Raw genomic sequence first — 72,089 nt, 5'->3', positions numbered from 1 at the left:
CGGGCAGGAACGGGCAGGCCAAGCTCCGGCCGGAGAAGCGCGTCATCTACCCCAGGGCATCCAGCACCGCATCGCCGACGATGTCAGGGCAAGGCCACCACCGGCTTCCAGTGGGGTCGGCCAGAACCTGGCTGCAGCGGCAATACTTCTCCGCGCGATGCCGGAGCCATCAACCACCGAAGGGCGACGTATCCAGGGAGAACTCAAGAATCTCCTGGAGGATGCCACGATCCGACGGGCCGAAAGCTCTGCCTCCCGAAGGCAGGGATACCCCTCGGAGCATCGCGCCGCGACTTCCCGATTCATGCGAGAAGCCTCGGTCCACACCGGGCGCACGCGCAACACAGCGCCCGTGGCCCCGGGTCGCCTCGGCAACGAGCACCCTCACCGCAACCGTCGAACCCACCTCGACGAGAGGGTGCACCAAGGCTACCACCCCAGGCGTGGGGGACGCTACGACAGCGGGGAGGATCGGAGTCCCTCATCCGAACCACCCGGTCCGCAGGCTTTCAGCCGGGCCATACAACGGGCGCCGTTCCCGACCCGGTTCCGAACCCCGACTACTATCACAAAGTACTCGGGGGAGACGAGGCCGGAACTGTGGCTCGCGGACTACCGGCTGGCCTGCCACTTGGCTGGAACGGACGATGACAACCTCATCATCCGCAACCTCCCCCTGTTCCTCTCCGACACCGCTCGAGCCTGGTTGGAGCACCTGCCTCCGGGGTAGATCTCCAACTGGGACGACTTAGTCCAAGCCTTCGTCGACAACTTCCAGGGCACGTACGTGCGCCCCGGGAACTCCTGGGATCTCCGAAGCTGCCGCCAGCAGCCAGGAGAGTCTCTCCGGGACTACATCCGGCGATTCTCGAAGCAGCGCACCGAGCTGCCCAACGTCACCGACTCGGATGTCATCGGCGCGTTCCTCGCTGGCACCACCTGCCGCGACCTGGTGAGCAAGCTGGGTCGCAAGACCCCCACCAGGGCGAGCGAGCTGATGGACATCGCCACCAAGTTCGCCTCTGGCCAAGAGGCGGTTGAGGCCATCTTCCAGAAGGACAAGCAGCCCCAGGGCCGCCCGCCGGAAGATGTCCCCGAGGCGTCTACTCAGCGTGGGACCAAGAAGAAGGGCAAGAAGAAGTCGCAAGCGAAACACGACGCCGCCGACGCGGACCTTGTCACCGCTGCTGAGTACAAGAACCCTCGGAAACCTCCCGGAAGCGCCAATCTCTTCGACAAGATGCTCAAGGAGCCGTGCCCCTATCATCAGGGGCCCGTCAAGCACACCCTTGAGGAGTGCGCCATGCTTCGGCGCCACTTTCACAAGGCCGGACCACCTGCGGAAGGTGGCAGGGCCCGCAACGACGATAAGAAGGAGGATCACAAGGCAGGAGAGTTCCCCGAGGTCCACGACTGCTTCATGATCTACGGTGGGCAAGTGGCGAACGCCTCGGCTCGGCACCGCAAGCAAGAGCGTCGGGAGGTCTGCTCGGTAAAGGTGGCGGCACTAGTCTACCTAGACTGGTCCGACAAGCCCATCACCTTCGACCAGGGCGACCACCCCGACCGCGTGCCGAGCCCGGGGAAGTATCCGCTCGTTGTCGACCCTGTCATCGACAACGTCAGGCTCACCAAGGTCCTCATGGACGGAGGCAGCAGCCTCAACATCATCTACGCCGAGACCCTCGGACTCCTGCGGATCGATCTGTCCTCGGTCTGGGCGGGCGGGGCGCCTTTTCACGGGATCATCCCCGGGAAACGCGTCCAGCCCCTCGGACAACTCGATCTACCCGTCTGCTTTGGGACTCCCTCCAACTTCCGACGGGAGACCCTCACGTTCGAGGTGGTCGGGTTCCGAGGAACCTACCACGCAGTGCTGGGGAGGCCATGCTACGCCAAGTTCATGGTCGTCCCCAACTACACCTACCTCAAGCTCAAGATGCCGGGCCCCAACGGGGTCATCACCGTCGGCCCCACGTATCGACACGCATACAAATGCGATGTGGAGTGCGTGGAGTACGCCGAGGCCCTCGCCGAATCCGAGGCCCTCATCGCCGACCTGGAGAGCCTCTCCAAGGAGGCGCCAGACGTGAAGCGCCATGCCGGCAACTTCGAGCCAGCGGAGACGGTTAAGTCCGTCCCTCTCGATCCCAGCAACGACGCCTCCAAGCAGATCCAGATCGGCTCCGAGCTCGACCCCAAATAGGAAGCAGTGCTCGTCGACTTTCTCCGCGCAAACGCCGACGTTTTCGCGTGGAGTCCCTCGGACATGCCCGGCATACCGAGGGAGGTCGCCGAGCACTCGCTGGATATCCGAGCTGGAGCCCGACCCGTGAAGCAGCCCCTGTGCCGATTCGACGAAGAAAAGCGCAGAGCCATAGGCGAGGAGATCCACAAGCTGATGGCTGCAGGATTCATCAAAGAGGTATTCCATCCCGAATGGCTTGCCAACCCTGTGCTTGTGAGAAAGAAAAGAGGGAAATGGCGGATGTGTGTAGACTACACTGGTCTAAACAAAGCATGCCCAAAAGTTCCCTACCCTCTGCCTCGCATCGATCAAATCGTGGATTCCACAGGATGTACTGCTATGTTACCATGCCAGAGTATCACCAGGATGTACTGCTATGTTACCTCGCATCGATCAAATCGTGGATTCCACAGGATGTACTCAGGGTATCACCAAATCAGGATGAAAGAGTCCGACCAGCTCGTGACTTCTTTCATCACACCTTTCGGCATGTACTGCTATGTTACCATGCCATTTGGTTTGAGGAATGCGGGTGCGACATACCAAAGGTGCATGAACCACGTGTTCGGCGAACACATTGGTCGAATGGTCGAGGCTTACGTCGATGACATCGTAGTCAAGACGAGGAAAGCCTTCGACCTCCTTTCCGACCTTGAAGCGACATTCCGGCGTCTCAAGGCGAAAGGCGTAAAACTCAATCCTGAGAAGTGTGTCTTCGGGGTCCCCCGAGGCATGCTCTTGGGGTTCATCGTCTTCGAACGAGGCATCGAGGCCAACCCGGAGAAAATCACGGCCATCACCAACATGGGGCCCATCAAGGACTTGAAAGGCGTACAGAGGGTCACGGGATGCCTTGCGGCTCTGAACCGCTTCATCTCGCGCCTTGGCGAAAGAGGCCTACCTCTGTACCGCCTCTTAAGAAAGGCCGAGTGCTTCACTTGGACCCCTGAGGCCAAGGAAGCCCTCGGGAACCTGAAGGCGCTCCTCACGAACGCGCCCATCTTGGTGCCCCCAGCTGCCGGAGAAGCCCTCTTGATCTACGTCGCCGCTACCACTCAGGTGGTCAGCGCCGCGATCGTGGTTGAGAGACGAGAAGAGGGGCATGCATTGCCTGTCCAGAGGCCGGTCTACTTCATCAGTGAGGTACTGTCCGAGACCAAGATCCGCTACCCACAAATTCAGAAGCTGCTGTACGCGGTGATCCTGACGCGGGGGAAGTTGCGACACTACTTCGAGTCTCATCCGGTGACTGTGGTGTCATCCTTCCCCCCAGGGGGAGATCATCCAGTGCCGAGAGGCCTCGAGTAGGATTGCAAAATGGGCGGTGGAAATCATGGGCGAGACAATCTCATTCGCCCCTCGGAAGGCCATCAAGTCCCAAGTCTTGGCGGACTTTGTGGCTGAATGGGTCGACACCTAGCTCCCAACAGCTCCGATCCAACCGGAACTCTGGACCATGTTTTTCGACGGGTCGCTGATGAAGACAGGGGCAGGCGCGGGCCTGCTCTTCATCTCGCCCCTCGGGAAGCACCTACGCTACGTGCTGCGCCTCCATTTCCCGGCGTCCAACAATGTGGCCAAGTACGAGGCTCTGGTCAACGGGTTGCGCATCGTCATCGAGCTAGGGGTCCGACGCCTCGACGCTCGTGGCGACTCGCAGCTTGTCATCGACCAAGTCATGAAGAACTCCCACTGCCGAGACCCGAAGATGGAAGCCTACTGCGACGAGGTTCGGCGCCTGGAAGGCAAGTTCTACAGGCTTGAGCTCAACCACGTTGCCCGACGATACAACGAGACTGCGGACGAGCTGGCTAAGATAGCCTCGGGGCGAACAACGGTTCCCCCAGACGTCTTCTCCCGAGACCTACATCAACCCTCAGTCAAGACCGACGACACGCCCGAGCCCGAGCAGGCCTCGGCCCAGCCCGAGGCACCATCGGCTCAGCCCGAGGCACCCTCGGCCCCCGATGGTGAGGCACTGCGCGTCGAGGAAGAGCGGAGCGGGGTCACGCCTAATCGAAACTGGCAGACCCCGTACCTGCAGTATCTCCACCAAGGAGAGCTACCCCTCGACCGAGCCGAAGCTCGGCGATTGGCGCGGCGCGCCAAGTCGTTCGTCTTGCTGGGGGACGAGAAGGAGCTCTACCACCGCAGCCCCTCAGGCATCCTCCAGCGATGCATATCCATCGCCGAAGGTTAGGAGCTCTTACAAGAAATACACTCGGGGGCTTGCGGTCACCACGCAGCGCCCCGAGCCCTTGTTGGAAACGCCCTCCGACAAGGTTTCTACTGGCCGACCGCGGTGGCCGACGCCACTAGAATTGTCCGCACCTGCCAAGGGTGTCAATTCTATGCAAGGCAGACACACTTGACCGCTCAGGCTCTGCAGACGATACCCATCACCTGGTCGTTTGCTGTGTGGGGTCTGGACCTCGTCGGTCCCTTGCAGAAGGCACCCGGGGGCTACACGCACCTGCTGGTCGCCATCGACAAATTCTCCAAGTGGATCGAGGTCCGACCCCTAAACAGCATTAGGTCCGAACAAGCGGTGGCATTCTTCACCAACATCATCCATCGCTTTGGGGTCCCGAACTCCATCGTCACCGACAACGGCACCCAGTTCACCGGCAGAAAGTTCCTGGACTTCTGCGAGGATCACCACATCCGGGTGGACTGGGCCGCCGTGGCTCACCCCATGACGAATGGGCAAGTAGAACGTGCCAACGACATGATTCTGCAAGGACTCAAGCCACGGATCTACAACGACCTCAACAAGTTCGGCAAGCGATGGATGAAGGAGCTCCCCTCGGTGGTCTGGAGTCTGAGGACAACGCCAAGCCGAGCCACGGGCTTCACACCGTTCTTTCTAGTCTATGGGGCCGAGGCCATCTTGCCCATAGACTTAGAATACGGTTCCCCGAGGGCGAGGGTCTACGACGACCAAAGCAATCAAACAAACCGAGAAGACTCACTGGACCAGCTGGAGGAGGCTCGGGACATGGCCTTACTACACTCGGCGCGGTATCAGCAGTCCCTGCGACGCTACCACGCCCGAGGGGTTCGGTCCCGAGACCTCCAGGTGGGTGACTTGGTGCTTCGGCTGCGACAAGACGCCCGAGGGCGGCACAAGCTCACGCCTCCCTGGGAAGGGCCGTTCGTCATCGCCAAGGTTCTGAAGCCTGGGACGTACAAGCTGGCCAACAGTCAAGGCGAGGTCTACAGCAACGCTTGGAACATCCGACAGCTACGTCGCTTCTACCCTTAAGATGCTTTCAAGTCGTTCGTACACCTCGTTCACACACAAAGTCTAACCATCAAGGAAGGGTCAGCCTTGCCTCGGCAAAGCCCGACCCTCCCTCGGGGGCTAGAAGGGGGGAACCCCCTCTGCGTCAAAATTTTCCTCGAAAAAAGTCTTCCATCAAAAAGGCTTTCGCGTCTCCCGGCTATCTCAGTAACAGGACTCCAAGAAACGAATAAGGGCGCATGTAAGTGGCAAGGCCGACCGAGCCGAGGGACTCCTACGCCTCTGGGATACAGATACCTCACTCGTCACCTACCACAAAAAATGACTCTTACTTGGGCAAGCTACCCAGCTACTGACGAACGGGTCCGGATACGCAAAACGGAAGGAAAAGAAGCACAACCTTATATTACGATAATAAAGAGTGCGGGCCTTGGCGGCCGCAAAAGACACATATGCATTCAAAGAAAACTGCTCTGACAGAGTCAGGCGTCGCCCGGAGAAGGAGCCGCGCCCTCGGCTTCGTCCCCACCTTCGGCAAGATCCGCCCCGGCCTCGGACGACGGTGCAAGCGGGAGGATCTCTGCCTCGAAGGTGGTTGCCAGCACCGTGCTTGGGCCCGCGGCGGCCGCGTCGAGCCTCTGGACTTCGGCCATGGCGGCTTCATCTTCATCGGGGAGGCAATACCCCTCGCTGACCCGCTCCAGATCCACGACATAGTGGGAAGCAAGCACGGCGAAGGCCCGCCTGACGCCGTGATGCAGCGCCTCGCGGAGTCTGCCACACGCATGGTCACCCAAGGCCTGCATGTGACTTTGAGGGGAGCTTCTCGAGGGGACGTCGTCGAAGCCAAAGACCCGGCAGAAGGCCAAGATGGCCTCGGACATGGCCGCGTGGTCGGCCTCCCTCTGCTCGGCCGCCTGAGCAAGCGCCTTGGTGGACTTATCAAGGGCAGACTCGAGCTCTGCGAACAGCCAAAGCGGAAGACCTCAAACACAAGTTGAGGAACCGAGCTAAAACAAAAACTTAAAACAGCCAAGACATACCTCCGGCTCGGGCACGCTGCTCCGAGGATGCGGCCTGGGCCACGGCTAGGTCTGCTGCAAGGGCTCCGGACCGAGCAGACGCCTCGGCTAACTGGACTCCAAGAGCCTCAGCCCGGCTTTCGGCCTCGGCGGCTCGGCCCCGAGATTGGTCCCGCTCGCCAATGACCTGGTCAAGCTCAGACTGTCGCCGCTGCGCCTCTACGCGTGCCGCTGCTGCCTCTGCTCCCAGATCGACACAGAGCAACCGAAGGTCCGCCACCTCGACGCTCTATTGGGAGAGGCGCGCGGTAGCCCTGGCAAGTGTGGTCCTTAGGGACCGCAGCGAACCCCAGACATCGACCTCGCGGCGGATGAACGACGACTTGGCGGCACTCAGACCCGTCAGATCCTGAGGAAAGGAAGCGGGGCATCATAAAGAACGCCTTGATCACGAGAAAGGTATGCCTGAAATCATTACCTGGAGGATCTTGGGAACGTCCCTGCAAAGGACCTCCAAGGCCGACCGGAGCGACCCCGCCGTTGCCTCGGCACACTCACAAAGCTCGTCCCAAGACTGCTCCTCCCGCTCATCGTCAAGAACGAAGAGGGGATCCGAGGCCCCACGGGTCCGGAACCGAAGCAACTGGCGCCGCCCCTCGGAACTGCGCCGCGCGGGGACAAGGCTGCCGCTCGATGGGACGGGTCACGGTCCCGCGCCCCCTCCTCCGAGGCACCAAGTAGCGACGCCTCGGCCATCTCAGCATCGACGGCGATGGGTGGCTCCACGACCAAAACGACAACAGCCTCGGCAGCAGCCGGCGCTAGCGCCGGCGGCATGTCTGGTGGGCCCGAGGCCACGGCCACGCCAACAGCCTCCCCCAGCGCGACGGCCGCCTCGACGGAAGAGTCAGCCTCGCGAGCTCGCCCCACGACAACTGGTGCCGCCTGAGCCCCCCGCTGTGGGGCGTCTTGCGAGGAGGTTAGCTGGCCGGCGAGGCTCGGCGCGGCACTAGCTGCGGAAGCCGACGCTGTCTTGAGGACCTTCCGGGGAGCCAGATCGGTCGAACTGTGACTCCGCTTGCTAAGGAGAAAAGGAAAATCAGGGTCGGGACATACGAAGGAGGAGCCTGGACGAAGATATCCTAAGATACTTACCCGCTCTGAGCCATGATCAATCATGCCTGTGGGGAGGTCACTCGAACCTCGATCCCCGAGGGTACCGCCGAGGTCTGCCCCGGTGCCAGCTTCGGTACCGTCCTCGCCTTGGGCGCCCGAGGCACCCGAGGGACGGACTGCCCAGAAGCAGCCACGACGACCCGAGGATCGCCCTCCTGCGCAGCCGGCACGGGCGACAGTTCTCGGGGAACAGGCAGCTCGGCCTGACTCCCCAGGGTCACCTCAACTTCCCCGGCCGAGGGGTCAAGTACCCCCTCGGTCTGCCCCCGCTCTTCGGACCGGTACCCCGATGTCCCGGCCCCGGATACCGACGGCACCAGCCCGCTCGGGGGCTGGCTTGACGACCCCTGGCCTAGCCTCAGATCCGGGCTGAGGCCAAGGTGGGCAGCCATATCGTCGTCTCTATCGTCGTCTTCATCGTCATCGTCGTCAGGCGTCTCCGGCGACGGCTCCCTCGGGAGCCCATCCCTCTCCTGTCGACGACGGAGCCTTTCCAAGGCGTCCCGAGCCCGCGTCCGCTCGCGGGCCTGAGGCTTCTTCGCATCCTTTTTCTCCTTCCTCTTCTCCACGGCAACCCTCCGTGCAGCTCGGTCCACCGCGTCCTCCAGTACCGGTGGCAGGGAAGTCTTGTGATGCTCTACCTCCTGGAGACAGACGAAAAGTCTCGGCTGTGAGAACCAAGGGCAATCCGACGCAAGGAAAAAGAAGGAGCGAACACTCACCAGGGACACACACCCGCGATCAGGACGCATCAAGGGCTAGGAAAGGGCGCCGGCGTCCGGCTTCCCCAACGTGATGGCTACCCGCCTGTGGAGGTCGTCGACGGGAAGGGGATCCAAGGACATCCGCAAACCCTCCAAGTCGGCCCCCGGCGTCATCTCCCAAAGCGGCAGCCGCCACTCCGTCAAGGGAAGCACCCTCCGGCGATGAATGGCGGCAACCACTCCCGCAGCGGTGAGCCCTCCTTTCCGCAACTCCTCTAGGGCCTTCAGAAGGGGCTGGAGATTCTTCTGTCTGTCGCGCGGGGTCCCGTAGCGCCAGTTATCGGCGGCGGCGGTCACCACTCGCTGAGAAAACGACGGGAGCCTCCCGTCGTCATTTCGGAGATAGAACCACCCGCGCTGCCACCCTTTGTTCGAGGACGCAAGGATGGCGGGGATATACTGCGGCGCCCGTGCCTGCCTTAGCTGGAGGATGCAGCCACCAGCCCGCACTGCCGTGCGGACCCTTCTCTCCCCCGTCGGCGAGGCAAAAAGCTCCGCGGAGAAGAGATGAGTCCACAGGTCCCAGTGAGGGTCAATCCCCAAGTATCCTTCACAAACCGCCGCGAAGATGGCAGCTTGCGAGATGGAGTTAGGACTGAGGTTGTGCAGCTCCACCCCGTCGACATGCAGAATCGCCCGCATAAAACGGCTTGCCGGCACTCCGAACCCCCGCTCGTGAAAGGAGACGAAGCTCACGACATACCCCGGTGGCGGGGACGGGGCGGCTCCGCTCGGAGGGGCCATCCACTCCGGCTGCGAGTCACCGGAGAGAGGGCGAAGCAAACCCTCAGCAACAAGGGCCTCCAGGTCATCCGCCGTGACGGTGGAGAAAGGCCACGGGTCGCGCGGCGGAACAATGGTCACCCGGTCGGCCATCACCAAGTAGAAGAGGTGGCGGCGGAAAGGACTGGGTGAGCGGTTTCCTTTCTCTGGCTATTCCCTCGGGTTGCAAAATCCTAAGAAGGAGGCAAGTAGCAGAGTAAAAAACCGTCACCGGTCCCTTTCCCAAATATATAAAGGCCCAGGCGAGACCCATTCAACACTTCGCCCGAACCCGCCGCGGGATTCAAAACTCAAAGCGAAACGCCGTTCCTCGAACGGCTCACGCACGCGCAACGGCCGCCCCGTGAACCACTCGTCCCGTCGCATTAACTCTGCGGCAGGACGGGCGGCACCTTTGGCGGACGAAGCAGGCGACGCTTCACCTCCGCCATAATGACCGCGTCAAAAAAGGTGCGCCACGTCATTCGATTTCGTATCCTTTTCCACTTCCTCTTTCTCTCTCTTGCTGCAGGGACCGGGAAAGGGGATACCCCGAAAGGGATCCTTCTCCGCGAAGGAAGCGGGCCCCGAGCCCCATTACTGATCAGAGGTTCAAAGGCTGGCCCCTCGGAAGGGTTCAATAGTCGCCTTAGAGCACTCGGGCTCCGCGCCCACTACTGGTCAGAGGTTCGAAGGTCGGCCCCTCGAAAGGGTTCAACGGCCGCCTCAGGCCACTCGGGCTCCGCGCCCACTACTGATCAGGGGTTCGTAGGCTGGCCCTCGAAGGGTTCGACAGCCACCTCAGACGCAGTGCGAGGGATGACCCTGGGTACGTTCGATACATAACCAAGGCTTGGGCTACGCTCCCGAGGTACCCTAGGACATTTCCGAGACCAACGGGAATGATTTTGTAACGGAATCCCATCAGAGGGAGGCATCGAGCCCTTGGACCCCGTCAAAAGGGGACCGGGTCCGGCAAATCACCCGCAGGTACTTTTGGAGCGCGCCTCCGGGCCCCTAGCCGACCCCTAACAAATGGGGCACGGGCGTCCACTCGGATTACCCGTTAGCAACTCGCTGGAGACACCATGTTCGACGCCCTCCGAGGGCAACATGGCGCTTTCCCCCCTCCTCCTTGCGGAAAGGCGACGCAGGGGCGTATGTAAAAAAGTCGAGTCTGTCCTTGACCATCCTCTCGCTCTGTGCGGGGGCTCGGGGGCTGCTCTCGCAAACCTGGCTCCGGCCAAACCGTTGACAACGTCAACATACCAGCCCGAGAACTTGGGACTCGACTATGCACCCGGGCTACGGCCAGTTCGCATGACGGAACAACCAGACCGGCCGAAGCATCGCGAAACGCATTAAGACCTCGAAGGAGTCAAACCACTCCTCCGAGGCCTCGGGGGCTACACCCGGCGGGTGCGCTCGCGCGCACCCACCGGAACAAAACGCAAACGAGAAAGGCCGGTCCCCTTGCAAAAAAGTGCGACAAAAGCCTCCAAGCGAGTATTAACACTCCCTTTGAGGCTCGGGGGCTATTGTCGGGGACCATAATTAGGGGTACCCCCAAGACTCCTAATCTCAGCTGGTAACCCCCATCAGCACAAAGCTGCAAAGGCCTGATGGGTGCGATTAAGTCAAGGCTCGGTCCACTCAAGGGACACGATCTCGCCTCGCCCGAGCCCAGCCTCGGGCAAGGGCAGCCGACCCCGGGGGATTCACGTCTCGCCCGTGGGCCCCCTCAAGCAACGGACACACCTTCGGCTCGCCCGAGGCCCAGTCTTCGCCAAGAAGCAACCTTGACCAGATCGCCACGCCAACCGACCGTATCGCAGGAGCATTTCATGCAAAGGTGGCCTGACACCTTATCCTGACGCACGCCCTTCAGTCAACTGAGCCGAAGTGACCGCAGTCACTTCGCCGCTCCACTGACCGGCCTGACAAGAGGACAGCGCCGCCTGCGTCGCTCCGACTGCTGTGCCGCTCGACAGAGTGAGGCTGACAGCAGCCAAGTCCGGCTTCGGGCATCATAGGAAGCTCCGCCTCGCCCGACCCAGGGCTCGGACTCGGCCTCGGCCCCGGAAGACGACGAACTCCGCCTCGCCCGACCCAGGGCTCGGACTCGGCCTCAGCCTCGGAAGACGACGAACTCCGCCTCGCCCGACCTCAGGGCTCGGACTCGGTGAAAGTCGCCTAGAGGGGGGTGAATAGGGCGAAACTGAAATTGCAAACCTACTCCCCGTTGAGGTGGTCACAAAGACCGGGTCTCTTTCAACCCTTTCCCTCTCTCAAACGGTCCCTCGGACCGAGTGAGCTTTTCTTCTCAATCACTTGGAACACAAAGTTCTCACAAGGATCACCACATGATTGGTGTCTCTTGCCTCAATTACAAGTGAGTTTGATCTCAAGAAAGAATGAGAAAGAAGAAAGCGATCCAAGCGCAAGAGCTCAAAAGAACACAACAAATCATTCTCACTAGTCACTAAAGCTTTTGTGGAATTGGGAGAGGATTTGATCACTTGGGTGTGTCTAGAATTGAATGCCTAGCTCTTGTAAGTGGTTGGAAGTTGAAAAACTTGGATGACTTGAATGTGGGGTGGTTGGGGGTATTTATAACCCCAACCACCAAACTAGCCGTTTGGTGGAGGTTGTCTGTCGCATGGTGCACCGGACAGTCCGGTGCACACCGGACAGTGTCCGGTGCGCCAGCCACGTCACTAGACCGTTGGGTTCCGACCGTTGGAGCTCTGACAGCTGGGCCCGCCTGGATGTCCGGTGGCACACCGGACATGTACTGTAGAGTGTCCGGTGCGCCACTTCGCGTGTGCCTGACTTCTGCGCGCTCTGGCGCGCATTAATTGCTTCTGCAGGTGACCGTTGGCGCGAAGTAGCTGTTGCTCCGCTGGCTCACCGGACAGTCCGGTGAATTATAGCGGAGCGAATTCCCGAAGCTGGCGAGTTTCAGAGTTGCTCTCCCCTGGGGCACCGGACACTGTCCGGTGTACACCGGACAGTCCGGTGAATTATAGCGGAGCGCCTCTGGATTTTCCCGAAGGTGAAGAGTTCAGCGTGAAGTCCCCTGGTGCACCTGACATTGTCCGGTGCCACACCGGACAGTCCGGTGTGCCAGACCAGGGCTGCCTTCGGTTATCCCTTGCTCTCTTTGTTTGAACCCAATACTTGGTCTTTTTATTGGCTAAGTGTGAACCTTTGGCACCTGTATAACTTATACACTAGAGCAAACAAGTTAGTCCAATTATTTGTGTTGAGCAATTCAACCACCAAAATCAATTAGGAAAATAGGTGTAAGCCTAATTCCCTTTCAATCTCCCCCTTTTTGGTGATTGATGCCAACACAAACCAAAGCAAGTATAGAAGTACATAATTGAACTAGTTTGCATAATGTAAGTGCACAGGTTACTTGGAATTGTGCCAATATAAATACTTATAAGATACGCATGAATTGTTTCTGCAATTTTTGATATTTTGGACCACGCTTGCACCACATGTTTTGTTTTTGCAAATTCTTTTGTAAATCCTTTTTCAAAGTTCTTTTGCAAATAGTCAAAGGTAAATGAATAAGATTTTGCGAAGCATTTTTAAGATTTGAAATTTTCTCCCCCTCTTTCAAATGCTTTTCCTTTGACTAAACAAAACTCCCCCTAAATGAAATCCTCCTCTTAGTGTTCAAGAGGGTTTTGAGATATCAATTTTGAAATACTACTTTCTTCCCTTTTGAACACAATAAGGTACCAATTTGAAATTTTCCAATTGAAAAACCTTAGTTTTAAAATTAGGTGGTGGTGCGGTCCTTTTGCTTTGGGCTAATACTTTCTCCCCCTTTGGCATGAATCGCCAAAAACGGAGTCATTAGAGCCCTTGTAAATTACTTTATCCCCTTTGGCAAATAAAATATGAGTGAAGATTATACCAAAGACGGAGTCCTTTTGCTTTGAACTCAGGCTCTCTCCCCCAAAGATGGAGAGTTGCTTGGAGCGACGGCGAAGGATGAGTTACGGAGTGGAAGCCTTTGTCTTCGCCGAAGTCTCCAATTCCCTTTCAATACACCTATGACTTGGTTGGAAATAGACTTGAAAACACATTAGTCATAGCATATGAAAGTGACATGATCAAAGGTATATTTATGAGCTATGCATGCAAGATATCAAAAGAAGTTCCTAGAATCAAGAATATTTAGCTCATGCCTAAGTTTGTTAAAAGTTTGTTCATCAAGTGGCTTGGTAAAGATATCGGCTAATTGATCTTTAGTATTAATGTATGAAATATCGATATCTCCCTTTTGTTGGTGATCCCTTAAAAAGTGATACCAAATGGCTATGTGCTTAGTGCGGCTATGCTCAACGGGATTATCCGCCATGCGGATTGCACTCTCATTATCACATAGAAGAGGAACTTTGGTTAATTTGTAACCGTAGTCCCTAAGGGTTTGCCTCATCCAAAGCAATTGCGCGCAACAATGGCCTGCGGCAATGTACTTGGCTTCGGCGGTAGAAAGAGCTACGGAATTTTGCTTCTTTGAAGCCCAAGACACCAATGATCTTCCCAAGAATTGGCAAGTCCCCAATGTGCTCTTTCTATTAATCTTACACCCCGCCCAATCGGCATCCGAATAACCAAGTAAATCAAAAGTGGATCCCCTAGGATACCAAAGCCCAAACTTAGGAGTATAAACTAAATATCTCAAGATTCGTTTTACGACCGTAAGGTGAGCTTCCTTAGGGTCGGCTTGGAATCTTGCACACATGCATACGGAAAGCATAATATCCGGTCGAGATGCACATGAATAGAGTAAAGAGCCTATCATCGACCGGTATACCTTTTGATCCACGGACTTACCTTCCGTGTCGAGGTCGAGATGCCCATTGGTTCCCATGGGTGTCTTGATGGGTTTGGCATCCTTCATCCCAAACTTGCTTAGAATATCTTGAGTATACTTCGTTTGGCTTAGGAAGGTGCCCTCTTGGAGTTGCTTTACTTGAAATCCTAAGAAATACTTCAACTCCCCCATCATAGACATCTCAAATTTTTGTGTCATGATCCTACTAAATTCTTCACATGTAGACTCGTTAGTAGACCCAAATATAATATCATCAACATAAATTTGGCATACAAATAAGTCATTTTCAAGAGTTTTAGTGAAGAGTGTAGGATCGTCTTTTCCGACTTTGAATCCATTAGTGATAAGGAAATCTCTAAGGCATTCATACCATGCTCTTGGGGCTTGCTTGAGCCCATAAAGCGCCTTAGAGAGTTTATAAACATGGTTAGGGTACTCACTATCTTCAAAGCCGGGAGGTTGCTCAACATAGACCTCTTCCTTGATCGGTCCATTGAGGAAGGCACTTTTCACGTCCATTTGATAAAGCTTGAAGCCATGGTAAGTAGCATAGGCTAATAAAATACGAATTGACTCAAGCCTAGCTACGGGTGCATAGGTTTCACCGAAATCCAAACCTTCGACTTGGGAGTATCCCTTGGCCACAAGTCGGGCTTTGTTCCTTGTCACCACACCATGCTCGTCTTGCTTGTTGCGGAACACCCATTTGGTTCCTACAATATTTTGATTAGGACGTGGAACCAAATGCCATACCTCATTCCTAGTGAAGTTGTTGAGCTCCTCTTGCATCGCCACCACCCAATCCGAATCTTGAAGTGCTTCCTCTACCCTGTGTGGCTCAATAGAGGAAACAAAAGAGTAATGCTCACAAAAATGTGCAACAAGAGATCTAGTGGTTACCCCCTTATGGATGTCGCCGAGGATGGTGTCGACGGGGTGATCTCATTGGATTGCTTGGTGGACTCTTGGGTGTGGCGGCCTTGGTTCTTCATCCTCCTTGTCTTGATCATTTGCATCTCCCCCTTGATCATTGTCGTCATCTTGAGGTAGCTCATTTGATTGATCTTCTCCTTCATCAACTTGAGCCTCATCCTCATTTTGAGTTGGTGGAGATGCTTGCATGGAGGAGGATGGTTGATCTTGTGCATTTGGAGGCTCTTCGGATTATTTAGGACACACATCCCCAATGGACATGTTCCTTAGCGCGATTCACGGAGCCTCTTCAACACCTATCTCATCAAGATCAACTTGCTCTACTTGAGAGTCGTTAATCTCATCAAACACAACGTCACAAGAAACTTCAACTTGTCTAGTGGACTTGTTAAAGACTCTATATGCCCTTGTGTTTGAATCATATCCTAGTAAAAAGCCTTCTACAGTCTTAGGAGCAAATTTAGATTTTCTACCTCTTTTAACAAGTATAAAGCATTTGCTACCAAAGACTCTAAAATATGAAATATTGGGCTTTTTACCGGTTAGGAGTTCATATGATGTCTTCTTGAGGATTCGGTGTAGATATAACCGGTTGATGGCGTAGCAAGCGGTGTTGACCGCTTTGGCCCAAAACCGATCCGATGTCTTGTACTCATCAAGCATGGTTCTTGCCATGTCCAATAGAGTTCGATTCTTCCTCTCTACTACACCATTTTGTTGTGGGGTGTAGGGAGAAAAGAACTCATGCTTGATGCCCTCCTCCTCAAGGAAGCCTTCAATTTGAGAGTTCTTGAACTCCGTCCCGTTGTCGCTTCTTATTTTCTTGATCCTTAAGCCGAACTCGTTTTGAGCTCGTCTCAAGAATCCCTTTAAAGTATCTTGGGTATGAGATTTTTCCTGCAAAAAGAATACCCAAGTGAAGCGAGAATAATCATCCACAATAACTAGACAGTACTTACTCCCGCCGATGCTTATGTAAGCAATCGGGCCGAATAGATCCATGTGTAGGAGCTCCAGTGGCCTGTCAGTCGTCATGATGTTCTTGTGTGGATGATGGGTCCCAACTTGCTTTCCTGCTTGGCATGCGCTACAAATCCTGTCTTTCTCAAAATGAACATTTGTTAATCCTAAAATGTGCTCTCCCTTTAGAAGCTTATGAAGATTCTTCATCCCAACATGGGCTAGTCGGCGGTGCCAGAGCCAACCCATGTTAGTCTTAGCAATTAAGCAAGTGTCGAGTTCAGCTCTATCAAAATCTACTAAGTATAGCTGACCCTCTAACACTCCCTTAAATGCTACTAAATCATCACTTCTTCTAAAGACAGTGACACCTACATCAGTAAATAGACAGTTGTAGCCCATTTGACATAATTGAGAAACGGAAAGCAAATTGTAATCTAAAGAATCTACAAGAAAAACATTGGAAATGGAATGGTCAGGTGATATAGCAATTTTACCCAATCCTTTGACCAAACCTTGGTTTCCATCCCCGAATGTGATAGCTCGTTGGGGATCTTGGTTTTTCTCATAGGAGGAGAACATTTTCTTCTCCCCTGTCATGTGATTTGTGCATCCGCTGTCGATGATCCAACTTGAGCCACCGGATGCATAAACCTACAAAACAAGTTTAGTTCTTGACTTTAGGTACCCAAATGGTTTTGGGTCCTTTGGCATTAGACACAAGAACTTTGGGTACCCAAACACAAGTTTTTGATCCCTTGTGTTTGCCCCCAACATACTTGGCAACTACCTTGCCGGATTTGTTAGTTAAAACATAGGATGCATCAAAAGTTTTAAATGAAATGTCATGATCATTTGATGCACTAGGAGTTCTCTTCTTAGGCAACTTAGCACGGGTTGGTTGCCTAGAACTAGATGTCTCACCCTTATACATAAATGCATGGTTAGGGCCAGAGTGAGACTTCCTAGAATGAATTCTCCTAATTTTGCTCTCAGGATAGCCGGCAGGGTACAAAATGTAACCCTCGTTATCCTGAGGCATGGGAGCCTTGCCCTTAACAAAATTAGACAATTTCTTAGGAGGGACATTAAGTTTGACATTGTCCCCCTTTTGGAAGCCAATGCCATCCTTGATGCCATGGCGTCTCCCACTATAAAGCATACTACGAGCAAATTTAAATTTTTCGTTTTCAAGTTCATGCTCGACAATTTTAGCATCTAGTTTAGCTATATGATCATTTTGTTGTTTAATTAAAGCCATGTGATCATGTATAGCATTAATATCAACATCTCTACATCTAGTGCAAATAGTGACATGCTCAGTGGTAGATGTAGAGGGTTTGCAAGAATTAAGTTCAACAATCTTAGCACGCAATATATCATGTTTATCTCTAAGATCGGAAATTGTAACATTGCAAACATCTAATTCATTAGCCTTAGCAAACAATTTTTCATTTTCATCTCTAAGGCTATCAAGAGAAATGTTCAATTCTTCAATCTTAGCAAGCAAATCATCATTATTATTTCTAAGATTGGGAATTGAAACATTACAAGCAATGGAATCAACCTTAGCTAACAAATTAGCATTTTCATTTCTAAGGTTGTCTATAGTCTCATGGCAAGTGCTTAGCTCACTAGATAATTTTTCACATTTTTCAACTTCTAGAGCATAAGCATTTTAACTTTAACATGCTTTTTGTTTTCCTTGATTAGGAAGTCCTCTTGGGAGTCCAAGAGGTCATCCTTCTCATGGATGGCACTAATTAATTCATTTAATTTCTCTTTTTGTTGCATGTTTAAGTTGGCAAAAAGGGTACACAAATTATCTTCCTCATCACTAGCATTATCATCGCTAGAGGATTCATATCTAGTGGAGGATTTAGATTTAACCTTTTTCTTTTTGCCGTCCTTTGCCATGAGGCACTTGTGGTCGACGTTGGGGAAGAGAAGTCCCTTGGTGACGGCGATGTTGGCGGCGTCCTCGTCGGAGGAGGAGTCGCTAGTGCTTTCGTCGGAGTCCCACTCGCGACAAACATGGGCATCGCCGCCCTTCTTCTTGTAGTACCTTTTCTTCTCCTTTCTTCTCCCCTTCTTGTCGTCACCCCTGTCACTATAAATCGGACATTTTGCTATAAAGTGACCGGGCTTACCACACTTGTAGCAAACCTTCTTGGAGCGGGGCTTGTAGTCTTTCCCCCTCCTTTGCTTGAGGATTTGGCGAAAGATTTTGATGACAAGCGCCATTTTCTCGTTGTCGAGCTTGGAGGCGTCGATGGGTGTTCTACTTGGTGTAGGCTCCTCCTTCTTCTCCTCCGTCGCCTTAAATGCAACCGGTTGTGCTTCGGACGTGGAGGGGTCGTCAAGCTCGTTGATCTTCCTTTAGCCTTTGATCATAAACTCAAAGCTCACAAAATTCCCGATTACTTCCTCGGGAGTCATTAGTGTATATCTAGGATTGCCACGAATTAATTGTACTTGAGTAGGGTTAAGGAAAATAAGTGATCTTAGAATAACCTTAACCACTTCGTGGTCATCCCATTTCTTGCTCCTGAGGTTGCGCACTTGATTCACCAAGGTTTTGAGCCGGTTGTACATGTCTTGTGGCTCCTCCCCTTGGCGAAGACGGAAGCGACCGAGCTCCCCCTCGATCGTTTCCCGCTTGGTGATCTTGGTGAGTTCATCACCCTCGTGCGCGGTCTTGAGCACGTCCCAAACTTCATTGGCGCTCTTTAATCCTTGCACCTTGTTGTACTCCTCCCTACTTAGAGAGGCGAGGAGTATGGTTGTGGCTTGGGAGTTGAAGTGCTCGATTTGGGCCACCTCGTCCTCATCATAATCCTCATCCCCTACGGATGGTACCTGTGCTCCAAACTCAACAACATTCCATATACTTTTGTGGAGTGAGGTTAGGTGATATTTCATTAAATCACTCCACCTAGCATAATCTTCACCGTCAAAGGTTGGCGGTTTGCCTAATGGAACGGAAAGTAATGGAGTATGTCTATAAGTACGAGGATAGTGTAAGGGGATCTTACTAAACTTCTTGCGCTCATGGCGCTTAGAAGTTACGGAGGGCGCGTCGGAGCCGGAGGTAGATGGCGATGAGGTGTCGGTCTCGTAGTAGACCACCTTCCTCATCTTCTTTTTCTTGTCCCCACTCCGATGCGACTTGTGGGAAGAGGGTTTCTTCTCCTTCCCTTTCCCTTTGTTGCGGGACTCTCCCGAAGAAGCTTTTCCGTGGCTTGTAGCGGGCTTGTCGCCGGTCTCCATCTCCTTCTTGGCGTGATCTCCCGACATCACTTCGAGCGGTTAGGCTCTAATGAAGCACCGGGATCTAATACCAATTGAAAGTCGCCTAGAGGGGGGGGGGTGAATAGGGCGAAACTGAAATTTACAAAGTTAATCACAACTACAAGCCGGGTTAGCGTTAGAAATATAATCAAGTCCACGAGAGAGGGTGCAAAAACAAATCGCAAGCGAATAAAGAGTATGACACGCAGATTTGTTTTACCGAGGTTCGGTTCTTGCAAACCTACTCCCCGTTGAGGTGGTCACAAAGACCGGGTCTCTTTCAACCCTTTCCCTCTCTCAAACGGTCCCTCAGATCGAGTGAGCTTTTCTTCTCAATCACTTGGAACACAAAGTTCCCACAAGGATCACCACACGATTGGTGTCTCTTGCCTCAATTACAAGTGAGTTTGATCTCAAGAAAGAATGAGAAAGAAGAAAGCGATCCAAGCGCAAGAGCTCAAAAGAACACAACAAATCATTCTCACTAGTCACTAAAGCTTTTGTGGAATTGGGAGAGGATTTGATCACTTGAGTGTGTCTAGAATTGAATGTCTAGCTCTTGTAAGTGGTTGGAAGTTGGAAAACTTGGATGACTTGAATGTGGGGTGGTTGGGGGTATTTATAACCCCAACCACCAAACTAGCCGTTTGGTGGAGGCTGTCTGTCGCATGGTGCACCGGACAGTCCGGTGCACACCGGACAGTGTCCGGTGCGCCAGCCACGTCACCAGGCTGTTGGGTTCCGACCGTTGGAGCTCTGACAGCTGGGCCCGCCTGGATGTCCGGTGGCACACCGGACATGTACTGTAGAGTGTCCGGTGCGCCACTTCACGCGTGCCTGACTTCTGCGCGCTCTGGCGCGCATTAATTGCTTCTGCAGGTGACCGTTGGCGCAAAGTAGCCGTTGCTCCACAGGCTCACCGGACAGTCCGGTGTACACCGGACATGTCCGATGAATTATAGCGGAGCGAATTCCCGAAGCTGGCGAGTTCCAGAGTTGCTCTCCCCTGGGGCACCAGACACTGTCCTGTGTACACCGGACAGTCCGGTGAATTATAGCGGAGCGCCTCTGGATTTTCCCGAAGGTGAAGAGTTCAGCGTGAAGTCCCCTGGTGCACCGGACATTGTCCGGTGGTGCACCGGACACTGTCCGGTGGTGCACCGGACACTGTCCGGTGCCACACGGGACAGTCCGATGCGCCAGACCAGGGCTGCCTTCGGTTATCCCTTGCTCTCTTTGTTTGAACCCAATACTTGGTCTTATTATTGGCTAAGTGTGAACCTTTGGCACCTGTATAACTTATACACTAGAGCAAACAAGTTAGTCCAATTATTTGTGTTGGGCAATTCAACCACCAAAATCAATTAGGAAAATAGGTGTAAGCCTAATTCCCTTTCACTCAGCCTCGGCTCCGGAAGACGACGAACTCCGCCTCGCCCGACCCCAGGGCTCGGACTCAGCCTTGGCCTCAGACGGTGGTCTCCGCCCCGCCCGACCCGGGGCTCGGACTCGACCTCGACCTCGGAAGACAGACTCGACCTCGACCTCGGAGGAGCCTCCGCCTCGCCCGACCCAGGGCTCGGACTGACCACGTCACAGGGGTGGGCATCATTATCCTACCCCTAGCTAGCTCAGGCTACGGGGAACAAGACCGGCATCCCATCTGGCTCGCCCCGGTAAACAAGTAATGATGGCGCCCCGCGTGCTCCATGACGACGGTGGCTCTCAGCCCCTTACGGAAGCAAGGAGACGTCAGCAAGGACTCGACAGCCCCGACAGTTGTCCTTCCGCCAGGCTCCAGCGCTCCTCCGACGGCCACGCCATCTCATGAACAGCGTGCCAAAACCTCTCCGGCTGCCACGACGGCATGTACTTAGGGCGCTAGCTCCTCTCTGCTAGACACGTTAGCACACTGCTACATCTCCTATTGTACACCTGGGCCCTCTCCTTACGCCTATAAAAGGAAGGCCCAGGGCACTCGTACGAAAGGTTGGTCGCGCGGGGGAACGGGACGGCGCGCATAGGCCTCTCGCTCTCTCCCACGCGGACGCTTGTAACCCCCTACTGCAAGCACACCCGACCTGGGCGCGGGACAAACACGAAGGGCGCGAGTTTCCCCTTTTACGCCTGTCTCCCTCTGGTTTCCCCCCCTTCGCGCTCCGTCTCGCGCGCGACCCATCTGGGCTAGGGCACGCGACGACAATTTACTCGTCGGTCCAGGGACCCCCCGGGGTCGAAACGCCGACAATATTCTACATATATAATCACTTCAATTTCTAACGAGTTACCTGTTGTAAGGTTCCAAATATTTGTGATCGCCAAACAAAATAGGAACTAGGGGACAGAGTGCGCTTACAAATATATCTAATGATAATAACAAAGTGTAACACCCTGAATTTTGGGTATAAAATTTCTTTCTAATTATCACCCAAATTCATGTGTTACTCTTCTCTCTCACTCTAGGTTTTTATCTCTCTAGATTATCTCTCCCTTTTTCCCTTTTTGAGTAGAAATAGCATAAAGTTAGGGGGATTTAATTATTTATTTTTGCCAAAATATTATGAGTCATGACATGTTGCATCATGCTGAGCTTAAAATATTATTTGAAGTGTTGCACAAGTTTGAATTTATTTGAATTTGAAACCTAGTTTGAATTTGGATTTGAAAACCCTAGAGAAAAGAAATAGAAAAGGAATTAGAAAATTCAGAGAAAAAGAAAAAGAGAAAGCAGCCCAGTCGGCCCACTAAGCCCAGCTTCGCCCGCGCGCCTTCGGTCTCTGACAGGTGGGCCCCACCTGTCGGAGTCGACCCGCGCCCCTCTTCCCTTTCTCCCTCTCGCTGTTCGGTGGGGTCGCCCTGTCGGCGCTTCAGCCCGTTATGCGCTCGCGCGTCTGTGCCACTGTCCCGCGGGTCCCGCTCGCCAGTCCCTCCCCCTTCTCCTTAAACCGCTCACCTGCCCGGACCGCGCGCACGCACGCCGAGATCGCCGCGCCCATGTCGCCACCCAGCTCCAAACCGGCACCCTGACCCCCTCTACAAGTCCCCGCACACCCCCACTTCCCCCCTGCCTCGCTCATTTCACTTCTGCCCACTCACCCGAGCTGCGCGCGCCGGTTCTTCAAGCCCGCCGGAGCTTCCCCGTCACTAGGCTCCCTGCGCCCGAATTCGTCGCTGGTAGAGCTCGGTCGCCGTCCGCGATCGTGCTCCGCCACCGTTACACCCAGCCTCGTCCTCGTCCCTGCTCCACCCGAGGTAAATTGCCTGCCAAACTTTCTCTTCTCTCTCCCCCATTTCCTCTGTTCCGTCGATTAGTCGCCGGTGATCGTAGGTTCCGCTCCCGAGCCGTCGAACCGAGTCCGCCCGGCCAACCGCAGCCGCCCCGTGCCCTGTTCGCCCGCGCGGAGTCACCGGCTTCGGCCATGGCGCTCGCGCCGTTCGCACTGCCGAGGTAGACGGCGGTCCTGACAAGGAGGACCCGCCCGTCAGCCTCCCCTTTTCTTTCCCCACTCTGTGTCACTGCCTAGAGGGCCCCGTCTGTCAGCACGCGTCCGCGATATCACGCCTGCGCATGCCATCCACCGCTGCCTAGCGGGCCCGACCTCCTCGCGGCCCCGTTTGTCAGGCTCCGGCTGTTTCCCCCCTGTTGGTCCGAGTCACCGACCCGTGGGCCCCGCCCGCCAGGGAGCGCCCGCGCTCGCATCCCGCACCGGGGATACCCGGGCCACTGACGCGTGGGACCCACCGGTCAGCCCTCACGTCCGATCTCGCGCGCCCGCTTCTAATCTCGGGCGTCGATCGGATTACCGAGAAGCCAGGATACCCTTTCGCTGTGGTTGTTTTGCTTAAGACCCCCTCGGCTTTCTGCAAATAGAACTTGTCGTCCTTAGACTTTACGCGTAGGTCCCTGAGTTATTACAAACAGATCCTATCGTTTTAAATAATTACAGAATAGGGCTTAATTTTGTATTTTCAACTCCTAAACTTGTTTATTTCATATCTTTTACATATGAACTCCAAATTTAGTGATTCAAATTGCAAAATGTTCATAGAATTATTCTCTGTTTAAATAAATTAGTTCCATTTACATTCTATGTTTTCTAATTTTATAGTTAACTATGAACTAGAATATGTTTAGATTTGTTTATTTAATAAAATAAAAAGGGAAACCCTAGAGATTAAAGCATGTTTAATCTTGTAAGATTAATAATGTGTATTACATGAATTCATCTCTGTTCTAATTTTTAGGTCACAATAAAATAAATTGAACTATGCTATGTATTACATGAAGTTGGTTTATGTTATAGTTTATGTTATGCTTTGAACCTATTATCCCTTATGTAGTATTGTGTCTTTTGAGATGTATTCCTATGTTTGTACATGTTTGGTGTGCTGTTCATTTATACTTTCCATATGTATTGAATGCATGCTCGCTTTATTTAGACAACGAGCAGTCCGAAGTTCCTGAGTGTGTTGTTGGAGACCTCCCTGAGCAACAACCTGGTGAAGACAAGTGTCATCTGACCTATTATGTCCTACATACTTTATGATTCACTGTCTCGCATTATTTTATGAAACCTAAGGATTGACTAGTCTGTATTCACTTATCCTTGTTTACCTTTTGGGTTATCATGGTTAGCATTTTGCTATTGCCTTAACTTTAATCAATGAACATGATGTGAACATTTATGATACGATACTATTATACTGATTATGTTGATGATCTGGTGATACTCTAGGGGGCTTAGGCCTTTTTCCTGAGTACCTCTCCGTAAGAACCTGTTCGTGGAGTGACCACCCAGGATAACAATGCAACCATGAGGGTGGAATGGGACACCCTTAGCTGATTAATTAGATGAACCTGGGGGTGTAGTTGGCTTTGCCGGAGGGCCGTCAATGGGGGTCGGGGCGTAGTGCTCGCTCTGCCAAGGTTGGGGTGCAGAGGTTCATTTGATTTGGTTTTGTTAGTCACCCACCTTGGGGAGGTGTACTGCATTTGTACAACTGGCGAAACCTAACGAGCAGCTATGCACCAGGGGAGTCTTTGTAAAGGCTACATAGTGAAACCTTGCCGACTCACCTTGGTAGTGTTTGAGGGTTTGATTGACCCGAGGCATAAAGGAATCACGGCTTGTGGGTAAAGTGCGCAACCTCTGCAGAGTGTTAGAAACTGGTATATTAGCCGAGCTCACAGTTAAGAGCAGCCTTGGGATCCTCTTTGATTAGAAGAACTTTGGATACTTTTATGATGATGATTAATAATGATGTTATAAAATCTAATCTCTGGTATTTCCTCTTTTGAGGGGGTACTTCTAGGTAATAATTGTGTTTATTACTAAAACTTGGCTCTACTACTAATAATAAATATTTGACCAACTAAAAGCAACTGCTTAACCTCAACACCATATACAGCTAGTCCACTTTAGCCAAACGGGACATTTGCTGAGTACGTTGATGTGTAGTCACCCTTGCTTTACACACCACCCCCACCCCAGGTTGTCCCCAGTGCTCAGGAGGTGATGCTGGCAACATGGATGACTTCAAGGAGTTCTAGGAATACAACGAGTTCTAGTTCTTTCTTAGTGGCAAACCCCCAGTCAGCTGCCTGTGTAGGCTTAGCTTCTACGTTTCGTATTTCCGCACTTTGATAGTTATGTTAAAGACAATGGTTATGTAATAGTCTCTGTGGATGTCTTGGACATCTTGATGTAATCAAGTACCTTTCCGCTATTTATTTCGAGCATTGTGTGATGATGTCTAATTATGTAATCGTTGTGTACGTGAGTTTCTGATCCTGGCACGTACATGGTTCGCGTTCATTTTGCCTTCCAAAACCGGGTGTGACATAAGTGGTATCAAAGCCTTGCTGACTGTAGGACCCCTAACCTAGACTAGAATGGTCGATCTAAGGACTATAGAGCCCTACTCTTACCTTGACCTTACAGTTCTTTCAAAAGTTGGTCATCTTGACCAACTCTATGTTATTTACTCATCTCAAAAAGTTTTGTCTCACTTTTCTATCTGTTTACTTTCTGGTCTCATAGTTCTACTCTTACTCTTGTGCTTACGATGTCTTTCATAGATGGCCCGTATCAGATGCACTGCACGTAAGTCTGTGATCCCCTTTTTGCCTTCTCGCCTGGCGGAGCGTCCATTGTGTCGCACGGTGCCAGGTCAGTCCAGTCACCTAGAGGGACTGCATCGTCGCCTGCACGAGGAGTAGGAGTGCCGACGCCAGGAGCAGGAGCAGGAGTAGCAGGACTCTTCCCCCTCGCCTCAGCAGAAGGTGGAGTCTGAGAGGCCGCCTTCCCCTGCACCTCAGCCAGAGATGCCCCCTGCACCACCACAGGGCATCCCAGCTGCTGGAGGAGACCCTAACAGAGACGGAGACGACGACGACACCGATGGCGGTTCGAGCCACGGCACGGAGCTCTCGGAGGAGCCAGAGCCGGAGCCGGAGGGATGGATCGCTAGATCCATCACCCGTGATGCCGCTCGCGGGTGTCACTTCCACGACGCTCTCGACACCCTGCTACGTCGGGCCTTCGACCGACACACTTGGTCCATCGAGTACCCTTGTGTAGTCTACCAGCATCGTCGCGGGCTATACCCGGACCAGGGGGAGGCTACTTGCTTGGTGCGCCATCCGGACGATGATCTTCAGGGTGCAGAGGCCTTCTCAGAGCACTATTCTATTACTGAGAAGGATACTGCCGAGGCAGCCATGCAAGATGCAGCATGACGGGCACTTTCTCAGTATTGCTCGTTGTTCAGCGGGGTAGCTGATGGCCTTGACCTGAAGTAGTACCCACGCCGCTCGACCGACAGTGCTGGAGGTGTGATTGTCTCGCTAGTTGGTGCGGGCAATCCCAGGCTGAGCAGCATGGTCAACTTGGCTGCCGTGCTCAACACAGAGTTGGACCACGCCCTTGACGAGTTGGGCAAGGTTCGGGTGGAGGTTACGGAATTGCATGCTGAGTGCGCAGCACGCCACTATCTTGATGGTGGTTCTCCCGCCCCTATCGGGATTTAGCACCCTTACCGTTCACCGCCCCGTGGTCGCTTCGACTATGGTACCCCAGACTGCAGGACCCGGATAGATTTGGACCCTAGATTGACAGAGTCGGAGTCTGTAATAATGCTTAGTTCAGTGTCTTAGTCTAGTCAGTCTTAGTTAGAGTTAGTTTGCTTATTTTATGTTGGATGCTTGTTATGATGGACATGTACTGAAGTTGGATCTTTGTAATGATTGTCACCAAGGTGTGGATATCCCCTCCAACTTGGTGTAGTTATTAATAAAGTCGGTTATTTAGTTGGGTAATCCATTTATTTCCAGTTTCCTATTTATCTGAGAAGCTGTCAGTGAAGATGGTCAATTGTTCAGTGCCACGAAGATTTTCTATACATCTTTTCTTATGCTGAAAGACTGCAAAGTCAGATTTGATATATGTGTGTGATTTCTACAGATGTCTGAGAACATGCGCAGAGGTGCGAGACGTGCTCAGCCTGAACTACAGGCACCCCAAGAGGAGGCATCCCCACAGCAGCATTTGCCACCTCCACCACCGATGACCATTGAGCAAATGTTCTTGATGCAGACCCAAGCAGTCCAAGCAATTGGTTAGACCTTAGTAGCTATGCAGCAGGTGCAACAGCAGCCACCACCGCCTCAGCCTCAAGTGCAAGTCCAGATGCCACAAGTGCCCAAAGACAAGCGAGCAGAATTTATGAGGGGCCATCCCCCTGTTTTTGCCCATTCTGTTGATCCCATGGACGCTGAAGATTGGCTGCGTACCGTGGAGCGTGAGTTGCACACTGCCCAATGCAACGATCGTGAGAAGGTGTTATATGGTCCCCGACAGGTGAGGGGAGCAGCCCAGTCTTGGTGGGAGTCTTACCTCGCCACTCATGCCAACTCTGAAGCCATCACTTGGGAAGAATTCAGGGACAACTTTCGTTGCTACCATGTGCCCGAGGGACTGATGATAGTGAGGAAGGAGGAGTTTCTTGCCTTGAAGCAAGGTCCCCTGTCTGTCAGTGAGTACAGGGATAAGTTTTTGCAGCTGTCGCGTTATGGCCCAGAAGATGTCAACACGGATGCCAAGAGGCAGTACCGCTTCTTGAGAGGATTGGTTGATCCCCTCCACTATCAGCTGATGAACCACACCTTCCCTACCTTCTAGCATCTGATAGACAGAGCAATCATGACAGAGAGGAAGCGTCGGGAAATGGAGGACAGGAAACGCAAGATTGGTGGACCTTAGGTTGGGAGTAGCAGCCGTCCTCGCTACTCAGGCAACCCACCTCAGCCATTCAAGCAAGGTCACCAGCACCAGCATCAGCGTCAGAACCACCAGCAGCAGTACCAGAGGCAGTTTCCTCAGCAGTAGCAGTACCGTTAGAATAACTAGCAAGGAGGAAATCAATACCAACGTCAGAGCAACCAGGCAGCCTGTCTTCCTGCCCCAGCAACCAACCAGAACAATCAAGCAGCGCCAGCTCAAGGAGGAAGTCGTGCATGTTTCCACTGTGGGGAACAAGGCCATTGGGCGAATCATTGCCCAAAGAAAGCAGCTCAGCAGCAGCCAGCTCCCAATGCCCCAGTCAGGCAGAATGCAATGCAACCAGGAGGCAACAACCGTGGGCAACCTCGTGCCCAATATGGAAAGGTGAATCACTTGGAGGCCAACACAGTCCAGGAGACTCCAGGAGTGGCACTAGGTACGTTTTTAGTCGAGTATAATTATGCAAATGTCTTATTTGATACTGGAGCAACACATTCTTTTGTGACTGCATCATGGGTAGAATCACATAATATACTGGTAGCACCCATGTATCCACCTATGAGAGTTAGTTCAGTTGGTGGAAGGACCCAAACAGATAGATTTTGCCCTAGTGCAAAGGTTCAAATAAGGGGAATAGAGTTCCCCACTGATTTAATAGTTATGGGAAACCAGGATACAACTATAGATGTCATCCTAGGGATGAATTGGCTAACCAAGTATCAAGCCAGCCTTAGTTGTGATAAGAGAACGATGAAGTTAGTGTCCTTATCAGGAGAAGAAGTGTTAGTGTAGTTGATCTCGTCAGGACCAAGGAAAGGGAGTTGTCACCAAGTCACCGCCCATATTGAGGAGATTAACCCATCAGAGGTTATCAATGTAGTATCAGAATTTCCAGATGTGTTTCCCGAGGAGTTACCAGGTATGCCACCTGAAAGGAAGGTTGAATTTGCTATAGAGCTTATACCAGGCACCGCCCCCATTTCCAAGAGATCCTATCGAGTGTCCGGACCAGAGTTGATGGAACTCAAGAAGCAGATTGATGAGTTGTCGGAGAAAGGCTACATCAGACCAAGTACCTCACCTTGGGTAGCCCCAATGTTATTTGTGGAGAAGAAGGATGGCACGAAAAGGATGTGCATCAACTATCGAGCTTTGAATGAAGTCACTGTCAAGAACAAGTACTCCCTGCCCAGAATTGAAGACTTATTCGATCAGTTGAGAGGAGTCAGTGTGTTCTCGAAGATAGACCTGAGGTTGAGCTACCATCAGCTTAGAATCCACCTTCGGATATACCGAAGACAACATTCATCACCAAGTATGGACTATATGAGTTCACGGTTATGTCATTTGGTTTGATGGATGCGCCAGCCTACTTCATGTACTTGATGAACAATGTGTTCATAGACTACCTCGACAAGTTCGTAGTAGTGTTCATTGATGATATTCTTATATATTCCTAGAATGAGAAAGAGCATGAGGAGCATTTGAGGAAAGTAATTCAGAGGCTACGAGATTGTCAGCTGTATGCCAAGCTTATCAAGTGCGAGTTCTGGATCAGTGAAGTCCTATTCTTGGGTCACATTATAAACCGAGAAGGATTGGCTGTAGATCCGAAGAAAGTAACAGCTATCTTGGACTGGAAAACACCAAAAGATGTCCGAGGAATCAAGAGTTTCATCGGAATGGCCAATGATAGCTTTGCTGGCAAAGAAGGTTGAGTTCAAGTGGACCCCAGCATGCCAGAAGTCCTTTGAGACATTGAAAGAGAAGTTGACAACGGCACCGGTACTGATTTTGCTAGATGTTCACAAGCCATTCTCAGTATATTCCGATGCTTCATACACCGGACTGGGATGTGTGTTAATGCAGGAAGGGAGAGTAGTTGCATACTCGTCCCGCCAGTTGAAGATTCATGAGAGGAACTATCCTATTCATGATCTGGAATTAGCAGCCGTGGTTCATGCATTGAAAACCTGGAGGCATTATCTGTATGGACAGAAGTGTGATATCTACACGGATCACAAGAGCCTCAAGTACATATTCACTCAGTCAGAGTTAAACATGAGGCAGCGAAGATGGTTAGAGTTGATCAAAGATTATGAGTTGGAGATTCATTATCACCGAGGCAAAGCAAATGTGGTTGCAGATGCTCTTAGCAGAAAGAGTCAAGTTAATATGTTGGCCGCTCACTCGATGCCGTATGAACTAGCGAAGGAGTTCGACAGTTTGAGTCTTGGATTTCTGAACAACATACAATGAGTGACAATCGAGTTGGAACCCACTCTAGAGCAAGACATCAGGAAAGGTCAGAAGGATGATGAGAAGATCAACGAGATCCGGCAGCTGATCATAGATGGGAAAGGCAAGGATTTCTGTGAAGATGTAGAAGGAGTGGTATGGTTCAAGGATAGACTGTGTGTTCCCAACATCAAACCGATCCGGGAACTGATTCTCAAGGAAGCTCACGAGACAGCATACTCTATACACCCTGGTAGTGAGAAGATGTACCAAGACCTAAAGAAGAGATTCTGGTGGTACGGGATGAAAAGGGAGATAGCAGAGTATGTGGCTGTATGTGACAGCTGTCAGAGGATTAAAGCATAACATCAGAGACCTGCAGGTTTGTTGCAACCATTGCAGATTCCTCAGTGGAAATGGGATGAGATCGGAGTGGACTTTATAGTCGGGTTGCCCCGCACTCGTACTGGTTATGACTCCATCTGGGTAGTAGTGGATCGTTTGACAAAGGCGGCCCATTTCATACCAGTCAAGACCACCTACAACAGTGCGGTGTTAGCCGAACTATACATGGCTCGGATTGTGTTCTTGCATGGCGTTTCGAAGAAGATAGTATCAAATAGAGGCACCCAGTTCACCTCTCATTTTTTGCAGCAGTTGCATGAAGCTTTGGGCACACACTTGAAGTTCAGCTCAGCTTATCACCCGTAGACAGATGGTCAAACGGAGAGAACCAATCAGATTCTAGAGGATATGTTGAGGGCTTGTGCTTTGCAAGATAAGATAGGTTGGGACAAGAGATTACCATATGCATAATTCTCTTACAACAACAGCTATCAGGCCAGTCTGAAGATGTCACCATTCGAAGCGCTCTATGGGATGCAGAACTCCATTGCATTGGGACCAACCTGGTGAAAACAGGTGTTCGGACCAGATATTTTGCTTGAAGCCGAAGAGAACATCAGAATGGTCCGAGAGAATTTGAAGGCAGCGCAGTCCAGACAGCGAAGCTATGCTAACACCAGAAGAAGGGAACTCAGTTTTGAAGTGCGAGACCACGTCTATTTGAAGGTGTCACCCATCAGAGGAACTAAAAGATTTGGAGTCAAAGGCAAGCTAGCACCTCGATATATTGGGCCGTATCAGATTCAAGCAAGACGTGGAGAAGTGGCTTATCAACTCAGTTTACCAGAGAATCTGTCAGCTATGCACGATGAGAGTGCCAGAAGAGCAGTTTTAGAAGTGCCATGTATCTCAGTTGAAGAAATGCTTGAGAGTGCCAGAAGAGCAGTTGCCAGTAGAGGATCTTGAAGTTCAAGAAGATTTGACATATATTGAGAAGCCAACTCAAATTCTGGAGACAGCAGATCGGGTCACCCGGAGAAGTACCATCAGGATGTGCAAAGTCAAATGGGGTTACCACTCAGAAGAAGAAGCAACCTAGGAAAGAGAAGATGATTTGAAAGCCAAGTACCCTGAGCTCTTTTCTAGCCAGCCCTGAATCTCGAGGGTGAGATTCTTTTAAGGGGGATAGGTCTGTAACACCCTGAATTTGGGGGTATAAAATTTATTTCTAATTATCACCCAAATTCATGCGTTACTCTTCTCTCTCTCACTCTAGGTTTTATCTCTCTAGATTCCCTCTCCCTTTTCCCTTTTTGAGTAGAAATAGTTTAAAGTTAGGGGGATTTAATTATTTATTTTGCCAAAACATTATGATTCATGACATGTTGCATCATGCTGAGCTTAAAATATTCTTTGAAGTGTTGCACAAGTTTGAATTTATTTGAATTTGAAACCTAGTTTGAATTTGGATTTGAAAACCCTAGAGAAAAGAAATAGAAAAGGAATTAGAAAATTTAGAGAGAAAAAATAGAAAGCAGCCCAGTCGGCCCACTAAGCCCAGCTTCGCCCGCGCGCCTTTGGTCTCTGACAGGTGGGCCCCGCCTGTCGGCGCTGACCCGCGCCCCTCTTCCCTTTCTCCCTCTCGCTGTTCGGTGGGGTCGCCCTGTCGGCGCTTCGGCTCGATCTGCGCTCGCTCGTCTGTGCCATTGTCCCGCGGGCCCCGCTCGCCAGTCCCTCCCCCTCCTCCTTCAACCGCTCGCCTGCGCGGACCGCGCGCACGCACGCCGAGATTGCCGTGCCCACGTCGCCACCCAGCTCCAAACCGGCAACTTGACCCCCTCTACATGTCCCCGCACACCCCCACTTCCCCCCTGCCTCGCTCATTTCACCTCTGCCCACTCACCTGAGCTACACGCGCCGGTTCTTCAAGCCCGTCGGAGCTTCCCTGTCGCCAGGCCCCCTGCGCCTGAATTCGTCGCCGGTATAGCTCGGCCGCCGTCCGTGATCGTGCTCCGCCACTGATACGCCCAGCCTCGTCCTCATCCCTGCACCACCCGAGGTGAATTTCCCTGCCAGACTTTCTCTTCTCTCTCCCCCATTTCCTCTGTTTCGTCGATTAGTCGCTAGTGATCGTCGGTTCCGGTCCCGCGTCATCGAACCGAGTCTGCCCGGCCAACCGCAGCCGTCCCGTGCCCTGTTCGCCCGCGCGGAGTCGCCGGCTCCGGCCATGGAGCTCGCGCCGTGCGCACTGCCGAGATAGACGGCGATCCTGACAAGGAGGACCCGCCCATCAGCCTCCCCTTTTCTTTCCCCACTCTGTGTCACTGCCTGGAGGGCCCCGTCTGACAGCACGCGCCCGCGATATCGCGCCTGCGCGTGCCCTCCACCGCTGACTAGCGGGCCCGACCTCCCCGCGGCCCCATTGTCAGGCTCCCGCCGTTTCCCCCCTGTTGGTCCGAGTCGCTGACCCGTGGGCCCCGCCCGCTAGGGAGCGCCCATGGTCGCATCCCGCACCGGGGATACCCGAGCCGCTGACGCGTGGGACCCGCCGGTCAGCCCTCGCGTCCGATCCCGCACGCCCGCTTCTAATCTCGGGCGTCCGTTCCCGATCGGATGGCCGAGAAGCCAGGATACCCTTTCGCTATGGTTGTTTTTCTTAAGACCCCCTCGGCTTTCTGTGAATAGAACCCGTCGTCCTTAGAATTTACGCGCAGGTCCCTGAGTTATTACAAACAAACCCTATCCTTTTAAATAATTATAGAATAGGGCTTAATTTTGTATTTTCAACTCCTAAACTTGTTTATTTCATATCTTTTACATATGAACTCCAAATTTAGTGATTCAAATTACAAAATGTTCATAGAATTATTCTATATTTAAATAAATCAGTTCCATTTACATTATGTGTTTTCTAATTTTATAGTTATCTATGAACTAGAATATGTTTAGATTTGTTTATTTAATAAAATAAAAGGGAAAACCCTAGAGATTAAAGCATGTTTAATCTTGTAAGATTAATAATGTGTATTACATGAATTCATCTCCGTTCTAATTTTTAGGTCACAATAAAATAAATTGAACTATGCTATGTATTTGTGAGTAACACTTGGAGAAGTAATAATCTATTTCCAAATGAAGTTGGTTTATGTTATGCTTTGAACCCATTATCCCTTATGTAGTATTGTGCCTTTTGAGATGTATTCCTATGTTTGTACATGTTTGGTGTGCTGTTCATTTATACTTTCCAAATGTATTGAATGCATGCTCGCTTTATTTAGACAACGAGCTGTCCGAGGTTCCTGAGTGTGTTGTTGGAGACCTTCCTAAGCAACAACCTGGTGAAGGAAAGTGTCCTCTGTCCTATTATGTCCTACATACTTTATGATTCATTGTCCCACATTATTTTATGAAACATAAGGATTGACTAGTCTGTATTCACTTATCCTTGTTTACCTTTTGGGTTATCATGGTTAGCATTTTGCTATTGCCTTAACTTTAATCAATGAACATGATGTGAACATTTATGATACGGTACTGTTATCCTGATTATGTTGATGACCTGGTGATACTCTAGGGGGCTCAGGCCTTTTTCCTGAGTACCTCTCTGTAAGGACCTATTCGTGGAGTGACCACCCGGGATAACAGTGCAACCATGAGGGTGGAATGGGACGCCCTTAGCTGATTAATTAGATGAACCTGGGGTGTAGTTGTGTCACACCTATTTCTAATGGGGCAGAGCCGGGTGCATAGCATATGTGTGCCAGGATCTATTTCCACACATATGTTGATGTCACAAGTGTAATATATCAAAAGAACAATGCATAAAAGCGTAAATAACGATTATATTAACATATTACACTTCAAACAGACATAATGTCTTAACCTTTATTCATCAAAGTACAACGAGACATGGACATCCATCCACAGAAAGATGATCGGTGGTATCACTAGACTAGCATCCATGGAGCTCAGCATCATAACTTCATCTGCAAACTTCTGATCAAAATTAAGCAAGGGTGAGCTCACTTATGGTCGGGGCTCAGCAAGTGGGGGAAAAACTAATGCAAGTTTAACAAGGTGAGGGTAAGGTTGAGCAATAAGCATTTTAGTTGGTCAACATTTTATTAACAACACATGTCTTACTAATAAGTGTGAATCCCAAGTATTCCCATTAAACAAAGGTATAAGAGTATATCAAAAACACTTAAGTGAAACCACTTAAGCAAACCATTGGCAGATCATCAGATCTCGATTTATTTCCATCTTCAAGTTCAATTATCATGTGAGGAGTCCAGGCTGCTCATAACCGTGAGCACGGCTGATATATCAGTTTTACACTCTGCAGAGGTGGCACATCTTTACCCATGAGTCGTGATTCCCTTCTAGCCCGGGTTAGCTAGACCTGTATTCACTTCCGAGGTGAATGGCCAGGGTCTCACTACGAGGCTTCTCCCTAGAGTCCTCATTACGCAAATGCTGGAAATGGTCAACTGCATAAGGTACACCTACCGTAACCAACTTATAGTCCAGACTACAGGGTAAAGCTTTGGGAACTATGCCTGTATCCAATCTACCTGAGCAGGAACTATAAGCGCTTGCCAGATGCCCCCGTTTCGGTCGACCACGACCAGCACCCAACATAAGACTTCCCTATTTATTTAGCCAAGACCAGAGCCATGATAGTTCTCATGGTAGCACTGTTTTCCCGGGTGGTCACTCCATGTTCCAATTAATATGCAATAATCTTGTTTAACCATCGGGTTAACAACAATAAAGTAAACTTACCATTTGGAACATTAATATCATAAACAGGAGTGACTGTATAAATTTAAAGTTGTAGCAATAGCATAGCTACTTGATTAGATCATAATCCCAGGTTAAACAAGGAGTAAGGTTGGAAAGGTTAGGGGTATCTAAATAGGTAATCCATCAAATTATGCATATATATCCAAGCATAAACTTTATTAAATGTATTGTTTGGGATCAAACAGAGTATGCAGAGAGAGAAGTCCACTTGCCTTGCTTATCGAAAACTTGAGTTTCTTCCAGGATAGGAATAGATCTTGATTCTTAACTACTAGATCAACCACTGAATATCACACAAACAAACACCATTCAATAACATACCACATTCACCATGCATAAAGCTAAAAGAAAATCTAACGAAAAGAGTGTTCGCTTTTCAAAAACGTCGCAAGTCATGGTTATAATAAGAGGGTATTCTTTTCAAAAAATGTGTGATCTATACTTTATAAAACAAGACATAAGCTTAAAATATCTTAATTAAAATATGCAAATATTAGGTTCACCAATTTAATCTTTTGTAAAACGGCATATGTGATACGTCTAAGATAAAGGGTTTATAAGATGCTAAAATACGTTATAACAATATTAAACCTTTTTAACCTTTTAGAGAAGATATATGTTATATATCTAAGGTTAATGAGTTATAAAACACATTATTAAACATTACTTTTATAACAAGCTCATAAACAACTTTTTATGTGAAAAGATCATAATTATATTGTTAATCACCTATTTAAGAAGAGTTAGGTTATGGGCCTCAAGTTGATTTTCATGCGAAAGATAATGAACAAATAACTATCTTTTCTTTTTATTAGAAAACACATAGCCTATATCATTATATTCGAAGTCAATATATATAAAGTAACATTTTAAGTTTAAAAAAACTTAAACTCTTATTACTTTATTTTATCCTTTAGGAAAAGCTAAGTGATTCGTATATAATGTGCACTAAATTCTATGAAATCATTAATCATGCCATAAACCTAGTTAAACCTAGTTAAGAACAAATTGACTATAGGTTTGATTAATAAATTATGATAAAGGATAATTAATCTATTAATTATCATTAATTCTATTGTAGGAACAAATGATCTAGATAATTAAAATGAATACTATATTTATTGGTATATTATTAACTATCATTTTAGTTATGACGGTGTGAGCACTTAATTAAGCCATTATATCATTATTAGGAATGACATATTACTATTGTAAAGCATATAATTATGGACACTTAAATATGAGACTAAATGAGTTTTATGTGAAGGGATAATAAATGATTATCATTCTGTTTTTATTAAGAAACATATGGTCTACATATTCTTTTAAGTTTCTATTTAATACGGCTATACTTAAATATCTATAACGAACCTTGTTGAATCAAAATCATGATACCTATTAAAAAGGTCATTTTAAAGTTAGAAACAAATTATCTAATTCTTTAGTAAGAAACCTATGTTTACCAACATAACTATCAATTTCTTTATTAGAAAAGTATGCGTGCCTAGTTAAGTCATTTTATCATTATGAATTCTACTCTTTCGGTTTTCTCCTTTGTTTTCTAAATAGAATTTATACGTGTGGCTAAAATTGTTTACTTAATTCTTATAACATTAATATACTAAGAATTAATTGTAAATTACTAAATAGGACTTTTAATAGCATATTCATGGTTATTATGACATAGATAAATATCTTACCAATTCTACGTAATTTAAGTGTTATATTTATGAATTCATTTATCATGAATAGTAAAATATGTATTTTCATTTGACCGGAAATACGTGGTTTAATACCTATTTCAACTTCTTATATCACTTATATCAATACTAACCGATTATCGCTCCACACACTAAAGTGAAATCAATTATAAACATTTCTAGTATGAACATCACTGGGTTAGTGAATAGTGACCGTGTTCATTTTTAGAATTATAAAATCATACGCATATTTAAAATATTGTCGCGGGGTTCGATTTTGGTTACACGTATACATCACAAATCTCTAAAATCATACACGTGAATCGTCAAATTGCATCAATATTACAACAATAATTCACAAGATTCATAAATTAATTTTAAAGCATGATTTAGAAAATAAATTAGCGAGTTGTCTTCAACCTTGGATTTTCGTTCATGCGCAGGGATGAACGTCGACGAGCGGGGTTCGACGGGCAGGGAACGACGCGATCGTTCGTGAGCGTTCGGGTGGAGCTCCGGCTGGGGGACGTGAACGGCGAGTACGAACTCCGACGAGTCACGACGGCGAACTCCGGCGAACTACACTGCGAGAGCGAGGGAGGCACGAGAAGAGAGAGAGAGCTCGGGCAGGGAGAGGGAGAGGGCTCGACGTCCATTTTATAGAGGAGGGAGGAGATGAGAGGTCGGCCGGGGAGAGATGTATGGCCGGCGGGTTCAAGGCCATTGATGGCATTCACGGAGCTTCAATGAGGGAGAGAGAAACGGATGCATTGAAGTTCATAACGGATGCATTGGCGCGGGTCCTGGCGCGACGGGGCTGGGCGCGCCAAGTGCTGGCAGGGCGGCTACGCGGTCGGTCGTGCGGCATCGGGGTCGGCTGACGAGGTCGCTCGGTGTCGCGGCAGTCGGGGCGCTGGTCCTGGGCGCGCGCGGTCGACCGGGTCGGGCTCGGCTGCTCGGCCGCGGGGCAGGGCGCGCGGTGCTGGGAGTAGAGAGCAGGAGAGAGGGTGCCGAGTGGGAGAGAGAGATTGGAGGAGGGAGAAGCAGGTGGCGGCGGCTAGCAGGAGCAGGCGCGGCTGGCTACCAGGGGCACGCGTGCTAGGTTTTAGGTCAGGGAGCGGCTGGGATGATGGGCCCCTAGTGGGGCAAAAGGCTTTAGGGTTTAGTTTAGGTTTTTTTTCTTTTTTTTCTATTTCCTTTTTAATTTCGAAATACATATTTAAATAACCCTAAAATTTATAATAATGAAACCAAAATTATTTATAAATAAAATTTTTATTTTTGGACTAATAATTGTTATATTAATTATGTGAATTTTCATTTAAGAGAAATGCTATTCAATATCCAAAAATCAATTATGAGCAATCAAAAATCATTCCAAAAGAAATAAATAACACACACTTGAAGAAAATTTAATTACCATAAATATCATTAATAACTAAATGTATTATTTTTATTTTATGATTTTTATAGTGTTACAAGTTGGCTCTGCTGGAGGGCCGTCATTGGGGGCCGGGGCGTAGTGCTCGCTCTGCCAAGGTTGGGGTGCAGAGGTTCATTTGATTTGTTTTTGTTAGTCACCAACCTTGGGGAGGTGTACTGCGTTTGTACGACTGGCGGAACCTAACGAGCAGCTATGCACCATGGGAGTCTTTGTAAAGGCTACGTAGTGAAACCTTGCTGACTCACCTTGGTAGTGTTTGAGGGTTTGATTGACCCGAGGCATAAAGGAATCACGACTTGTGGGTAAAGTGCGCAACCTCTACAGAAGAAACTGGTATATCAGCCGAGCTCACGGTTAAGAGCAGCCTTGGGATCCTCTTTGATTAGAAGAACTTTGGATACTTTTATGATGATGATTAATAATGATGTTATAAAATCTGATCTCTGGTATTTTCTCTTTTGATGGGGTACTTCTGGGTAATAACTGGGTTTATTACTAAAACTTGGCTCTACTAATAATAATAAATATTTGACCAACTAAAAGCAACTGCTTAACCTCAACACCATATACAGCTAGTCCACTTTAGCCAAACGGGACATTTTCTGAGTATGTTGATGTGTACTCACCCTTGCTTTACACACCAACCTCACCCCAGGTTGTCCCCATTGTACCCAGTGCTCAGGAGGTGATGCTGGCAACATGGATGACTTCGAGAAGTTCCAGGAATACGACGAGTTCTAGTTCTTTCTTAGTGGCAAACCCTGAGTCAGCTGCCTGTGTAGGCTTAGCTTCTACTTTTCGCATTTCCGCACTTTGATAGTTATGTTAAAGACAATGGTTATGTAATAGACTCTATGGATGTCTTGGACATCTTGATGTAATCAAGTACCTTTCCGCTATTTATTTCGAGCATTGTGTGATGATGTCCAATTATGTAATCGTTGTGTACGTGAGTTTCTGATCCTGGCACGTACATGGTTCGCGTTCGGTTTGCCTTCCAAAACAGGGTGTGACACAAAGGTTCATACAAAATCTTCTCAACTATCTTGGTGTTTCCATGTCATCGTTTAATACTGATAATATCGACCTATTTAAATATCTTAATAAATCTTCCCCCACAATCAGTGTGATTCGATGACAAAGAACGTAAGAGAGAGGAGAGGAACAAAAAACAAAGAGAATACTATGCACGAAGAAAGGCTAAAGAAACCACAGAAGAAAGGGAGGCAAGAAATAAAAGGATGCGTGATTACCACGCGAGGAAGAAGGCTGAGATGGGTATCCCCTATGATCTTATACTACATTTTGTTGTTTTTTAATAATAATTCATCTGTCTATTGTAGTGCTATGCTTGTCCGGACAGTCCCAACGTTATGGTTTTGGATCTTCTATCGTAATGCAAGTTCTTGGAGGGGACAACACACATGTGGCACAGGCTGAGCCGCCATATGGTACGAGCTGCTCGTTGCAGACACCATGTTCAACAATTTATGAGGCATCCGGATTGCCATACATGGACTCAATTGGTCCAAGTGATCCCATGGAGTGGCTACATACAAATGATTACTACGTGTGACATTATCAACGCACATACAGTAAATACGGTGACGAAATATGTAGTACGCCAAACACAATGGGAACTAGACGACTAACTACGCTTATAGATATATCTAACCAAATTTGTCACAACAGATTTAAGGGATAAAGCCGGGTGCGTCTTATATGTGCGCCAAAGAAGAACATCACATATAATGATAAAGTGTATAGAGATAAATGTCACAAATATCATTATTACATAGCGGAAGTCTTATAAAAATAAATGATAGCAATAAAGCGAACTAAATATTATTCCTTGGCGCCATCAAGCTGACTAGGAGACACCACCTAGATCAACTCGTACTCCTCATTATAGGGCTCCTCTTGGACCACATTCTCCTCACCTGTTGGGGGGGGTTATATATCGCAAGAGTGAGCTCACAAAAGATCATAGCTCAACAAGTTGTGGGAATAATGTGCATGAACCCACTAAAGGTGGGAGTTCATGTGAAGTGTAAGGCTGGTCAACAAATGAGGGTTAAAGCTGAGCATTGCTTTAAATAAGTTGATCAAATTTTATTAGCAGTTACTAAAAGTAAGTAGATACCAAACCAAAGTAATAATATATCAAAATTAATAATAAATCCCAATGCTATGCAAATGACAAATTGAATTTAGTTCCATAAATTAATCATGCAAGAGTCTTGAGCTGCTCATGACCACGAGCACGACTAGTATACTAGTTTTACACTCTGTAGAGGTTGTACCCTGTACCCACAAGTCGTGTATCCCGTCTAGCCTAGGTTTGCAAGGCCCTTACACACTGTCGAGGTGAATGGCTAGGGATCCACTACGAGGCCTTTACAAAGTTCCACTAGCTTCAGAAAACCCACTATAGTTTCTAGGAAGAGCAATGCAGGAATCCCCCATCTGACCGCCATCGCAGCAAAATCAACCCGAGAACCTCCCTACATGCCTACTCCCCTACTGCCCTTGCCCCTTTTCGGTAAGGTAGTCCTCCACTAGCTTTCCTAGTTAGTCAGCTTAGGGCGTCCCATTCCATCCTTGTGGTGGCACGTGTTTCTCAAGTTAAGCTCGATGTTCTAATTAACATAGTGGTCTTATCAGGTACAGAAATAGAACAATAATAAAGAATTATCATGTGTAATAGTTATATCAACATCCAAAACCATATATATATAGCAATAGCAAAGACTACCCAAAAGTTCAGGGGTAAACAAGGTGAAAAAATAACAAGACTAGGGTGACCTATTGGGTCCCATCAAAATTAAGCCTATGCATGATAAAATGATTATAGAGAACATTATTGGGTAAATAAAAGTGGTCAAGGGCACAACTTGCCTTCAATGAGCTCCTGCTCAGCAACTTCTACCTGCTGAACTCCTGGATCCTTTGTGGCTTGCTCATCTACTTGCAACAATACAAACAAACATGGTATAACAGAAATTAACATCACACCAGACAGAATACATAATACATAATAATAATCTACATGTTGTAACGAGATCGTAGGAAAAAGAATCATTAAATTCGGAGTTGCGGATTTAGAGATATGATTTTCCGAAGTATTTATGTGTTTGGTACAAGATTAATTAAATGATCAAATTTAATATGGGTTTCATGCTAAAACAGTGTTACTAAGTGATAAACAATACTAATACCAAATTATAGAAACTGAAATGGGTTAAAAAGGAGTTAAAATAAATTTTCTATGAATTATTTAAGTTTCTGCAATAAATTTTACACTATAAATCATTTTTTCTGAATTATTTCCTCTGTTTTACTAAATATATGGACCCCACACAATATTATCGAGAATCGCAAGGGGTAACTTGTAAAATCCTCGGCCTTAGCGTAATTACTTTTTAACTGTATAGGATCGCGAGTTTATTCATATAAAGGTCAAGGGCTCTTTAGCAAAATTCCACGGACGAAGCTGTACGGGGCGAGATCGGCTGTTAGATCTTGATTCGACGGATCACATTAGATTCATTGGCCTCCGAACCGGTATGAATTGCGGATCGACCGATCCCAATCCAAGGGCCAAGTTTTAACGTGTTGCCATCGAATCCTGCATGCCCGATTTACAGCGGACGGTCCCGATTATATCGACGTGGTACACCCCAGCGAGTTGGATTATTGCCGCCTGATCCCAGATCTGTGGACGCGGTGCCGTCACCCCTGGGATCTAATCTCTACCACCTGTCACTCAATCAATGGCTCGCGTTTAACTCCCTATCCAGGCTACCTCGACGGCGGCGCCGCCCTTGATTCGGGACGACGCCATCGCCGGCGCACGCCAACCTTGCCCTCACACACCAATACTCCCACCAGAGACTTCCTGCGCGTTGCAGAGGACGATTCAAGCACAAGGGGTGGCCTTACAGGGGGCGAACTATGCACACGAGGTCTGACCACGGCACACAGCGAGTTTGCTAGTCCGACGAGCGATTCGCAGTGCACCGTTGCACCCCGCACCAATCATCTTGCCCGATCACGACGCAGAACGTATCCCGAGTCCACCGGACACCGGATAAGGGTCCAAGTAGTGAAGAGGACCAACGTCAACGGTGGCGGCATCTTCTCCCTCGTTCGGTGGTCACGGTGGGGATTGGGGGTTCGAGGTTAGGGATGAGGCTCGCGGAAGTTGGCTTGGCCATTATGCGCGCAGGTAGGCTTTATTTCGTGGCGAGGTCAGTGGCCAGGTGAACCGAAGTCGACCGCGGATCATGGCATGCCTCCACCATGCGCGGTGGATCCGTTGCGGAGAGACAACTGACTACCCAGTCCCGCAGGTCAGCCAGATGAGCGGGGTTTGATAATGCGGAGAGCTGACAACCGGGCCCGACTACCCAGTGGCACAGGTGAGCGAAGAGGGAGCGCCAGGTAGGTGGGACTGCCATGTCAGCGCACGGACACGGGTGAGGAGTAGTCGCTGACGGCGTGTCCCCACATGTCGGCGCGCAGATTCCGTTATTGGGCTGCGTGGAGGGAACACGATTTGGGCCGAGACGTAGGTTTGGGCCCAGCGCGAATTTTTCTATTTTCTTTCTTTTTCTGTTTTGTTTTTCCTTTTTATTTTTGAATTCCAATTTCGAATTCAATTTTTTGTGGCAAATTTGTACTCAGATCAAATATGCAATTTGAACATACCAGTATGGGCTGAATCCATTATTTAGAAATTTATTTTTGCATTGTATAGTATTTTTTTCTCTTTCCTTTTCTATACTATTTCCAATTTCCCTGATTTACAAATTTGATTAATGTCCCATTTTAGTCCTTATCATATAATTCTACTCATAGTGTTAGTATTAAATGCACAGACACATAAACTCCAGCATGATGCATGATGTATTTTATTGTTATTGGCTAATTATTCACTTAAAATAAGGTTGTTCACATGTGATATCAAATAGAGGAAAATCATATAGGAAAAATTATCTCCTTTAATGTGGTTTAAAAGTTTGGGTATTACAAATCCTACCCCCATTAAAAAGAATATTGTTTCCGAGATTAGAAAGGACTAGGGAAGAGGTGGGGAAATTCTATTCGAAACTCTTCTTCTCTCAAGTAGCCTCATCTTCACCATGGTGACTCCATTGCACTTTGCACATCTTTATCACCTTATTCCTTGAACACGAGTCAAGGTGTCAATGATCTTGATGTGATATTCTGTATGAGTTAGATCACCCTGCACATTGAGCTCTTCCATTGGTAGTTGTTCCTCAGGGACACGGAGACACTTCTTTAGTTAACACGTGGAATACATCATGTACATCAGACAAATGATCAGGTAGCTCAAGCTGGTAGGCCATCTCCCCAACTCGTCTAAAGATTCTGAAGGGTCCAATAAAGTGAGGGGATAACTTGCCCTTAACTGTGAGTCTTCTCATTCCACGAATTGGTGACACCTTGAGGTACACTGGTCACCCTCAAACTCCAGTGGTCTTCTTTGATTATGAGCATAGCTTTCTGCCGGGTCTGTGCTACCCTCAAGTTCTCCCGGATCATACAGACTTGTTCTTCTGCCTCTTGAATAACCTCAGGTCCAAAGAACCGTCTTTCCCCAGTCTGATCCCAATAGAGAGGAGTCCTGCACTTTCTACCATATAAAGCTTCATATGGTGACATCTTTAGACTGGCTTGGTAACTATTATTATAGGAGAATTCAACATATGGTAGACTCTTGTCCCAACTGCCTCCATGCTTAAGGGCACAAGCTCTCAACATATTCTCCAGTACTTGGTTAGTTCTCTCAGTTTGGCCATCAGTTTGAGAATGATAGGCCTAACTGAAGTTCAACTTTGTACCCTTGTTCTCATGAAGGCTCTTCCAAAACCTTGAGGTGAATTGGGATCCACGATCAGAAACAATATTCTTCGGTACTCTGTGTAAACACACAATTCAAGCCATGTACAACTCTGCCAGCTGAGAACCTTTATAAGTAGTATTGACCGGAATGAAGTGAGCCACTTTGGTCAATCTGTCCACGATCACCCATATAGAATCATAACCCTTCGAGGTGCGAGGCAACCCTGTAATGAAATTCATACCAATTTCTTCTCACTTGCATTCGGGTACCTTTAACGGGTGCAGTAGTCCAGCTGGTCTTTGATGTTCAGCTTTGACTCTTTGACATACATCACACACAACCACGTGTGCAGATACATCTCTTTTCAGCCCATACCACCAGTACTTTTGCTTCAGATCCTGATACATCTTAGTGCTACCAGGATGAATAGAGTAATCAGAGTCATGGGCTTCCTTCAGTAGTCTCACGGAGGCTGTCAATCTCAGAAACACATATCCGGTTCTTGAATCATATTGTGTCTTGCTCATCCTTCGTGAATATTAGACCTCTTCCTTCAGTAATCAGATATTTTACCACGCAGCTCATGTCTATTTGTGTTATATAAAGAAGAGATATTGTAAATATATACATAGGCTAATAATTTGAAAATAAGAAAATATAACCGTGTTTGAATAAATATCTCATTTAAGTAAGGTCTGCCTATATAATATATAGAAACTATAATAATGTACGGACAATTGAAAAGTACGTATGTAATTAAAGGTCGACGTCATGAAAATCTGGACACTAATAAGATGGATCCAACTTTATACGGGAGATGGACCAGATATAGTGTATATATATATACTATACTTAAAGTACCAGTTTTAACGATCGTCACTCATCATCTTTTTACAAATAACCTCTCACAACTATTTCAAATTAACCCGTTGCATGCCTATAGATGGCCAAACGGCAGCCCGGCACGGGCCAAACGCCCGCGGGCTACAGCTCTGTCCCAAGGCACGTCATGCCGACCTGCTGACTGTGACGGGTCGGCCCGTTAGCCTGTCGGGCCATTTGATTAAATCAGCGTAAAAGAACACTATGATCAGATGTTTTTAATATTGAATATAAATTGTATATATGTACATACGTTTTTTGTAAAATAAAAAAATATAATCGTGTCGGGGGCCAGTACTACGGCTGATGCTACAGCCCAAGCACGACACAACGTTTTTGGCTCTTGCAAGCATTAAGTCGTTTCTAAGACCAAATTGACGCAATGGAATCCATGATGTTTGATGTTGCTGAATTGGATGGAGCAACAATGATTTGTCACACTAACAGTAAAATAAAAGTTTATTTGTTGGTTTTAAACGTAAGTAATTGCTACGAAGTAGCATATTTATATAGAGCGCATCCAATTTTTATTGATGCCTGACTTTAGCAACCATTCCATATTTTGATCTATCTTTTTTATAAGTTTGAGTTCATTTGACTTATTTTAAAAACTTAAGCTCACAAACTTTCTCTTATTTGGTCTCTATATGGTGAAATTATGTTATTCTATAATCTGTCTTCGTTCAGTCAGTCGTTGTGGACTCTCTTCTAATCGCTTACTTCATTGGCCGTATTGTACCGAGACATATTGGAGGTGTAAACAATAACATCAGTTAGTCAAATCAAAAAAATTATATGGAGAGCAGAGACGATCAATAAAAAATATTGAGATTTTTTTGATAGATAATTTACGTAAATATTATTGTAAGCCATCGCAACCCACAGTCAACCGACTAGTATATCGTAATACAAGAGCAGTTAATATTCTAACACCGTGGCTCTATTGCAGTGCAGTGGCAGTAGCAGTTGCGGTTGCAAATCGGATTTCCCTTCAGCAACCGCTAGAGCCTCCTCACCCCGCCCTTCCCTCGTCTTCTCCACCCGCTGCCGCCTGCCATGGGGAACTGCGCCAGCGCCATCGACGCCTTCGTCCAGCGCGGCAACAGGGCGTCGCCGGCCGCTACTGCTGGTACGTTAACATCCTCAAACGTTTCCTCCTATCGATCTTCTCTCCTAAAGCTTCAATCTTTGGCCTGCAAGTGCAACCGGCGATTCTGTTGGGCTGTTGCCTGAAATCCTCTGTTCTTCTATTCCTCCGTCGGCCCCCTTTAGCTTCAGCATATGCATATCCGCAGCGCCGCCCATCCTCTGCTTGAACCATGCATGTCGTCTTGTTCTTCTTGGTGTCGCTTTTACAAATTTCTGTTACATCATTAACAAACCCACTTTCCAAGAATCACATGCTATTAATGGATCAACTGAAATTCTTCAACCTCTCTGCAATTATATTTGTTTAATTCGACAGATGGTTGGTTTCTGGCAATTAAGACTTCTCCGTTGCATGCTTGCAACAGGATAAGTGATTGCATAGGATATTTTCCTGTTGCAAGCGTGCAATCAAACTATCCAGAGCATCCAGTCTAGATCCGACGGTTTCATATGGAAGTGGTTAAATGTAAAATAGACACTAGGTTTCAGGTTGAAGGGGTTAAATGTAAAATAACAGTTACCATTAGATCTAGATCGGATGCATCAGATCGCTTGATTGCATGCTTGCAACAGGATAAGTGATTGCATAGGATATTTTCCCTAGAATAAAACCACCTCTCTCTTTCGTAAGAAAAAATTACCAGGGTCCGTCAACCCTTGGCCTCTAGCCTCTGCACTTTTCACGCCCACTGTCTCTATCTATATATAATTACAAACTTGAGAGCATGATTTTCTTTTCCTATCCAAAATGACTCAAGGCCTATCTCGGCGAGCAAGATTAGGCTCTTGTAAATTTCTAATGGCATGGCAGATTATTATATATGCATTTGGAACTTGTGATCATCATTCCCTCTCTCCAAATAACTCAAGTCAAGGCCTCACATTTCCTATCTCGCGTGCAGGAATGTCCGCGTCGAGGAGGACTAGTAGCTCTGCCACCACGGGGAAGCTGTCAACGCTTAGCAGCGCCAGCACCTTCATGCCATCCACGGTTAGTGGCGGCGACGACGACGACGATGACCCAGTGGGCCAGATCCTCGAGTCCCCAAACCTCAAGATATACACCTTCGCGGAGCTCAAGAGCGCCACCAGGAACTTCAGGCCGGAGACGGTGCTCGGGGAGGGCGGGTTCGGCAAGGTGTACAAGGGCTGGGTCGATGAGAAGACCATGAACCCATCCAAGGCTAGCACTGGCGTCATGGTCGCCGTCAAGAAGCTCAATCCTGAGAGTGTGCAGGGGATGGAACAATGGCAGGTACCCGGAACCGGAACTGTCAGAGTTGCTATTTTTTTCGTCACATTGTTAATTGCATGCGATCTATGGTGTGGTGGTTCCGGCCGGGTTTAGTTATCAGGGAACTAGGGAAATTAATCAATGAATGCTGCTTACGTATTACACAACATTGTTAATTATGCTTGTCTGTCAAAAATAATTTGCTTGTTCCCAACTGCAGTCTGAAGTCAATTTCCTCGGGAGGATTTCGCACCCCAATCTCGTCAGACTCCTGGGCTACTCCATGGACGACAACGAGCTACTGCTCGTGTACGAGTTCATGGCGAAGGGGAGCTTGGAGAACCACCTGTTCCGAAGTGAGTGTATATATATTTAATCCAGAAGCAAGATATTTTTTTTCCTAACGACGACAGTATTCGATCCAGAAACGTTTCTCTCTTTATGTCAGCACAGCACTCTTTACGCCAACTTCACCTGCAGCAGCGCACTCTGCAAACGCTGGTGCTTCACCTGCGTCTACAGATCGTTTTCATAAAATATTGTATGTGGAGCACCATAGCTCGCGTTCGTAGTGCCATACAACTAACGAGCATTTCTTGGAGGATGTCAGCATCAGCCAAATTGCATGCCGGACCTGTACGATAGATATATCTTGTTGCTCCAGCCTTCAATTATTCATTCTCGCCGAGTCAAAATGGGAATTCAAGATGACTAAAAGTGCTTGTTTTCCGCCTGTTTTTTTATCTCAATCTATGTAGATCGGAAGGGATTGGATAAGTTTAAATCCATTGTTAAGCAAAAATCTCTACTATTTTTTTAATCACATCCAATCCAATCTAATCCATGATGGCTGCGAGGAATAACCGAACAAGGCTTTACTCTGGGCCATATAGCTAGGGTGTTGTGTTCTGTGGTTGTATGTATGTAATACTGACTAGTCTTAATTGTTCACCATTTGACAGGAGGGGCGGTCTACGAGCCGCTGCCCTGGAGCCTGAGGCTGAAGATCCTCATCGGTGCAGCTCGTGGCCTCGCGTTCCTTCATTCGTCAGAGAGGCAGATCATCTACAGGGACTTCAAGGCTTCCAACATCTTACTGGATTCGGTAATTACTCTTTTCCAGAGCTACAGCTACTTAATGATGTATAATACTACTATAATGACCGCACACTCACCAATGCCATGTTCAGCACTTCAACGCGAAGCTCTCGGATTTCGGATTGGCCAAGCATGGTCCAGACGGCGGGGAGTCTCATGTGACAACAAGAGTCATGGGGACCTATGGCTATGCAGCTCCAGAGTACGTTTCTACCGGTAAGCATCATGAACGCATGATAATCAGGGAAATTAAATGCTCTTTTCATATATATATAGAGCAGCGCTAACGACTGCATGCATGCATCTTCCATGGACGTCCAGGCCACCTGTACGTGAAGAGCGACGTGTACGGCTTCGGCGTCGTGCTGCTGGAGATGATCTCCGGCCTGAGGGCGCTGGACCCGAGCCGCGAGCGCGAGAAGGTGAACCTGGTGAACTGGGCGAGGCCGTTGCTGTCCGACCGGAGGAAGCTTAGCCAGCTGATGGACGGCGGGCTGGAGGGGCAGTACAACCCCAAAGCCGCCCTCCTGGCCGCCCAGCTGACCCTCAGGTGCCTCAACGGCGACCCCAAGAGACGGCCGTCCATGAAGGAGGTGGTGGAGGCGCTGGAGAAGATCGAGTCGTCGGCGAAGGGCAGGATGGCGAGGGAGCCCCGGAACAGCTCGCGCCGTGGCCTGGTGCAGTCCCCTAGGGGTGACAGCGCTAGGAACAACTCCAGCTCCAGGGGCAGGTAGACGCATGGTCTAATCTTGAGGATGATTCTGATGCATGTGTAAAGGTAGTAGATGACCACGATTCTTGTTGTCATGACGAAGTTTACGCCGATCATGATAATCAATGTAGCGATGCTGCTCGAGCATGACTTTGTAGCATATATATATGCGTAAATTCAACCATTATTCTTCCATGGAAGTCTTGTCTGAGTTGAGCTAGATTGCACTTACAATACCAGCAATGCCATGAAGTGTTGTCTGAGTTGAGCTGCATCAGGCTGTATTAAGTACTATATTTATAGATTTCGTATCAACATTTTTTTTTGTTCTACATGTTTCTTAAACATTTAAATTTATTGTACCTTGTTACTATATTATATTAAACATCAATTAGATCATTTAGTTTTGTCTAAAGAAAAATTAGTCTTATCTTAGTAGGCTAGTAGCCCCTCCTTTGATCCGTTTCTGTATCCGCCATTGTTGTCTTCGGTGGATCGTGTAAAGTAGTGGATGTTTGCAGGATAAAGTTTGAAATATTATGTGATAAAATAGTGGAGCTGCTGGAGGCAGTAATCATGGTTCTGTACAAGTGCTGAACTCTGAACTTTTATAGCCAAATGTGAACTCTAATCATTACCAGAAAGATTTTATCATCAACCTTTGTTGGAAAAAAAAAGTTATTATGTACTACTATAGTTGCTGAAAATCTTGAGACAGAAAGTGATGTTGGATCTGTAGCTGGTTTAAACTAATGCAACACTATAACAAAGCAGCGTGGGTGGTGGCACTTTGCATTAATTCCTCTGCTATTGACGCTTCTAGTGGGATCCCCACTAACAAAGGCTGTTCAGAAACGCTGTGGATTAACAAGCAACAGCTTCTGGTGGTAATGGGGGTTTCTAAATGATTTCGAGTCACCCAAGGATTCTGCATTTCCCACTGGGCGTGCGTGGCGTGGTCAAGAGGAGGTGTGTAACTTGGTTGGAACTGAGCCTACCTGCAGATGTCATCCATCTCTGATCTCTTCACACCACTGCTAATTAAACACACACGTGGATTATGTATCCCCGTCCCATGGGTTTAGTAGCATTACGGAAAGGAGGTAGGCATGTCGAAGGAGCTAGTGACTTAATTTGACCACTCACCTTTTGATCCTCGGCATATATTCTACCACTGCATATTCAGCCCTTTGTTGTTTTCTCTCTCTATTTTTTTAACTCTGAATGTGAATTCAGAAAGCACAACGGTTTTATGCTATTTTTTTTGTGCAACCTTAGAAACTGTGTGAATTGCTCATCTCTTCTACCAGCTCAAGTTTTTTAAAGTTAAATTAATCAGTACATACAACTTAATATAGTATTAGAGTCAAAGATGCTAATTCAACAAATATGTAGCAGATTAGTGCTGGTTCGACACATAAGTAGTAGATTTGAAGAGTCTAGGATGTTTGTGTGGGATCATCCCGATAGCTCCACATGGGGCTGTCCTTTCCTTCCCGTTGTGTTCTACTTGCACAAGCGGGTACGGTTCGTACCCGCTTTGTTTTCGTATGTGCACGTGGGAGTTTGAAGCAAATCTACTTTTGCAATATTCACATCCACTTTTACAACATGCAGATAAAATACTTACAACACACGTCTAAAATAGATGAAACATTTGAAATATGCACTTGCAACATATGTATAACCAATACAACATGAATATATGCAACATCCATATTATTTTTGCAATATTCGAATAAAACATTAACAACATAACGTCCGAAAGAGATGGAACATGCGCTTGTAACATATGCTTGCAACATGAATGTCTTTGTGCTTGGGTAAGTGGAGCCTCATCGACATGTGAAGCTCGACAATGGTGGAAGTCATCGCCTAATCAGTGTGGAGCTTGGTGGCATGAAGCTCGCATGTTGGAGCTCGACGTCACGGAGCTCACGGTGGTGTCGAGATTTCTGGTAGTGCAGATGTTGCCAGTATGGGCGGCCCCACGGTGGCGCAAGTGGCACTAGCGGTGCAGCACTCGGTTTTAAAAAACAAAGCCCAATACTCACCATATATGTGCTTAAGAAGTCCACACATTCAACACAAAAAGAAAGGATATCATAAATAATGTTATATAGCAAAAAAAATACTCATATTAACATTTATATATCAGAGTAAAGCAAAACACTTACTAATCTTCTCTTTAGGATATATCTTCACTAGAACAACTAACTAGGGGGACATACACCAAAAAACTTGTTTATGTCTTATAAAAAGTTTTGACATGGGTCTACTGTAGCTAGTTTTTTAGTGAGTCATATTCTAGCATTACATTGCAACAAGTCCAAATTAGTTCCCAAATAAAAATGTCATCATGTAAACATGAATAATGTATAGCATAAACAAATTAATCATTAGTGTTCTTCTATTCAATAAGGAGTTTAGGTCGCTCATAAGTGTGAGCATGATTGTCATAACAATTTCAGAATAGTGTGAACACTAACGAGTCCGGTGTGCACTGGGTATGGTGCACTGGATAGGACACCCAGAGAGCATTGCAGATGAGTGTGAGAGGCTCTATAGTCACTGGTGAGAGCACCTATAGGGGGTGAATAGGTGATCCTGTAAAAATCAACACTAAATAGTACAAACTTGGTTGATGAAATGTTAGTGAAATCAAACCAAGGTGTTATGACAAGAGAGAGAGAGAGGTGACTTCTTCACTTAATTGCTCTTCACAAAAGTGAGTATTAAACTTAGAGCAATTATCAAGTGAGTAGAAGATCGCACAAGAATAACAAGTGACACAACGATTTTTATCCCGTGGTTCGGCCAAGTAGAACACTTGCCTACTTCCACGTTGTGGCGTCCCAATGGACGAGGGTTGCACTCAACCCCTTTCAAGCGATCCAATAATCCACTTGAATACCACGGTTTTCTTCCTTATAGTATATGTTCCCTTTGTGAGGAATCTCCACAAGTTGGAGTCTCTCACCCTTACAAGATTGATCTCAATGAAAACCACAAGAGTAAGGGAGGGAAAGAAACACATGCAAAAGCTAGAGTCACAGCAATGACACACACACAAGTCAAGACATGAGCACACAAAACACAGCGCAACGAGTCTACAACTCAACAAGTGCTCAAATATTGATCACAGTGATCTGGATGCGTGCTTGCAGTGTTTAGGCGTCTTAGGATGTCCAATGAAGGCTTGGTGTAGTGCTCCATGCGCCTAGGGTCCCTTTTATAGCCCCAAGGCAGCTAGGAGCCGTTGGATCTCCATTTGGTAGGCAATTCTTGCCTTCTGTCGGTTGGCGCACCGGACAGTCTCATGCACCACCGAACATGAGCAGTGCCTGATTTCTTTCCTTCTCTGACGAAGCCAACCGTTGAGCCCTCGGTCCCCTTGGCACACCAGACAGTCCGGTGCGGCTTAGTGACCGTTGGCTCTGGCCACACGTCGCCCGCTGATCGCGCTGCCGACCATTGGCGTGCGCGCTATTGGCTCACCGGAAGTTCGGTGCACCACCGGACAGTCCGGTGAATTTTAGCCACGACATCCTTGGCGATTTCCCGAGAGCAGCGAGTTCGTCGCTAAACAGCGTGTGCATCGGACAGTGTCCGGTTACTGTCCGGTGCACCCGCAGCTAGTGCTTGAAAGTCGCCTAGAGGGGGTGAATAGTTAAATCTAAAATTTATAAAGTTTAAGCACAACTACAAGTCGGGGTTAGCATTAGAAATATAATCGAGTCCGAAAAGAGAGGGCGAAAACAAATCACAAGCAAATGAAAGCGGATGACACGGTGATTTGTTTTACCGAGGTTCGGTTCTTGCAAACCTACTCCTCGTTGAGGTGGTCACAAAGATCGGGTCTCTTTCAACCCTTTCCCTCTCTCAAACGGTCACTTAGACCGAGTGAGCTTTCTTCTTAATCAAATGGATCACTTATACCCCCCACAAGGACCACCACAACTTGGTGTCTCTTGCTTTGATTACAAGTCACTTGAGAATAAGAATGGGGAAGAAGAAAGCACGATTGCAAAAGCCAAGCGACAAGAGCGACAAATAACACACGGATCACTCTCTCTCTCAAGTCACTAATCACTAATGGTCACTTGTCTCAATTGTGGAACTTGGAGAGATTGGAGGCTTTGATTGTGTCTTGGAATGGATTGCTTGCTCTTGTATTGAATGTAGAGGATTGGAATGCTTGGGTGTGGTGAATGGAGGTGGTTGGGGTTGTATTTATAGCCACCAACCACTTCCTAGTCGTTGCTCCAATTCTGCCGACCGCGGACGGTCCGCGCCCCTGGTCCGGACAGTCCGCCCCTGTACATCAACGGCTGAAATCGCAACGGTCAGCAGTAATGGCTATAATGCATTAAATGTGTCGTCAGATGTCAGATAAAGGCAGTCGCGGATGGTCCAGTCGTGCACCCCGGACGGTCCACGAGGACGCTAAAAATCATTTTACCGAACCCGTCACCTTCAGGTTTTTCGGTTCCTCACATACCAGATGGTCCGCGCCTAAGCCCGGACGGTCCGCGCGTGGTCTCGGACGGTGCTTGCTTTCCCTCCGGACGGTCCGTAGTGTAGACTTGGGTTTTTTGCATTGGTTCTGTCCGACGATCACCCTGGTGTCGCGTACGGTCCGCCGCAAGGGCCCGAACGGTCCGCGCTTAGTTTGTTTTTCCAAAAAGCTTCTCCTGTCCGGAATAATCTACGGTATTCCGGACAGTCGATTTAGAATAGTTGTAGATGAACCTTTGGCACCTGTAGAACATATAATCTAGAGCAAACTAGTTAGTCCAATTATTTGTGTTGGATAATTCAACCACCAAAATTATTTAGGAAAAGGTTTGAGCCTATTTCCCTTTCAGTGCTTCACTGGCTGTTTCAGTTGTACTTCGTTTGCTCCTTTTGATATTTACTTAATAGAGTTCCTGGCACTTAGACAAGCATGTTTAGCACATAAAACAATTGACTAAGTGTCTAGAACTTACCTTGATTCTTGATTTGCATCTCTTTAACACTTAGTACACATCACCTAAAATATAATATGTGTTGGGCATCTAATCACTAAAACATTTATAGAAATTGCCCAAGGGCACATTTCCCTTTCAATCTCCCCCTTTTTGGTGATTTATGCCAACCCAATTAAAAACAACTCAAAGTGCAATATTATTCTCAAAGAGTGCAAATTGAAGACCAATTTATCTTACAAAGGATTTAGCATATTTGGATCACTTTTGCCACCACTTGGTTTATTTTCTCAAAACAAATTCTTTTTCCTATCTCTCTATCAAAACACTTGTTTTGGCAAATCAAGATATCTTTCAAAAGTGAATTTGATCAAATACCACAAACTCCCCTTTTTCCCATAACGAAACTTCTCCCCCATAAGAGAACAATTTTGCAATAAGAGGGTTTTGATCAAACACAAAGACTCTACAATTTTTGAAATTCACAAATGGTTGGCTGATCCATTTGCTTTGGCCTTAATTTCTCCCCCTTTGGCATGAAGCATCAAAACAGGAGACCTTTTTGGCCTTGTAACCCCAATGCCTCACCAAAATGTCAAATAAGCGCAAAAAGGCAATGAGAACATAAGTACGAGCTTGGGACAAGATACATTTATACCGGAATTCAGTGGAAGCACTTTCTTTGTCTAAGTTCATATTTCCCTTTCAATAATACACCTTTGAGACTATTTCAAGAGTACTCAACAAACAAGTTAGTCTCAAGGAAGTCAAGTTGTAGCACATCCTCCCCCTAAACATGTGCATCATTTGCATAGGGACTTGTGAGGTCCGGTGATGACTCGTACAACTTGAGCACAAAAAATAAGCAGTTAAAGACATTAATGCTTATAGTAACATGATCAAAGGCATAGAACACATGTATGCTATTGATCAATCCAAATTACGCGAATTTAAGACATTTAGCTCACTACGCAACCTGCAAAACCTTTTCTCATCTAAAGGCTTGGTGAAGATATCGGCGAGCTGATTCTCGGTGCTAATATGATAAATATCGATATCTCCCCTTTGTTGGTGGCCTCTCAAAAAGTGATACCGGGGGAGACGGGGATTATGCTAAAATTAAACAAACAATTAAACAAAGAACTTCACCCAATAACTAATTACCCATACTATTAATCACTAATTTCGACGGCTAATATAAAATTGGTCGTCGAAAATAATCCTAAAAATCAAATAAAAATAAACATGCGCTCGTGTCGTCCATGGGAGGGGGCAGCGATGCGATGCAAGGGGAGACGGGGATGAGCCGAGGATGGGCACGTGGGTGGCGAGTCCGGCCGAGCCGGGCGAAGGGGCGTCGAGGGGCGACGAGTCCGGCTGGTGGAAGGGGCGGCGAGTCCAGCCACTGGGGAGAGGCGGTGCAATAGTGTCTGGTGTTGGGGCGGTGGCGTTGGGGCCGATGGAGGTGCGACAGCACCGAGGCGACATTGTGCTGGTCGAGCGCGCGAGCGTGAGAAAGGAAGGAGAGGGAGAAAGAGCTCGACCTGATAACTTAAAGGCCATATTTTAGATGCTATAGGCTGGCGACCGAAAATAACGGTGATTTTGACAACTTCTAACATGCCGCCCAAAATTACTTTTAGTCTTGTTGTGGAAGATATAGTCGTTGAAAAAACACCGAACATGTATGGTGCAGCTATGTAGGGACCCCGGGCACCAATATGTCAGATATTCTCCATTGATATGTTTCAAGAGGTTATAAATCGACACTTTGTCTGACCTTGATTGACATACCTCCAGCACTAACACTTGCATGAGTTAAAACTACTAGTCATACTTTATTTGAAAATATGTCTCATAGTATTTAAATCATTTAAAATTTATTTTATTTAAATTACTTAAAGTTTATTTTACAAAAGAAATAAATATATGAGAGTGTCTCGCCACTCACATTAATTTGATAGATGTTTTTCTATTAACTCATGTTTAACTAAATAAAATATAATTTACAAACATAATAATAATAGTAATTAATTCTTTAATATTTATATATAAATCTCGAAAGCATAAAACTTGTGTTGCTTTTATTTAGAAGACTAGTGGATTAAATATTAATCAAATTAATACTTAAATTATATAATTTAGAAACATGTGATAAGATGAAGATCGCTACTAACATGTAGATTACGTCAACACAAGACTAGCACAACAAGATCAAAGCTTAAAAGGAGCCACCACCATTAACAAGACGAAGACTACCATGATTTGCACTATTAAAAGAACAAAAGAATATAGGGTACATTTATTTTAATTTAATAAAATAAGACAATAGACATTTTAGAGGAACACCTAAAGTAGAAGTAAGTCAAATTAAATTAAATCATAAAACTAGAGTGAAACCTTAATTATATTATATTTATAAATGATCATATATCATATATGATCGTTTAAGCCAGTTACAGTGTTGATATTAATCGTATTAACATTGATTGTAACAAACGAAAGTACACACATAGCCACATAGGTTTCTTTTAATTACAAACCTAGTTACATAACATTAAATACACTAATTTTTAACTTATAAAATTTAAAATCATGAGGCTTGTTAACTATAGTTGCTAACACACAACTTTGGTCGACATGAGCATCACATCTATATCACTAAACTTAGGGTGTTTTATTTATAGGGACTAATTTTTAGTCCATCTATTTTATTCCATTTTAGTTTCTAAATTACCAAATATTAGTTTCCGTATTTAGCAATTTATAGACTAAAATGGAATAAAATAATTAGCCCCTAGAAACTAAATACCTACCACACCCGAATTTAATGACAAATCTAGATCCATCTCAAATGTGTGCTAGAATCAAGTCTCACACATATGATGACTCATGGTACAGAAATCAATGTCACATCTATATTATATAATAGAGATTCTATACAAAATAACTAAATAAAATACATCATATAACGACAACGATCATCCGCAACCATAGTTGACTGGGAAATGACGGTCGAGACCTATTCGAACTCATCACAACATCTTTCATGCTCCTCCAGCGGTACCTGTTCTTCACCTGGTGTGATTATAGCAAGAGTGAGCTCTCATACGGTCATCTCTCAGTAAGTGCGGGGAATAATGTGTATGAGGTCACTTACAGTGGGGGCTCATGTATAATGTAAGGCTTACCAAGGAATTTGGTTAAGGCTGAGCATTGCTTTTAAATTTGCTGGTCAAAATTTTATTAGCAATTACTAAGTATAAGTAAATATTATCCCAATTAAGTACTTGATCAATATAGAAAATGATTCCCACAATGCAGCGCAAATGACATGTTCAGTTTTCATTCCATAAGTTAATCATGTGGGAGTCTTGAGCCGCTCATTATCGTGAGCACGACTGATATACCAGTTTTCCATTCTGCAGAGGTTGCACATCTTTATCCACAAGCCATGTTATCCATTTTTCAAAGGGTATATAATTCTCATTCATCTCTACTTAGAAGATGAGGCAGGGTAGCACTACGAGGCCTTTCCAAAGTTTCACTAGTTTGAGAAAAACCCGCTATGGATTTAGAAAGAAGGAAGCATAGAAATCCCTCGTCTGAATAGATATCACAGACAATTCGACCTAAGACCCTCCCTATACTCTGCAGCGACGCCTCCACACTTGCCCCTTTCAGGTAAGGTAATATCTCCCTAGCTTTCCTAATTAATTGGCCAAGGACATCTCATTCCACCCTTGTGGTAGCACTGTTATCTCAGGTTAAGCTCCATGTTTCAATTAACACCATAATCTTATCATGAACAATAAATAATCCAGCAATAGTAAGACTACCCAATGATTCATTTATTATCAAGGTGTAGGGTGAACAAAACTAGGTAACATGTTAGGTCCCATCAAGTTAACTTAAGCATGTCACAGTGATTATCATGAACATTATTGAAAGGGAATTAGGCTTACACCTAGTTCCTATATAATTTTGGTGGTTGAATTGCCCAACACAAATCTTTGGACTAACCAGTTTGCTCTAGTGTATAAGTTATACAGGTGTCAAAGGTTCACAACAAGCCAATTAAAAAGATCAAAGTTGGGTTCAAAATAGAGAGCTAAAGGCATACAGGAAGCCTCCCTGGTCTGGCGCACCGGACTGTCCGGTGGCGCACCGGACAGTGTCCGGTGCACCAGGGGGACTCGCGCCGAACTCCTCAGCCTCGGGATTTTCCAGGAGCCGGCGCGCTATAATTCACCGGACTGTCCGGTGTACACCGGACAGTGTCCGGTGCTCCAACGAAGACGCCGCTCTGGAACTTGGCAGCCTCGGGAATTTCCAACGGCTGCTCCGCTATAATTCACCGGACATGTCCGGTGTGCACCGGACTGTCCGGTGCATCCTAGGAGCAACGGCTACTTCGGCGCCAACGGCTACCTGCTGTGCATTTAATGCGCGCGCAGCGCGCGCAGAAGGCAGGCGCGCGCATACCGGCGCACCGGACAGTGAACAGTTCATATCCGGTGCGCCACCGGACATCGAGGCGGGCCCAGAAGTCAAAACTCCAATGGTCAGATTCCAACGGCACTGATGACGTGGCTGGGGCACCGGACATGTCCGGTGTGCACCGAACTGTCCGGTGCGCCATCGAACAGACAGCCCCACCAACGGTCAAGTTTGGTGGTTGAGGCTATAAATACCCCAACCACCCCACCATTCATTGCATCCAAGTTTTCCACTTTTCAACTACTTACAAGAGCTTTAGCATTCAATTCTAGACACACCAAAGAAATCAAATCCTCTCCAAATTCCACACAACACTCTAGTGACTAGAGAGAGATTTGCTTGTGTTCTTTCGAGCTCTTGCGCTTGGATTGCCTTCTTCTTTCTTGATTCTTTCATTGCGATCAAACTCACTTGTAATTGAGACAAGAGACACCAAACTTGTGGTGGTCCTTGTGGGAACTTTGTGTTCCAAGTGATTGAGAAGAGAAAGCTCACTCGGTCCGAGGGACTGTTTGAGAGAGGGAAGGGTTGAAAGAGACCCGGCCTTTGTGGCCTCCTCAACGGGGAGTAGGTTTGCGAGAACCGAACCTCGGTAAAACAAATCCGTGTGTCATATTCTTCATTTGCTTGAGATTTGTTTTTGCACCCTCTCTCGCGGACTCTATTATATTTCTAACGCTAACCCGGCTTGTAGTTGTGATTATTTTTGAGAATTTCAGTTTCGCCCTATTCACCCCCCCTCTAGGCGACTTTCAATTGGTATCAGAGCCCGGTGCTTCATTAGAGCCTAACCGCTCGAAGTGATGTCGGGAGATCACGCCAAGAAGGAGATGGAGACCGGCGAAAAGCCCACAACAAGCCAGGGGAGCACTTCATCGGAAGAGTCCCGCACCAAGAGGAAGGAGAAGAAGAAGAGCTCCTCCAACAAAGGGAAGGAGAAGAAATCTTCTTCTCACCACAAAGAGAAGAAGGAGAGATCTTCCTCTCACAAGCCTCATCAGAGTGGGGACAAGCACAAGAGAATGAGGAAAGTGGTCTACTACGAGACCGACACTTCATCAACATCGACCTCCGGCTCCGATGCGCCCTCTGTAACTTCTAAACGCCAAGAGCGTAAGAAGTTTAGTAAGATCCCCTTACACTATCCTCGTACATCTAGACATACTCCATTACTTTCCGTTCCATTAGGCAAACCGCCAACCTTTGACGGTGAAGATTATGCTAGGTGGAGTGATTTAATGAAATTTCATCTAACCTCACTCCACAAAAGTATATGGAATGTTGTTGAGTTTGGAGCACAGGTACCATCCGTAGGGGATGAGGATTATGATGAGGACGAGGTGGCCCAAATCGAGCACTTCAACTCCCAAGCCACAACCATACTCTTGGCCTCTCTAAATAGAGAGGAATACAACAAGGTGCAAGGGTTGAAGAATGCAAAGGAAATTTGGGACCTCCTCAAGACCGCGCACGAGGGTGATGAACTAACAAAGATCACCAAGCGGGAAACGATCGAGGGGGAGCTCGGTCGCTTTCGACTTCGCCAAGGGGAAGAGCCACAAGACATGTACAACCGGCTCAAGACTTTGGTGAACCAAGTGCGCAACCTCGGGAGCAAGAAGTGGGATGACCACGAGGTGGTTAACGTTATTCTTAGATCACTCATTTTCCTTAACCCCACTCAAGTTCAATTAATTTGTGGAAATCCTAGATATACTCAAATGACCCCCGAGGAAGTTATCGGGAATTTTGTGAGCTTTGAATGTATGATCAAGGGCTCCAAGAAGATCAACGAGCTTGATGAACCCTCCACGTCCGAAGCACAACCGGTGGCATTTAAGGCGACGGAGGAGAAGAAGGAGGAGTCTACACCAAGTAGACAACCAATTGACGCCTCCAAGCTCGACAATGAGGAGATGGCTTTAATCATCAAAAGCTTTCACCAAATCCTCAAGCAACGGAAGGGGAAGGATTACAAATCCCGTTCCAAGAAGGTTTGCTACAAGTGTGGTAAGCCCGGTCACTTTATCGCTAAATGTCCATTATCAAGTGACAGTGACAGGGATAACGACAAGAAGGGAAAGAGGAAAGAAAAGAAGAGGTACCACAAGAAGAGGGGCGGCGATGCCCACGTGTGCCGCGAGTGGGACTCCGACGAGAGCTCCACCGACTCCTCCTCCGACGAGGACGCCGCCAACATCGCCGTCACCAAGGGACTCCTCTTCCCCAACGTCGGCCACAAGTGCCTCATGGCAAAAGACGGCAAAAGGAAGAAGGTAAAATCAAGATCCTCCACTAAATATGAAACCTCTAGTGATGAGGATGATGCTAGCAATGAGGAGGATAACTTGCGCGTTATTTTTGGCAACCTTAACATGGAACAAAAGGAAAAACTAAATGAGCTAATTAGTGCCATCCATGAAAAGGATGACCTCTTGGACTCCCAAGAGGACTTCCTAATCAAGGAAAATAAAAAGCATGTTAAGGTTAAAAATGCTTATGCTCTAGAGGTAGAAAAATGTAACAAATTATCTAGTGAGCTAAGCACATGCCATGACACTATTGACAACCTTAGAAATGAAAATGCTAGATTAATTGCTAAGGTTAATTCTCATGTTTGTGATGTTTCAATTCCAAATCCTAGAAATAATGATGATGATTTGCTTGCTAGGATTGAAGAATTAAACATTTCTGTTGCTAGCCTTAAGATTGAGAATGAAAAATTGCTTGCTAAGGCTAAGAATTTTGATGTTTGCAAAGCTACTATTTCCGACCTTAGAACTAAAAATGACTTGTTACATGCTAAGGTTGTTGAATTAAAATCTTGCAAACCCTCTACATCTAATGTTGAGCATGTTTCTATTTGTACTAGATGTAGAGATGTTGATATCAATGCTATTCATGATCACATGGCTTTAATTAAACAACAAAATGATCATATAGCATTATTAGATGCCAAAATTGTTGAGCATAACTTAGAAAATGAAAAGTTTAAATTTGCTAGAAGTATGCTCTATAGTGGGAGACGCCCTGGCATCAAGCATGGCATTGGCTTCCAAAGGGGAGACAATGTCAAACTTAATGCCCCTCCAAAGAACTTATCTAACTTTGTTAAGGGCAAGGCTCCCATGCCTCAAGATAACGAGGGTTACATTTTGTACCCTGCCGGTTATCCTGAGAGCAAAATTAGGAAAATTCATTCTAGGAAGTCTCACTCTGGCCCTAATCATGCTTTTATGTATAAGGATGAGACATCTAGTTCTAGGCAACCAACCCGTGCTAAGTTGCCTAAGAAGAAAACTCCTAATGCATCAAATGATCATGTTATTTCATTTAAAACTTTTGATGCTTCTTATGTGCTTACTAGCAAATCCGGCAAGGTAGTTGCCAAATTTGTTGGGGGCAAACACAAGGGGTCAAAAACTTGTGTTTGGGTACCCAAAGTTCTTGTTTCTAATGCTAAAGGACCCAAAACCGTTTGGGTACCTAAAGTCAAGAACTAAAATTGTTTTGTAGGTTTATGCATCCGGGGGCTCAAGTTGGATACTCGACAGCGGGTGCACAAACCACATGACAGGGGAGAAGAAGATGTTCTCCTCATATGAGAAAAACCAAGATCCCCAACGAGCTATCACATTCGGGGATGAAAATCAAGGTTTGGTCAAAGGATTGGGTAAAATTGCTATATCACCTGACCATACTATTTCCAATGTTTTTCTTGTAGATTCTTTAGATTACAATTTGCTTTTCGTATCCCAATTATGTCAAATGGGCTACAACTGTCTATTTACTGATGTAGGTGTTACTGTCTTTAGAAGAAGTGATGATTCAATAGCATTTAAGGGAGTGTTAGAGGGTCAGCTATACTTGGTAGATTTTGATAAAGCTGAACTAGACACTTGCTTAATTGCTAAGACTAACATGGGTTGGCTCTGGCACCGCCGACTAGCCCATGTTGGGATGAAGAATCTTCATAAGCTTCTAAAGGGAGAACACATTTTAGGATTAACAAATGTTCATTTTGAGAAAGACAGGATTTGTAGCGCATGCCAAGCCGGGAAGCAAGTTGGCACTCATCATCCACACAAGAACATCATGACTAGTGACAGGCCACTGGAGCTCCTACACATGGACCTATTTGGCCCGATCGCTTACATAAGCATCGGCGGGAGTAAGTACTGTCTAGTTATTGTGGATGACTATTCTCGCTTCACTTGGGTGTTCTTTTTGCAGGAAAAATCTCATACCCAAGATACCTTAAAGGGATTCTTGAGACGGGCTCAAAATGAGTTCGGCTTAAGGATCAAGAAAATTAGAAGCGACAACGGGACGGAGTTCAAGAACTCACAAATAGAAGGCTTCCTTGAGGAGGAGGGCATCAAGCATGAGTTCTCTTCTCCCTACACTCCATAACAAAATGGTGTAGTGGAAAGGAAGAATCGAACTCTATTGGATATGGCAAGAACCATGCTTGATGAGTACAAGACACCAGATCGGTTTTGGGCCGAGGCGGTCAACACTGCCTGCTACGCCATCAACCGGTTATATCTACACCGAATCCTCAAGAAGACATCCTATGAACTCCTAACCGGTAAAAAGCCCAATATTTCATATTTTAGAGTTTTTGGTAGCAAATGCTTTATTCTTGTTAAGAGAGGTAGAAAATCTAAATTTGCTCCTAAAACTGTAGAAGGCTTTTTACTAGGATACGACTCAAACACAAGGGCATATAGAGTCTTTAACAAGTCCTCAGGACTTGTTGAAGTTTCTTGTGACGTTGTGTTTGATGAGACTAACGGCTCTCAAGTAGAGCAAGTTGATCTTGATGAGATAGGTGAAAAACAGGCTCCATGCATAGCGTTAAGGAACATGTCCATTGGGGATGTGTGCCCTAAGGAATCCGAAGAGCCTCCACATGCACAAGATCAACCATCCTCCTCCACACAAGCATCTCCACCAACTCAAAATGAGGACGAAGCTCAAATTGATGAGGGACAAGATCAAAGTGATGAGCCACCTCAAGATGACGGCAATGATCAAGGAGGAGATGCAAATAATGAAGACAAGGAGGATGAACAACCAAGGCCGCCACACCCAAGAGTCCATCAAGCAATACAACGAGATCACCCTGTCGACACCATCCTCGGCGACATTCATAAGGGGGTAACCACTCGATCTCGTGTTGCACATTTCTGTGAGCATTACTCTTTTGTTTCCTCTATTGAGCCACACAGGGTAGAGGAAGCACTTCAAGATTCGGATTGGGTGATGGCGATGCAAGAAGAGCTCAACAACTTCACGAGGAACGAGGTATGGCATTTAGTTCCACGTCCTAACCAAAATGTTGTAGGAACCAAGTGGGTCTTCCGCAACAAACAAGACGAGCATGGTGTGGTGACAAGGAACAAAGCTCAACTCGTGGCCAAGGGGTACTCACAAGTCGAAGGTTTGGATTTCGGTGAAACCTATGCACCCGTAGCTAGGCTTGAGTCAATTCGCATATTATTAGCCTATGCTACTTACCATGGCTTCAAGCTTTATCAAATGGACGTGAAGAGTGCCTTCCTCAATGGACCAATCAAGGAAGAGGTCTATGTTGAGCAACCTCCCGGCTTTGAAGATAGTGAGTACCCTAACCATGTCTATAGGCTCTCTAAGGCGCTTTATGGGCTCAAGCAAGCCCCAAGAGCATGGTATGAATGCCTTAGAGATTTCCTCATTGCTAATGGCTTCAAAGTCGGCAAGGCCGATCCTACTTTATTCACTAAAACTCTTGACAATGATTTGTTTGTATGCCAAGTTTATGTTGATGATATCATATTTGGGTCTACTAACGAATCTACTTGTGAAGAATTTAGTAGGATCATGACACAAAAATTCGAGATGTCTATGATGGGGGAGTTGAAGTATTTTCTAGGATTTCAAGTCAAGCAACTCCAAGAGGGCACCTTCATTTGTCAAACGAAGTACACTCAAGACATTCTAACCAAGTTTGGAATGAAGGATGCCAAGCCCATCAAGACTCCCATGGGAACAAATGGGCATCTCGACCTCGACACGGGAGGTAAGTCCGTGGATCAAAAGGTATACCGGTCAATGATTGGTTCATTGCTTTATTTATGTGCATCTCGACCGGACATTATGCTTTCTGTTTGCATGTGTGCAAGATTCCAATCCGACCCTAAGGAATCCCACCTTACGGCCGTAAAACGAATCTTGAGATATTTGGCTTATACTCCTAAGTTTGGGCTTTGGTACCCTCGGGGATCCACTTTTGATTTAATTGGTTATTCAGATGCCGATTGGGCGGGGTGTAAGATTAATAGAAAGAGCACATCGGGGACTTGCCAGTTCTTGGGAAGATCCTTGGTGTCTTGGGCTTCAAAGAAGCAAAATTCGGTCGCTCTGTCAACCGCCGAAGCCGAGTACATTGCCGCAGGTCATTGTTGCGCGCAATTGCTTTGGATGAGGCAAACCCTGCGGGACTACAGTTACAAATTAACCAAAGTCCCTTTGCTATGTGATAATGAGAGTGCAATCAAAATGGCCGACAATCCCGTCGAGCATAGCCGCACTAAGCACATAGCTATTCGGTATCATTTTCTTAGGGATCACCAACAAAAGGGAGATATCGAGATTGCATACATTAATACTAAAGATCAATTAGCCGATATCTTTACCAAGCCTCTTGATGAACAAACTTTTACCAAACTTAGGCATGAGCTCAATATTCTTGATTCTAGAAATTTCTTTTGCTAACTTGCACACATAGCTCACGAATATACCTTTGATCATGTCTCTTTCATATGCTATGACTAATGTGTTTTCAAGTGTATTTCAAACCAAGTCATAAGGTATATTAAAAGGGAATTGGAGTCTTCGGCGAAGACAAAGGCTTCCACTCCACTCTCCTACTCATCCTTCGCCGTCACTCCGAGCATCTCTCCAACTTTGGTATAACCTTCACTCATTTATTTTATGACCAAAGGAGGAGAAAGTACTTCATAGGGCTCTAATGACTCCGTTTTTGGCGATTCATGCCAAAGGGGGAGAAAGTATTAGCCCAAAGCAAAAGGACCACACCATCACCTAATGTTAAAATATAATTTTCAATTTGGTATCTTCTTATGTTCAAAAAGGGGAGAAAGTAGTATTTCAAAATTGATTCATTAAAAAACCCTCTTGAACACTAAGAGGAGGATTTCATTTAGGGGGAGTTTTGTTTAGTCAAAGGAAAAGCATTTGAAACAGGGGGAGAAAACTTCAAATCTTGAAAATGCTTTGAAAACCCTCATTCATTTACCTTTGACTATTTACAAAAGAATTTGCAAAAACAAAACATGTGGTGCAAGCGTGGTCCAAAATGTTAAAGATGAAAAAACAATCCATGCATATCTTGTAAGTATTTATAATGGCTCAATTCCAAGCAATCTTTGCACTTATTTTATGCAAACTAGTTAAATTATGCACTTCTATATTTGCTTTGGTTTGTGTTGGCATCAATCACCAAAAAGGGGGAGATTGAAAGGGAATTAGGCTTACACCTAGTTCCTATATAATTTTGGTGGTTGAATTGCCCAACACAAATCTTTGGACTAACCAGTTTGCTCTAGTGTATAAGTTATACAGGTGTCAAAGGTTCACAACAAGCCAATTAAAAAGATCAAAGTTGGGTTCAAAATAGAGAGCTAAAGGCATCCAGGAAGCCTCCCTGGTCTGGCGCACCGGACTGTCCGGTGGCGCACCGGACAGTGTCCGGTGCACCAGGGGGACTCGCGCTGAACTCCTCAGCCTCGGGATTTTCCAGGAGCCGGCGCGCTATAATTCACCGGACTGTCCGGTGTACACCGGACAGTGTCCGGTGCTCCAACGAAGACGCCGCTCTGGAACTTGGCAGCCTCGGGAATTTCCAACGGTTGCTCCGCTATAATTCACCGGACATGTCCGGTGTGCAACGGACTGTCCGGTGCATCCTAGGAGCAACGGCTACTTCGGCACCAACGGCTACCTGCTGTGCATTTAATGCGCGCGCAGCGCGCGCAGAAGGCAGGCGCGCCCATACCGGCGCATCAGACAGTGAACAGTTCATGTCCGGTGCGCCACCGGACATCGAGGCGGGCCCAGAAGTCAGAACTCCAACGGTCAGATTCCAACGGCACTGATGACGTGGCTGGGGCACCGGACATGTCCGGTGTGCACCGGACTATCCGGTGCGCCATCGAACAGACAACCCCACCAACGGTCAAGTTTGGTGGTTGAGGCTATAAATACCCCAACCACCCCACCATTCATTGCATCCAAGTTTTCCACTTTCCAACTACTTACAAGAGCTCTAGCATTCAATTCTAGACACACCAAAGAAATCAAATCCTCTCCAAATTCCACACAACGCTCTAGTGACTAGAGAGAGAGATTTGCTTGTGTTCTTTCGAGCTCTTGCGCTTGGATTGCCTTCTTCTTTCTTGATTCTTTCATTGCGATCAAACTCACTTGTAATTGAGACAAGAGACACCAAACTTGTGGTGGTCCTTGTGGGAACTTTGTGTTCCAAGTGATTGAGAAGAGAAAGCTCACTCGGTCCGAGGGACCGTTTGAGAGAGGGAAGGGTTGAAAGAGACCCGGCCTTTGTGGCCTCCTCAACGGGGAGTAGGTTTGCGAGAACCGAACCTCGGTAAAACAAATCCGTGTGTCATATTCTTCATTTGCTTGAGATTTGTTTTTGCACCCTCTCTCGCGGACTCTATTATATTTCTAACGCTAACCCGGCTTGTAGTTGTGATTATTTTTGAGAATTTCAGTTTCGCCCTATTCACCCCCCCCCTCTAGGTGACTTTCAATTATTAGATCAAAGAAAGTGATAAAGGACACAACTTGCCTTTTTGGTGCAAACTTTAGGTACTTCTCCAATTAGGCTTCAGATTCCTCGTAACCTCACATATGCTCGCAACAATACATATAAATAATCAAATAATAATTATGATAACATTGCACCAAAACAAAAGAACAAATTACACATTGATATTCTACACGTCACTACGAGATTGTAGGTTAAAGAACCACTAAAAACAGAGTTACAATTGAAAAGATACAGTTTTCGGAAGATCTACGTGATTAAATACTAAAACTATGTTTGTCGGGGACCATAATTAGGGGTACCCTCAAGACTCCTAAATCTCAGCTGGTAACCCCCATCAGCACAAAGCTGCAAAGGCCTGATGGGTGCGACTAAGTCATGGATCGGTCCATTCGAGGGACTCGATCACGTCTCGCCCGAGCCTAGCCTCGGGCAAGGGCAGCCAACCCCGGAGGATCTCCGTCTCGCCCGAGGCCCCCCTCCAGCGACGAACATACTTCCGGCTCACCCGAGGCCCAGTCTTCGCTAAGAAGCAACCCTGGCCAAATCACCACGCCAACCGACCAAGTCGCAGGGGCATTTAATGCAAAGGTGGTCTGACACCTTTATCCTGACGCGCGTCCTCCAGTCGACAGAGCCGAAGTGACCGCAGTCACTTCGCCGCTCCACTGACCGGCCTGACAGAAGGACAGTGCCGCCTGCTCCGCTCCGACTGCTGTGCCGCTCGACAGAATGAGGCTGACAGGCAGTTAGGCCCGGCCTTAGGCACCACAGGAAACTCCGCTTCGCCCGACCTAGGGCTCGGACTCGGGCTCAGCCCCGGAAGACGGCGAACTCTGCTCCGCCCGACCCAGGGCTCGGACTCGGGCTCAGCCCCGGAAGATGACGAACTCCGTTTCGCCCGACCCCAGGGCTCGGACTCAGCCCTGGCCTCAGCCGACGGTCTCCGCCTCGCCCGACCCAGGGGCTCGGACTCGACCTCGGTCTCGGAAGACAGACTCGACCTCGACCTCGGAGGAGCCTCCACATCGCCCAACCTAGGGCACGGACCGACCACGTCAACAGAAGGCGCCATCATTACCCTACCCCAAGCTGGCTCAGGCTACGGGAAACAAGACCGGCGTCCCATCTAGCTCGCTCCGCCAGACAAGCAATGATGGCGCCCCGCACGCTCCATGAGACGGTGGCTCTCAGCCCCCTTACGGAAGCAAGAGGACGTCAGCAAGGACTCGACAGCTCCGACAGCTGTCCTTCCGCCAGGCTCCAGCGCTCCTCCGACGGCCACGACACCACACGAACCGGGTGCCAAAACCTCTCCGGCTGCCACGATGGCATGTACATAGGGCGCTAGCTCTCCTCCGCTAGACATATTAGCACTCTGCTACACCCCCCATTGTGCACCTGGATCCTCTCCTTACGCCTATAAAAGGAATGACCAGGGCCCTCTTACAGAAGGTTGGCCGCGCGGGGAAGAGGACGGGGCAGGCGCTCGCGTGAGGCCGCTCGCTCCTCCTCCCGTGTGGACGCTTGTAACCCCCTACTGCAAGCGCACCCGACCTGGGCGCGGGACAGAATACGAAGGCCACGGGATTTCCACCTCTCCCTCTCGCTCCGGCTGCCTGTTTTTCCCCCCTTCGCGCTCCGTCGCGCCGACCCATCTGGGCTGGGGCACGCGGCGACATCTTCACTCGTCGGCCCAGGGACCCCCCGGTCTCGAAACGCCGACAGTTGGCGCGCCAGGTAGGGGCCTGCTGCATGTTGACGAACAGCTTCCCGTCAAGCTCTAGATGGGCAGTCTCCAGCAACCTTTCCAGCCCGGGACGGTGCTCCGTTTCGGGAGTCTTGAGTTCATGTCCCTCGACGGCAGCTACGACATGGTACTCCTTCCCCCGCCGTGCGACGGCGACAATGGCGACCGACAGCCCGCCCGTCGGCGGCGGAATCGACGATGTCTTCCCCGCGTGGTGGAAGAACAACATTCGAGCTCACCCCGCCCTCTCCCCCGCCGACGGAGGAGGAGGCGGGGCAACCAAGGCCAAGCAGGAGGCGGCACCTCGTCGGCTGTCGAGCGAGTCGACGGCGCCGGCGCTCCAACGGGGGGCGCGTCGGGCATCGACCTCGCATTTGAGACGAAGACGAGCGCCGTCTCCCCGCAACACGCCAATTTCGAGCAAACGGACGACGCCAGCACGCTCGCGAAAGGCTTGTTGGGCGTCACCCTCGTACCTGAGACGACGGTGCAGTCAGTCCCTGACGTGACTTCGTCATTGCCCGTCGACCAAGAGGTACCCACCGGTTCCCATCTCACGCCCTTTAGATTCAGCCTTGACCCGCCAAGTGACTTCGCTTTGGCGGACGCTCTCGTAGAGGCGAGTCCAAACCCTCTGGGGTTTCGTATGCGGTCACCCTGGGACCGGCTCGCGAACGTCTCGACCTACGGGCCCTCGGGGTCCGAGGAAGATGACGAGCCCGACTTCTGTTGGGATTTCTCTAGACTTGGTAACCCCAGTGCCATGCGGGACTTCATGACCGCATGCGACTACTGCCTTTCCGACTGTTCCGACGGTAGCCGCAGCCTCGGCGACGAGGACTGCGGCCCAAGTCGTGAATGTTTCCACGTCGATCTAGGGGGTCCCTCCGAAGGCAACCATCTTGGTATGCCGGAGAACGGTGATCCCCCTAGGCCTGTGCCTCGTGTTGACATCCTACGGGAGCTAGCTGTGGTCCCCGTTCCGGCGGGGGGTCATGACCCACGGCTCGAGCAAATCTGCGGGGTGCCGGCCAGGCTCGACGAGGAAGCAGGAGCACTTGAGCCGATCCACCGGGACGTCAGGCAGGAATGGGCGGACCAACCTCCGGCCGGAGAAGTGCGCCATCTACCCCAGGGTATCCAGCACCGCATCGCCGACGACATCAGGGTAAGGCCGCCGCCCGCTTCCAGTGGAGTCGGCCAGAACCTGGCTGCAGCAGCAATGCTTCTCCGCGCGATGCCAGAGCCATCAACCACCGAGGGGCGGCGAATCCAGGGAGAGCTCAAGAATCTCCTGGAGGGCGCCGCGGTCCGACGGGCCGAAAGCTCCGCCTCCCAAAGGCAGGGGTACCCCTCGGAACATCGCGCCGCGACTTCCCGATTCATGCGGGAAGCCTCGGTCCACACCGGGCGCACGCGCAACACAGCGCCTGCGGCCCCGGGTCGCCTCGGCAACGAACACCATCATCGCGACCATCGGGCCCACCTCGACGAGAGGGTGCGCCGAGGCTACCACCCAGGCGTGGGGGACGCTACGACAGCGGGGAGGATCGGAGTCCCTCGCCCGAACCACCCGGTCCGCAGGCTTTCAGCCGCGCCATACGACGAGCACCGTTCCCGACTCGGTTCCGACCCCCCGACTACTATCACAAAGTACTCGGGGGAGACGAGACCAGAACTGTGGCTCGTGGACTACCGGCTGGCCTGTCAACTGGGTGGAACGGACGATGATAACCTCATCATCCGCAACCTCCCCCTGTTCCTCTCCGACACCGCTCGCGCTTGGTTGGAGCACCTGCCTCCGGGGCAGATCTCCAACTGGGACGACCTGGTCCAAGCCTTCGCCGGCAATTTCTAGGGCACGTACGTGCGCCCTGGAAACTCCTGGGACCTCTGAAGCTACCGACAGCAGCCGGGAGAGTCTCTCCGGGACTACATCCGGCGATTCTCGAAGCAGCGCACCGAGCTGCCCAACATCACCGATTCGGATGTCATCGGCGCGTTCCTCGCCGGCACCACCTGCCGCGACCTGGTGAGCAAGCTGGGTCGCAAGACCCCCACCAGGGCGAGCGAGCTGATGGACATCGCCACCAAGTTCGCCTCCGGCCAGGAGGCGGTTGAGGCTATCTTCCGGAAGGACAAGCAGCCCCAGGGCCGCCCACCGGAAGATGCCCCCGAGGCGTCAACTCAGTGCGGCGCCAAGAAGAAGGGCAAGAAGAAGTCGCAAGCGAAACGCGACGCCGCCGACGCGGACCTTGTCGCTGCCGCCGAGTACAAGAACCCTCGGAAACCCCCCGGAGGTGCCAACCTCTTCGAGAAGATGCTCAAGGAGCCGTGCCCCTATCATCAGGGGCCCGTCAAGCACACCCTTGAGGAGTGCGCTATGCTTAGACGCCACTTCCATAGGGTCGGGCCACCCGCGGAAGGTGGCAAGGCTCGCGACGACGACAAGAAGGAGGATCACCAGGTAGGAGAGTTCCCCGAGGTCCGCGACTGCTTCATGATCTACGGTGGGCAAGCGGCAAACGCCTCGGCTCGGCACCGCAAGCAAGAGCGTTGGGAGGTCTGTTCGGTGAAGGTGGCGGCGCCAGTCTACCTGGACTGGTTCGACAAGCCCATCACCTTCGACCAAGCCGACCACCCCGACCACGTGTCGAGCCCGGGGAAATACCCGCTCGTTGTCGACCCCATCATCGGCGACGTCAGGCTCACCAAGGTCCTCATGGACGGAGGCAGCAGCCTCAACATCATCTACGCCGAGACCCTTGGGCTCCTGCGTGTTGATTTGTCCTCGGTCTGGGCAGGCGCTGCGCCTTTCCACGGGATCATCCCCGGGAAGCGCGTCCAGCCCCTCGGACAACTCGACCTTCCCGTCTGCTTCGGAACACCCTCCAACTTCCGAAGGGAGACCCTCACGTTCGAGGTGGTCGGGTTCCGAGGAACCTACCACGCAGTATTGGGGAGGCCACGCTACGCGAAGTTCATGGTCATCCCCAAC

At 48.2% G+C, this 72,089-nt stretch overlaps 1 protein-coding gene across 2 annotated transcripts; it reads left to right on the top strand.

Moving 5' to 3' along the window:
* The first annotated feature begins 45,766 nt into the window (after positions 1–45,766).
* On the top strand, positions 45,767–49,349 carry LOC103626473 (probable serine/threonine-protein kinase PIX13). 2 transcript variants are annotated; one of them, XM_008646881.3, is made up of 6 exons: positions 45,767–45,953; positions 46,876–47,228; positions 47,428–47,563; positions 48,170–48,312; positions 48,398–48,521; positions 48,627–49,349. In XM_008646881.3, exons 1-6 carry the CDS (start codon positions 45,881–45,883, stop codon positions 49,037–49,039), a joined length of 1,242 nt encoding a protein of 413 aa, XP_008645103.1. In that variant the 5' UTR covers positions 45,767–45,880; the 3' UTR covers positions 49,040–49,349. The 2 variants fall into 2 exon arrangements, with proteins under 2 accessions (XP_008645103.1, XP_020393989.1); XM_020538400.2 differs by lacking the exon at positions 45,767–45,953 and adding an exon at positions 46,673–46,761.
* Positions 49,350–72,089: the final 22,740 nt, after the last annotated feature.

Source organism: Zea mays, chromosome 5, assembly GCF_902167145.1.
Source record: "Zea mays cultivar B73 chromosome 5, Zm-B73-REFERENCE-NAM-5.0, whole genome shotgun sequence".
NCBI classification, from domain to species: Eukaryota; Viridiplantae; Streptophyta; class Magnoliopsida; order Poales; family Poaceae; genus Zea; species Zea mays.
Note: the sequence above shows the minus strand (reverse complement) of the source record. Positions and strands in the feature narration are given on the sequence as shown.

What these genes read in the sequence shown, in the direction of transcription:
- LOC103626473 (XM_008646881.3), top strand. Translation starts at nt 45,881, where the DNA reads ATGGGGAACTGCGCCAGCGCCATCGACGCCTTCGTCCAGCGCGGCAAC. An exon ending in GTCGCCGGCCGCTACTGCTG is followed by an intron (nt 45,954 to 46,875) that starts GTACGTTAACAT and finishes TCTCGCGTGCAG; the next exon opens with GAATGTCCGCGTCGAGGAGG. An exon ending in TCCAGAGTACGTTTCTACCG is followed by an intron (nt 48,522 to 48,626) that starts GTAAGCATCATG and finishes ATGGACGTCCAG; the next exon opens with GCCACCTGTACGTGAAGAGC.